Raw genomic sequence first — 72,089 nt, 5'->3', positions numbered from 1 at the left:
GGTCATTATAGCAAATCCTATAACGGCGAGTTCGATTCCCACCGCGGTACCGAGGTAATTTAAGGGCAGATATCGTAAAGTAATTCCATTCATAATTCCATACAGACATCCAGCGTATAGTCCAAAAGCAATTGCAAAAACGAGCTGTCCGGTAAATGTATGACTGTAAATAGGTAACAGGGTAGTAAATATTCCACATATTGTATAGGTACCAAACAATAGTGTGGGTTCGTCAATGACTTTTGAATTGCAAGCTAACCCAGTCAAAATCCTAGACACACACGAACCCAGCCCTATTACCGATAACAAGAATGCAGTCTGTATTTCAGTTGCTCCTTTATGTTTGGTGTAGTTAGCAAAATGTATATAAACGATATACGTGCCAAAGTTACCAATACCGATACCAATCAACAGGACAACAAAGTGTAATGTTTTAAACAATCTCAATAAAACCACAGAGAACGAATCTTCACTTGAATTCTCGCTTTGTCTTGCTTGATGAAAATTTGACGAATTTTGTCTATGTTGCATTTCTAAAGAAGAGGGAAAGAACATTACACCGAAAGCAACACTTTGTAACGACAATCCCGCTAAACAGATGAACAATCCCTCTAACGTGTAGATTGTCATTAGGTAAGCGAATACTGGAGTAAGAATAAAAGTTCCGACACCAACTCCTGAAACAGCGAAGCCTGAAGCTATATTGACATTTCTTTTAAAATTGTAACCAAGTGTTACATAGAGGGCAGTGTATTGTATGCCACTTCCAACACCTGAAAAAAAATAAAGAGTCAATTATTTTCCATAATTGTTCAACCGAAAAAATAACAAAGCTGAATATGTCAATGACATATATTTACATTCTGTGTTGCATTTGTCTATACATGTATGTCGTTAGTAAACCAAATTGTATTCATGAGACTGTATACTACAATTTACAGTGATTCGGTCAGTGTAGGAATACAGCTCCAAGTGTTGTAGGTTAAACAATGGCCGCCAGTTACTTTCGGCCTATAGAGCTTTGGAATGCTAGCATTTATTCATAGAAGCCACAACGAAAAACAAAGCAACATCACAAGTTATGAGAGTATCATTTTATAATTAGAAAAATATAGTCAACACGAAATTACTATAAGTGCAATTCTTGATCTATACGAAATGTGATCAAATTGTCAATGTCATCATACACACAGGGGTTCGTTCCGAATTTTCAGAAATGCAAGACACGACAACATTAAAAGTAAAAACAAATCTTGTATAAATATCGGGAGTATCGACATGGTTTCCGGTTGTGTATGTGTAGGCAAACTGGATTTTAGTATTGTGGTTATTTACTGATGTCAAAGACCTATCTTACAAAATCAAGCCCCTGTGAAGTTGAAAATCGTCTGCTAAGATGCGACTGGTTAGACTTGAATCTGTTTCGAACGAAATATCCTTGGAATCGTTTCCCCTACTGTGAAGACGACTTTCATTTTGAATTTAAGAGCTGATATTCTTCTTAAAATAACGTAAATCCAGTCGATAGAAACATAAGTGTTTCCGAGGAATCGAGTCTGTCCTGTGCAATACCCGTTCAACGCCGCATCACTTCTAAATATTAACTTTATATCATTACGCAGAAAAAACAGTTTCGATTTTAAACAATCAGAAATTATGCAATTGTGAACAATTTGATGAAACCTACAAACGAATATGAAATAAAAAAAATAAAGCCAAATTGTGCAAAAACAATCTTATGTGTTTGCTATTAATAACGTCATCAGGGACTATATTATTCCTTCTGACAATTTCGGCAATTCCGGTATTTGAACTTGATGACGTCAGTGATAGGGTAAGCGGCAAATTTAAACGCGTCATAACCTACAGTAAATAAAAAATCTTTATGAATGTAACCGGCGACATTCTATTGATCTGTCACCCAAATTGTATTCATATCGACTGTATACTACCATTTCATAACAGTTCAATGCTTAAATATAAGTTGTAATAGGGACCAACCAACCAATTGTTTTCCCATATACTATAGTGTTAACGTTTTGGAGTATTTCATTCAAATTCTTGAATTCAATATGACAATTATGGTTTATAACAAAAGTTTAGGGTCTGATATAACACCTAATCAAAAAAACAAGTTGGGTCCTTCAGCTCAAATTTTCTCCAGGGTAAACAATTTGAAAATGGGTGAATTTCGCAGTAAAAATTCTCAAAAATCTTAAATGTTTACCTGTTTATTATTATTACCTGAACTTTTGGGAAAAAAATCAATCGGACTTACGAAATTTATATCAACATTTCTTATTAATAGTTACCTATCAGGCTACATATCTATTTTCTCACTTAATAACATACTGGCCAATCAGTGGCTGCCAGACATTTTATCCTTGCCTCAACTTTCTATACACAGGGGCTGTTTCAAAAATATATTTTTTCAATTGGTTGGTTGTTCCCTATTATAAGGGTGTTGCTACCAAATATTTGCTATGAATTGGCAAACAAGGTCTAACTGCAATAACTGTCAAAATGAGCAAGAGCTGATTTTCGCTAGTCTCTAATATAACCGGGCATGTCAATGTAACTATATTGTTTTATAGATACCTCCAACGACACCAAAGGTAACTATTATCCAATCCAATGATGTCATGAACGCACTGACGAAAATCCCGATAGTCATCACTAGTCCTCCGGCGACGGCAACTAGACGACAACTGTAGCGTCGGATCAGCAGCCCATCTAACACGCCTAAACATAAAATGTTGATAATGCCATTAATTTTACATACAAGGTCTGCTCTACAATGTCATATGTCCATACAGGGAATATTTGAGTTTTCCCTGTATTTTCTAATGAATACGAGTTCTTACTCGTCATATGGTCAATCGAGGTACAAGGACAGGGCGACTCTGGTCTCAAAACAACGCAGCAAACATGGCTATTCAATGAACATCTTCTATTATTTTCAGTTATCAAATGAAAAAGTATTGTCCATGAATAACCAATTGACATTTTAGAAAAAACTGTGTAATTTTGATTTACGACTGGTCAGTGAGACGATCTAAAAGATCAATGGGGCTAAATAAAATAAGTATTTAATGAATTATACTTTGAGCTGTACTGTATTGTTTAACGGCCAATCGACAATTTGAGACATTTAGGGCCAAGCAACACTAAGCTAGAAGGACAGTCAAAGAAATAAACGCATCAAATTCGAACTAAAATGTTGAAAGGCAAACATATAATAAGTTTCACTGATATCGGCTAGCTGCAAAACACATTTCATTTTATTGTATAGTTCTATTGCTCGCAAATATACATATATCAGAGACGCAGAAATTGCATCAAGTAAACAGTTCGTGTATGTAACGTTAAAAAAGGTCTCACGAGTCTGTTTGAAATCAGATCATTCAATCATAAAATGCATGACAGTAACAGGTTGATCGCAGGCATGAAATTCAACGAAATTTGTACTAGAACCGACACAAAAACCGAACTTAGAACAGTTTGGGTAAAATTGTTTTCTATTTTATCTAATGTCAAGATAATGGCAACGGTTTAAATTTTGAAAATTGGGGCATTATTACATATGAAGGTAGACAGCGCGGTGAGGATATAGGCATCAGCACATGCTGCATCGACCGCCTTCTCTACCTTAAACTTGGTATATATGAGAGTGTAAGAGGGATATCGTGAGGTAACCTCCGGGAAGAGGAGTATTTCTATTGTTAGCTTGTGATTACATTCTGAAAGGCCCATTAACAGCAGGTAGTTATGGCAAAAAAAATGGTGAATAAAATTGGATCGGGGGATTACACAACTCGACGACATTATGCTAGTTTTAAATCTGGTTGCGGAATTGTTTTTGGTGCAATTACAGGTAGTTTTTTGTTTCAGGGAATTCAAGCATTTACTTGCGTCCGGTGTCAAAAGATGGACATGTTTGAATAATTTGTTAAAAAGTAAAGTATAGTTGGGATTAAAGAATTGCCCGAAAAAAATAATAGATATCTTGATTCCGATTATAGTTAAGGAGCAGATGAGATATTTTTTTATCTTCACAGATAAATTCTGTGTATTATCATTACATGACAATTATAATTACAAAATCATCGGCAATAGGCAGTTTTATATTATTGTATCTAAAATTCCGCTGTGTCTTTCACCATTGTTCATTGAGGATTAGAAAACATTCTGTGGTCAGCTGATTAACCACTAAGTTAAAGAATTCCTTTTAACAGCATTCACCAATGCCAACAAACTTCGTCAAATAAAACATTACCCATTAACACATATTCAAAGAATTTTCCTTTTGATTAATGTAATATTTCAATTACAACTTTCACCATTAGTCGGAACATATCAATATACAGGCAAGCCTTGACTTCCTTATAACAATTCATTAAAATTTTTGGTAAAGTATCAGGGTTTCAGATTTATAATCATATATATTTTAACAATATTTACGTTTGCTTAGAAAAAAACTACTTACACATTAAGAAATCAGCAATATTGGTACCAACGGAAATGTACATTATAATTTTGTTACAATGTAAATTCTATTTATGTCAAATCAATTGCGTAACAACCTTAATTACGTTAAGCACTCCTGTTGGCATGAAAGAAGTGTGTTAGTTGTCATACTGTGGGAGGAAACCGGAGTACCCAGAGAAAACCCACGTGATCGGGAAGGTGACCAATACCATTTCACGTCCGATCGCCTATTTTCAACAGCTATAAAGCAATAAACCATGATCTTGGATCAAATCCGGGCTGATTATTATTTGCCACTATAATCCTACGCGTTGACCACTCGGGTGTGGGGGAATCCACTAAAAGCGAAGAAAATGGATTTATATCTCTAAGCTAAGAGACTGGCCAACTTGTGTTTTACGTAACTTATGCATATTTCAATACATGGTGTTATGAGGTATAGATACATTTGTACATTGGTATTCATTAACTATAGATAATTTAAATCATATAACAATTAACAAAATAGTAACAGGAATGATTTTGAGGCAGACGCCGTTTGAACATAGTATCGTTAAAAACGGTATTTTTCCAAAATTATTGTTTTTACTTTTGAAAGAAATGTGTTTGAAGGGGAAGAATTCAACTTACATTCTATGAATAAAAAAATATGTTTCAACAACATCTTGCATAGAGATTATAATTCTGGCAAGGCCATTTAGAAGTTTTGCAGTCCTGGCTCTTTTAAAACCGAAATTTCTGTAAACAATCCTGGCGACTGTAAACTCCCATACGGTTTGAATTAGAAATCAAATCGCATATAGTTCGTGTGGTCGGTCATCTAATTTCATCAACTTTTATTCGGATCAATTTTTGTTTAGTCGTTACGGTCATTCAGATAAACAATTTGTTGTCTTCATACTGACTCATACAATTGACCATCGGTATTGGAAATATAATAACAAATGGTTTAAAATTAGTAAAATTAAGTTTAAATCAGTTGGTGGAAGTTATGCTACTTTTGCGTTGCGATATTTTCTAGATGTCTGTTGTTAAAGACTCTGTAAGACAAGTAAGGTCAGAATAGATAACTGTTCCCGGTACATCTTTATTTTTAATGTGTTCAAGCGAGCGGTAGATAGCGTGAGCTTTTGTAGAGAATATTGATGCATCATTTAAAAGTTGACATTCCACAGCTGTATAGGTAGCAGTGTACAGTAAAAATGCCCAATTTTGAAAAATATGACACATGTCTTAGATTTTTAGAGCTGTGAATTCCATGGTAACAGCTTAAAAAATGCTCAAAAATTGCAAAATATTATGATATTTGATTTGACCCAAAATGACACAATTCTCTACACAATTTTTTTTCTGAAACCTATTTAAAATTAAATATCTCTATCCCAAAGACAGAATTAACCTTGTTTTGACATATGTTGTAAATTAAGTTTTTCCGCTATCTCACCTTTACTGTGGGCATCCATTTTTCGCTGTAGGCAAAACTAAATTTCCTGTGTAAACACACTTGCGGAAAATCCGGAAATTTAAAATCCGGAACCAATTTATTAATTTTTGCTTTAACCAATGTGAAGCCTGTATGTACTTCTTCATACTGAATATACCAATTATAGTGTACATTTATTTTTTCATTTTTTATGCATATCATAATACAGGAGTTATTTGCTTAACAAAAAAAAATGCCCATGACCAGGCTGTCCTACTGTATTGTGCTACCTTATACATCACCTTATTTAATTCTAATTCTACTAAAACCCCCATGAATGTCTAGAATATGTTCCGACGAACAAAATGACATATCGGATTACTGTGTATCTTTAATAGTCACCGAGTATTGCTGATTTTCCTGAGAGGTGTATTGTGACAACTTTTTCTCCCAATCCAGTAATAAGGGGAGGTAATTTTGAAAATGAAAACTCCCATAGTTCTGTATATCTCTTGAATAAAGTTGTGTTTTAAGTTGAATATGGTACTTTGAGTCTCTGTGCATGTAATCAAGCAAAAAATACTATACAACTATCAAATTTAGCCTTGTTATATGACGTCATCAGTAACTATGACATAATCAGATGGTATCTATGACGTCATAAATACTCAATGGTGTCATAATAAATAACCAAAATCATATCCAAACCTCAGTTTAGCAACACATGCACTATTCTAACTGATAAACAATGACATGACATCCAAGATTTCAAAATGTCATGCCTATGACATCACAGTCATCTGTTTCCACCCTGGTTATTCAGATATGTACCAATGATCATATGAAACTGTCCGCTGATCTCATTTTATGCGGAAAATGCTATTTTTTCTGCTTAACCTAAGTAAATGACAATAATTGACAATATTGTAATTACATGCTTATCATTGTATAAATAACCTGAAAATAATGGTTTCACCAAACATTTAAAAAAAAACAACACTTACTGTAATAGGTTCCATGGATACGGGGTAATAAATCAGGTAAAATAAACCAGAATTCAGTCTATATGGACTGTGAGATACCCAATAAGTTATTTTGGGCTTGTTATAAAACATAAAATAATTTTTCAATTAACACCGATTCATTAACATTATGCTTAATCAACCTAACCTTAAAATGTGCACATAAGCGAGTTACCTCCCTTGATTCAACTAACATGACAAGCTAGATGTTTAACCAGTTTTAAATTGTTTTTGTGTATTTTTGAGCAACAATAAATGAAAATGAAGCTTAATCAAGCATGATTAAGCACATTTTCAAAAAAATGACATTTTTCAACCCTTATAAGGTAGCAGTGTATAATAAAAATGCCCAATTTTGAAAAATATGACACATGTCTTAGATATGTAAACATTGCCAGTTAACCCTACATACAAACTCTAATAAAGTATATATATTTGTAATCTGTGCAACATTTGCAATTTTAATACAGCTCTGAAGGATAAGTTAGCTGATATTTTCTGTGATTTTTAGAGCTGTGAATACCATGGTAACTGCTTAAAAAATGCTCAAAAATTGCAAAATATTATGATATTTGACCCAAAATGCCACAATTCTCTACACAATTGTTTTTCTGAAACCTATTTAAAATTAAATATCTCTATCCCAAAGACAGAATTAATCTTGTTTTGACATATGTTGTAAATTAAGTCCGGAAAATCCGGAAATTTAAAATCCGAAACCAATTTATTAATTTTTGTTTTAACAAATGTGAAGCCTGTATGTACTTCTTCATACTGAATATACCAATTATAGTGTACATTTTTTTTTTTTTTTTCATTTTTTATGCATATCATAATACAGGAGTTATTTTCTTATCAAAATAATTGCCCATGGCCAGGCTGTTGGCCAGGCTGTCCTACTGTAGTGTGCTACCATATGTTGCTACCGCAGCTGTGGTAACCTTATTTGCAATTTAAGGTCACTGTATTTAGACTGTAAAGGGAAGTTTAATATATGAAGGTGGTAATAACATGGCCGCCTTGGCAGTGCTTCACATTACTCAGTATTCCCGAATATCCGGGAACCCAGCATAATACAATATGACAGACAATGCTTTGTAGTAATACATTTGTATAATTATTTGACGATTTGAATAATTGTCGAAATTTCTGTTTCTAAGATTATATACGACAGAGAGGAAGAAAGTCAGGATAGATGACTGTTTTTGGTATAGTTTAGTTCCGGGAATCTGCATTATAAACATGATATACTTCTCTTTTCATTTGTCCTACGTAATACCCCAAAGACATACATGTATTTACTGCAATAAGAGCAAATACGTTTGTCTGTTCCGACCTAAAGTTGGTTATGCAATTATTGTTGAAATGAAAACAAGATTACTTACCTCCACAAGACAAAAATGTTGAAAACAGTGATCCTACCAAAGACGTCTTGGCAATGCTATCGTCAAATCTTTCTAACAGAGCAATCTGAACCATACCATACCCGTAACAAAGAAAACCGTTGATGATGAAAATGGAAAATGACGCCATCATGACAACCCATGCCCAGCCCGTGTCTGGTTTAGTGAGGACCATATTGTCTTCTAGTCTGCTGGGTTTCCTCAAGCGTTGTACCTGCCGATTCCTCTTCTGCAATTAAAACATACACACATTCCTTTCTAAATATAAAAGTCCAGCACATCTACAGCATATAGGTTTATATGTGTTACACAAAATGTAACCAGGTGAACAGAAGAGAATTTAAAAAGTTATAAAAATAATTTGCGGGTGACTGCATTTACTACTGAAAAATCTACATATGGTGTCTGTTCCATTTAAGACGCTTTAAAATGGTTTTTTTTAAAAGCTAATTTGAAAAGCCAGCAATGCGTATTAGGTTTACAAATGTGTTACGAGTGTCGTATCGTCATATTAACTGTATTCACAGGATAGAGCCTTAATTCAGTTATATGCTAATTCAGCTGTATATAAAGTAACAGACTACTTTGAAAGTTTAAGGCAACTTGGGTCGGGAAAAAATTGTCAACCAGCTACAATGTTATGTCCAACCTCCGTGACTAATAGTCAACCATACAGTTGTAAACTACCTAGTGGCCAAAGTTATATACATATATATATATATTATTAAATTATGTAACCTACTATTATGACGTCATCAAACTATGACGTCATAGGATGTACCGAATAAAATTCATAATCCCCTGAAGAGCGGCAGAATGTAGCCGCGAAAGTACTAGGGAGACAGCAGATCTGTGTTTGGCTTTTTATTTTATTATATATATATATATATTCATCACAGTACATCTACGACAGGAAATTCAAGTCTACCTTCGTTTCACCAGCACATAGTGCATATGATACATTGTGCTAATTATTTGATATATAACACAGTAACTCAACTTACGAAGGAAGACAACTTTATGACTCGTGCCCTGGCCAGGCCTCGAGCTCACGATCTACGGCACCCAGTCGCCTGGACAAAAATACCCCCAGCTTATACCGCTACACCACACCGGCGTTATAAAAAAACATTTCAATGGCTCAAAGATGGTCGGCCCGATACCCTGACATGATCATAGTCGAAGTCGTCTTTTAGATGATATGAATTCCTGGATCCTACATGAATGCGAAATGGACACATATTATAAATATTCATAACAATGCAAGTACGATAAGAAATTCAAATCTGTACCTTCGGATCACCGACATAGTGCATATAAGTCACTGTGCAAATATTTGATATATAACATCGTAACACAAATGTCAAGAAAGACAACTTTATGCCTCGTGCCCTGACAGGGGCTCGGTATATATTACAAAATGCGTTTAATTTTCCTTAACTATACGTATAAGGTATATAATGAAGTATTGCACGGCTAAAATGACTATTGTACGGTCACGCGTGCGAACTATTGAACACCTGTGACGCTTCGGAATTTGGTCACATGCTAACTATTGAACACCTATGACGTTTCGGAATTAGTCATTCAGATGTCAACACTGCCGGACGACAGCCATGGCGACTCTCAGGTCTACAAGAAAGTCGATATTTCAGTGATTCTAAGTGTGTTTTAGTGATTATGTAATAAAACAAGTAGATACTTGGTGTTTGTGCAATAGTCAAGAATATTTGACCCTCGGCACTAGTAATATTTTGCCGAAGTCGAGTGCAATAGAACAGCAAAATATTACAAGTACCGAGAGTCAAATATTCTGGACTATTGCACATATACCCATGACGTATTTGTATTCTTTTGCACGGCTAAAAAGAGTCCTACCTTTTCCAGCGTCTTTATAGTCACTCAGATGTCAACGCTGCCAGTCGACAGTCATGGCAAATTCTAGGCTTCACGAAAGTCAAGATGACAGTGAGTCTAAGTTTGCTTTAATGATTATGTAATAACACGAGTATGCCATGGGTGTCTGCAATAGTCCAGAATATTTGACCCTCGGTACTGGTAACCGCAGACCTCGTGCAATAGAGCATCGGTCGATTACTAGACTACTAGTACCTCGTGTCAAATATTCTTGACTATTGCACTGACACCAATGATATATTTGTATAATAGAACACAACATGTGTTGAAGTTTAGTAGATGCATAAATCAGAGGTAGCTATTAATGGTAACATAGAGTATAACTTGCTGATTTACTAGCTGTGATAAGTAGATTTACTTTGATGAAGTATCCATAACATCGCCTCTTTAACATTTGGTTTGGGTTATTTTGTTTAACGTCCTATTAACAGCCAGGGTCATTTAAGCACGTGCCTGGTTTTAGAGGTGGAGGAAATCCGGAGTACCCGGAGAAAAACCAACGGCTTACGGTTAGTACCAGGCAACTAATCCACGTGGGTTCCGAACTCGCGACCCAGAGGTGGAGGGCTAGTGATAAAGTGTCGGGACACCATAACCACTCTGCCACCGCAGCCCCTTCTCTTCAACACCAGGAAAGAATACCGATCCAATAATGAACCATAATTTTTTGTTTGTTTTATTTTAGGATTGAAAATCAAATTTTAATCCTTTAGTACTGTTCTATGAATACATCAATATCTATTCAGGGATATCAATATTTGTATATCTGATGATGGATGCCGTCAGAGTTACGGGGCCCCGGGTTCGGCCTCCCGAACAGTACTTTGTCCTCGCGTTGAAATCAACTAGATTTTGGACAAAGGTACCTTATTATTACTATTTTGGAAAGTCTAAAGTCTAATATTGTGCATGCAAGATTAAGGAATAATTGTATCACTTTAAATAATGACCCTTTTAACGATCTCATCTGATTTATTAACGACACTGTCAATGTGGACATCCTATTGAGGATACATATAAATTTTTTTCTTCGTCTTGCTAGTTATGTAGAGCAGAACATTGAATTGTACCGGAATCTAAACAATTTCAAAGACCTGGAACTACTACTATATGGAAACAGTGATTTATCAATAGAGGATAATGTTACGATATGCTAAAACACTCAGAAGTACATTGTTGATTCAAACAGATTTTAATTATCTTTCTCTCCTCTTTATCGTTGTGTTGTAGATTAATATATGTTCATATGTAAATTTACGTGTGTTTATAAAAATCTTTTCCTATGCCGATGGCAAGGGTAAAACGGATATTTCAGAAGGCAAGAAAGCGACCGGAGAAAGCACAGGTTGTGACGAACATTAGTTGTAGCAGATTGATTTTCAAAATAAATAGTGCAAACATGTAATCGGCATCGGAAAAGTTTTCGGAAAAGTTTATTGGATTGTTTATTCAATTTATAATCTATTATCATGATTATTTAACTTAATCCAAAAACACCCCCCCCCCCCCCCCCCCCCCCCCCTCTTTCTCTCTGAAAAATATAATGTAAATACCAAATATGTCATCTTATAATATAATTGTACAAATTCTCTTTGGGAAAACGATTCATATAAGTTGGACTACTTGTACCCTATCATATTGTAAATATGGAAATAAAATATGTTGAAATCAAATAAAAAAAGGGCTAACATGCAGTATTCTTCTTCATTTATATCCCATTACTTGTAAACTTTATTCATATTGCATTATTTAGAATTGGTATACATGTATCAATATACATCATGTTATTATTTATGCTGTCAACTTGTGGCTGTAGATCAATGCAATTCAACAAATATGTTTAATAGTTTATAAATGGTTCATTGCATTTGATGCACTGAGACTGGGCACGCTTTAATTAGTAGGAATGTACAGGGTGTTCCAAAACCTTGTCCCGACTTCCCGACATTATAAAAACAATGTAACATTAAGTATGGATATATGACATGTATTAGATTAAAGAGTATAATAATATAATTTTATTAGTGTGTTATATAAACTAAAGCTTTCAAGTAGCATTGCCAAATGAATGCAAAATTCAAAAATGTCATTTGAGGTCAATTTTACCACTAATGCAACATGTAACGTCATTTTATGCTACACTTCGGTCCCTCAGAAATGGTTTTTCTTTTGTCATCAAATGTTGCTCAAATTTGGAAACAGTAGCGTACATATGTATTTCCAGAGTTTGATGATGTTGTTGATGTCAGCAATGACATCATCAAAGGAAATGATAATATCATCAGTTTTTGAGCTGAGATAAAAACAAATTATGAATATATTTTCTCTCGAATGCAATTGACAGATTGTAATAATCTTGTCTGGGGAAAAAGGAAAAGGCTTCCAAAGTGGGGACATCTTTTTTGGAATACCCTGTACTATAATTGTATTGGTCATCCCAAGGCAAATGACAACCTTGTCCGAACAATTGTCTTTGTATCGAGGCGACTTTTCACCGGTATTAACTTCAGTCGACTGTAATTTGTTGTGTCCATATAAAATCATTTCATTTTCCCAAATCGATGATAGCATATATTTACAAACGTCTTAAAATCGGTAAAATGCAATTTAAAATGAGTTCGCGGAAGTGATAATGCTGATTTTGCGGTGCAATCTTTTTATTCATTACAAGGACATTACCTTATGTACAGGAACCCAGCAAAATATAACATTGCAACCCGAGGTAAGAGCTTGAAGTAAAAACTTAATACTTTTCTAACAGAAATATTGCCAGGATCTCATTTGTTAAAACTCTATTAGTCGGATAGGGGCCAAAACAGACAATTTGTTCTTGGTGCAGTTGGTATTTCGGGGCTGACTTTAGCGCTCTTGTCATTTGGAAAGTAATGCTGGATTAATGTAACACTAACATTTAATCTGTCTTTCCCGTTAGTTTAACCGTAATTCGGTTATTTTGTACCCATATTGTCTTTACTGGACCTTGCACTAGTTATCCTACTTACCTACGTAGTCACGTAACCGGCACGAGGGACAACATTGGTCGGGAAAATTGTCCAGTGCATCTCATTACGGAATTGTTTTTTTTTTTTTTTAAATAAACATGATGTACTTCTTTGGTATACTTAAAAATGAAAGAAAAATGTTCAATCTTTATTATAATAATTATTTATATGAAACTATTCTGCAGTGTACAAAGTGGACTTAATTTCGAAATCGATATCTAATGGGCATGTTTCCCCTCATTTCGTGACAAATTTTTTGAGACCGATTGAACAATAGTTTTTATTATTTTCATTATGTCCCCCAAATAAAGTGTGTGTGTGTGTGTGTGTGTGTGTGTGTGTGTGGGGGGGGGGGGGGGGGGCATATTGTTTTCAATCCGTTTCTTTTATTATCGTTTTTCTTGTTTCTTCCGTCACTTTTCTCGGAACCTACAGGGAGATTCTCCATGAAACTTCATCCTCATGAAGGGCGGGGTGTATGCACACATAGATTTTTTTCGCGATCGGATATCCAAGATGGCCAATAGGGTAAACATTGGTACATACGAGGTTTTAGGGATGCCGAATAATTCAATTTCAATTTCAACACATTTTATTGTCATTTAATTCGACAAATGGATCTGACATCAGGCATAGCCTATTTAAGTCATCTCCATATAAACATATATACAGGTAACAATTTTTTAATCTCGAATATAACAGAAGTAGTATACATAATTTTATATATATTAACAGGAACATATATATGAATATATATATTAATTTACGTAGTTGATACATACAATTGCCAAATCATAAATTAACAGTAGATTAGAGTATAATTTAAATAATGAAGTATATATCACTCCAGGTAGATTTTTTTTGGTGTGTATAAATTGAGTCAAATTATATGAATTTAGGTATTGTCTGTACACCATATTTGTTGATAGAATTTTCATACATTACTTCCTTGGGCTGCAGGTCCTATAAAGTCCCCGTGTTAAAACACATTGACCAGTCACCCTAAAAGATGTATGGGAATTCATCAACAACTATGTTATACACATTTTTGCTAATACATATTACAAAAAAAAACAAAAAAACAAAAAAACTGGAGTAGTCAAAAGTGTTATCAATCTACCCTTAATTATTTTGGGAAATTTGTTACTTTATATAACTTAATAATACTATGACAACTTCCATCCAGTCCAATCTTGCCCATTTGCATAATGTTATATTGCTTGCAGGGTACTGTATGTGCTACATATATATATAATTGAGATTTACCCAGAATCAATATAGAATTGTCATATATAACATATGCATAACTAAATTACTATGAATTTTACTAATTGATAAAAATATATGTGTTTGTGTGTGGGAGTGTGTGGCATGGGTGGGATATATATTGCATGTTAGATTATATGTTAAATCTTCCAGTTTCTTGTATATATTGTGTTACAAATTTTAGAATATTTATGTTGACATTAGTGTTACATAAACTACATCCTTTTAGAAGAGTACTAGCATTATAATGGTTGTGATCATCTAAATGGTTTATTTGTGCTAAGTTCTGAATTAGAAGTTGTCTAGCATCAATAAATATGGGACATTCAAACATAAAGTGGTGTATATTTTCATCTTCATAGTTACATGCACATGCTGCAGACTCAGCTAGATGATCTTTGTGAAGATCAGAGTTTAGGTTTGAGGCTTTATTTCTTAGTTGACAGAGTAGTATGTTATATTTTCTTAGTCCGTAATACTTGAAAGTATCAGTTATCTCTAATATGTTATTATTATTATTATTATTACCTGTAGATTTAATAAGTGTTTTGAATTTGTTCAATGAACTAGCATTTAATACTTCTCTATCTAGCTGGTTAAATTCATTCAGTGTTGATGGGAAAAAGCTATTTGAGTAATTTTCCGTCCTACAAAATGGAGGATTGAATAGTCGATTATTCCTGAGTGGATATCTAACATGTGTACATGTGTTATCATTAATGTGTTGTTCAACAATGTCTGCAAGGTATTTTGGTGTTTCTTTGTTCAGTATTTTGTACATTAATATAAGTTTATGGTTCTTTCTTCTACATTCAAGAGTTTCAATGCCAGTTTCAGTATATAATTTATCATGAGATGTCCCCCTTCTTAATCCTGTTATTATTCTCAGCGCTTCTACTTGGATTGATTCTAAGTAGTTTTTATTTTGGTTTGTACAGTTATCCCAGATTACATCACCGTATTCTAAAATTGGTCTTATATACGAGATATAGATAGTCAAAAGGCTTTTTCTATCAACTTTATGTTTTAGTAATCTTAATATGTTCATTCTTTTGTATGCTTTATTGTGGATATTTGTTATATGATGGTTCCATTTACCGTCGCTACTAAAAGTTAGTCCTAAGTGTTTGTGATCCAAGACACAGTTGATTGTATCATTAGCAAATAGGATATCAGGGTTGATTATCTCCCTTTTTCTGGAAAAAAGTACTGATTCTGTTTTTAACGGATTGAAGTTTATATCCCAATTTTTTGCCCATGTATCTATATTATCTAAATCATTAGTTAGTTTTCCAGCTATTTCAATATGGTTATCGTTAATTATTTCATACAGTGAAGTATCATCAGCGAAGAGTTTAATTTTACTTTGAACACAGTCGGTTATGTCGTTGATGTATATTAAGAATAAAAAGGGACCAAGTACAGAGCCTTGAGGGACACCTGCGTTTATATTTTTGAATGTTGAGTAAAATCCTTCTGTTGAGACTCTTTGCTTCCTGTCGGAGAGATAATTCTTAAACCACTGTAGTACTTTCCCCTTAATACCATAAGTTTCTAGTTTATAAAGTAGGCCTTCATGCCATACTCTATCAAAGGCTTTGCTGATATCACAGAAGATAAATCTAATTTCATTATTTTTATCCAAGTTACTTACAATAGTATCATATATTTCTAATAATTGGTTAATAGTGGAGTCTTTTGGTAAAAAACCTGACTGGTGCTTTGTAATTATATCACAGTCTTTCATATAGTTAAACAAATATTTAAAAATAACTTTTTCAATTATTTTACTAAAACATGGTGTGATAGATATAGGTCTATAGTTGGAAACATCACTATTTGATCCCTTCCCTTTGTAAATTGCATTTATGTTAGCTGCTTTCCAAGAATATGGTATAATACCTGATTCAAGAGTTTTATTGCAGAGTAATGTTAGAGGATGTATTAGAGATGGGGTTAATTGTTTGATTATTTTTGGTATAATGTTATCAGGACCAGGAGGTTTTTTATCATTAAGTGTTAATAGTTGATCTTTAATATCTTGTTCAGTGATAGTGATATTTTCTATTCTAAATGGAAAGTTATTATCAGGTGGATCAGGGGGTTCAAGGTTAGGAGTGGATGTAGATATTGAGCAAAAATAATTGTTTAAGCATTCAGCTTTATCAAATGGATGATGGATAACAGTGTTATTATCACATAGCGGAGGTAAACTATTAGATATATTATTACAGTTCATTACTGACTTAGCTATTTTCCACCACTTGTTAGCAGGAATAGATTTATCATGTAAAGATTTTTGCAAGTTATCATAGTAATTTCTTTTGGCATCCCTTATTAGATCTACAGTTTCATTCCTTGTATGTCTAAAATTAGCCCAATCTATTTCAGAGTTAGTATTTTTAGCTTTATGGTGTAATCTGATGCCGAATAAAAGAGTAACATTTGCGGCAAGCTTGGTTGCCACGGTAACGAAATAGAGGCCTAAGATTGGTCGAAATAAGGAATTGTCAGATTAAAGAGAAAATTGGTATAGATAGGTTATGAGGGATACCAAACACAATGGTATGACTGTAGGGGGTTACTGTTGGAGGACATATGTAATGGTCCCCATTGCAATCAGTACTTGTTACATTTGTTTTATAAGAATTTATGTTGAGTAACGAGATGCACTGAGGCGATTTATAAAGCAAGTATTAATGTTCATGTTTCGATATTAGAGAGTCATAGAAACGAACAAACGCTAGTACATTTGGGGTATAAATTGTAATTATTTAAATAACTTATTTGCAGATACTTCCAAGACCATATCGTGTTTCATGTAAAATGTTTTGGTTATTCTTACAAGTTGGTAGATTCAAACTAAGAAAAATACAAAGCAGCCTTTGTGTCATGTAGTGCAGATACAACGCGGGAACTGTAAGCAATGCGACGTCTTCCGAATATGAACAGGAGCAATAAATGTACAACGATGTATATGTTATATGAATACACTAATGAACAGCAGAATGATGTGCAACATTACCCACATGCGGGAGTAATGGGCACTATATTTTTTATTGTTTTAAATGTGCTAGTCTGTGTTTCATGTAGTTGTAAGAAAGTTGTCAGAACTCAAAGAGCGCCTGATGTAAGTGTCCTGTCGTTAGTTAACACGTGTTTGTGATCAATCGTGCTTTTTTCATATTTTCTTTATTATTATATAAATCGGTTCGTTATTCGTTTATTACAAGACACTTACAGTATAAAGATTTACTAATCATGTTACCACGTCAGGTTTCCCAAGTTTGCCGAGCATTCTACTTACAACCTAACATACACATTCATGTAGGTCCTATTGGATTAATATAATGCTATTTGTTTGCACTCATTTCGGCATTTGCAAAACACGGTTGCGGGCACTTTTAATACTCGTTATTAAGGGAAAGTCTTACAGTGTAGTCTGTGATATATCTTAAACCGTAGTTCAACAGTGATTTGAGCAGTCACTTTAATTCCAATACTCATGATACATATACGCATGTTTCTTTTTTCATATACACATTGTTTCGTTAGCTTCTTAATTATAATTTGTTATTCTTATTTTATTAACTACAGGTAAAATGACATTATGCAATACCTCCTTAAATGTTTTCCAGAAATGGATGACCTAATATCCTCACAATTACCCTATAAAAGTGGCAGAGTACTTTACTGAAGCAAAAATTGTCAACACTCATTTCAGTATCAAAATACAGTGTACATCTAATTCCCAGCTAAGCCGTGTCTGGTAATACGTAATTTTCGAGTTCTTTTCTACGTATTTCACGGAAGTAGTAACCCCGGAGTCTCATGTTTCCCCCTAAGAAGGAGGTCAAATTTACTCTCTTTGATAAAGGGAATTCCCGTTTTTTTTAGCAACATTTACTTTATTTCGTTTGAATTCAAATCAAACTTATTTTTCATTTTGTTTCGTTTCGTTTTGCTTTCGTTAGGCATTTAACAAGTACCCGATACACACACGGCTGGGTGAATAAATACTATCTCTTTCTCATGTCTCCTGAAGCGGAACACGAAGCATAATATATATTGTATGAATATATATACTGTAACCTCAATTAACAGGTACAATTTGGTTTGGTTTATTTTGTTTAACGTCCTTTTAACAGCTAAGGTCATTTAAGGACGGCCTCCCGTGCGTGCGACATGCGTGCGTGTGGCGAGTGCGTATGTGTGTTTTTGGAGGCTGCGGTATGTTCATGTTAAGTCTCCTTGTGATAGGACGGCAATTATGCCGATTAACAGATACAAAGATTTGCTTCACTGAACATGCATGTCATGTACAGATTGATTGTTGTTTATATGTCGTCTCAAAGATTGTTATACAAAATTACTACTACGTATTATGACATAGTAGCCTCAGAGGTCTACAATTGACACATTTTACAATCTAATATATACAATTTAATTCATTCCAATATGTTTATTACAAATGATTACAACAGTACAGACAAAATGTACAGAATATGATCCGGAATACACATAATAAACATCTAGACTTATCTATTTCTTGGTCCCCTTGTCGTTTTTCACAAAAGCAAAACACAACGTCATTTACGAGTACAGTTTATCAAGGAACTTATATTTTACTATACATGTGTTCATAGTATAAAATAGGAAAACACACATTCCTGTCGAGTTGACTGACATAATTCGGGTCTCCGGCGTAATATTCAACCATTCTAACTCTGTCTAAAAAGAATGTCAGTTGTATTCAATTATATCACTATGACTGCCAAAACGCAGTTTTCGGCACGTGTCGATCGCTGGAGGCTGACAATTCAAGCTCGCGCCGCTAGCTATGTACCTGTACAAGTCATACGCTGTGTTATAACTGTCTCACCTACCCGAGTAAAACAATTCACAAAAACAAATGCCTGCTCGATATTTCAAAAACCAAAACGAAATAAGAGTTCCCTTCTTACCTTTTTCTCTTTTGACTTTATAACTCACATGATGAATAAAAATGAAAATACTTACAATTCATTTACAAATATTTTCGGTTTTGTGTTTTTGAGACGACTCCTTAATTAGTCGAAGTCAGTGCAGGCATTTATTAATGTAGATATTTTTCTGTTGGCTGTTTTTCAATTTGAAGGATAGCAACATTTTGGTAATCGTAGATGAGGAACACAGTAAAGGATGCTAACTGATACTGTTTTCAATCCGCTTTTATTATTATATTATATGATATTTTTAGCCGTTTTTTAATGTGAAGGATAGCAACATTTTGGTAATCGCAGATGAAGAACAAAGTAAAGGATGATTATTGATAAGTGATTGATCGCATGTTTATCGTGTACATACCTCCAGCCTGCTATCATATGAAATGATAAGCACTTACCTGTCCTCCAAAAGGTCGTATTACTAAATTGTAAAGAAATACACAGACTAATGGCGACCTCCATTAGTCATATCACAGTTGATGTTTTGGGTTTTAAGGCTGAGTGCACACCCTAGGCCTAATATCTGATCAATAATACTAATAATAAGCACATGAGAATTAATCTCCCTTCAGACCCATGACATGATTATCAACTCTTAATACCAATATACCTTATTAAACTGAATTAACTTTGCCACAAATAATTTATGACCAATATTATCAAAGTCCTACCAAACGCACAAGTACATGCATACTATACAAAGAGAATAGGACAATTTGTAGCAGACGACACACATGTATACGTAGTGGTACACAGCTACATCAACCGGAAGTCATGAACGGTGTATTAATATGTTAATGTTGTCTCTTTTTTGTGTGTGTATTTATTCGAATTTGTTTCATTGTAAGTACAACAAACAAACAATTGTTAATTTACTTAAACTTCAATGATTAGTGTGAAAATTAAGACAATTAAGCAAGTATCAAAATTTCGAATATCATTTCACATGGACTATTCCTCAGATCGGAAGTTATTGACAAAGAGTAGTGACCCCTCCAACGGAAACACTGAAACCACGTGACCATGTCTGCACGACAGCTATGGTATATCCGACCAAAAACTCCCCTCTCTTGTTTTCCACTCTCTCCTTTTACTCAACTAAAAATATATAGACGAGCATGCTTTCTCTCTCGTTATCTCTCGGACGAATGAATACTAAATAAAAGGTAAATCCACTGTTATACCGTTATCACGTATCGTTACGGAGTATCACAGTACAGGGCGACGTTTGTGTTAAATGATATTGTGGCAGGTACCAAGATAAGTGTCTGCCGTGTTTTGGTAAACGGGTGACTCGGTCAAAGAGTGTCTCGGTAACGGTAGTCGCCGTCATGATCACGGTGTACATGTTTCGCGGTCAAGTTGACGTGATCACATGTGTGTTGCGGTACAGGGTGTTCATGTGTAGGTACATTGTTATACATTAGCATTCTAGGTATAGGTTGTATTCAGGCTATCACAGTGTTAAATCGATACGTATATGAGTCAGGTAGACTAGCCATTGTTTTGTATATATGGTCGGCAATCTTTATGTTTTGTTACAACAGGTTAGATATATACTGGGCACGCACCGTTACAATGCTCCAACAACAATTTTCATAAAATTCCACGCAGGCATTCGGAACTGAAAGTAATTAAATAAATATTGACGGACAATGGACGCTGTGCCATGGCATAACCTCACCGGCCCTTAGGGCTAGGTTTGCTAAAAATTAGCCCGAGTTTCGTCTGGCCCTGGCACCATGTCTGGTGTAGGGCAAGAGCGCACGTGGCATTTTGGTGCAAATACAATAAAATCGGGCTTGACATAACACTTACCTTACATGGATCAATGAGATATCTATTCCGTCAGTATATACCCTCACTTTACGCTAGTCAAAATATCATACTTGACTCGACGCCATATTGCTAACTATGTAGGTCGCGGGCGGCCTAATTACACTAATCAGTGCGCGATGGAGCGAAAAGAAAAAAATACATTTAATTCTATATATTTTACTGCTTATAATTCATAAATAATGATTTTTAGAATTAAATATCACATGTTTTGGGAAATAATATCTCTATAAGTAGAAAACACAATAAATGGTTTGTGGTCTTTTCGGTCCACTGCGTTCCGCTTCGGATGATTAATTGTACTGTCACTTACAAAATGGCGGGTCAACAGTGTGAAATTTTGACTCGCGTAAAGCGAGGGTTTAGTTTGGTTTATTTTGTTTAACATCCTATTAACAGTTAAGGCAATTTAAGGACGGCATCCCGTGTGTGCGACATGCATGTGTGTGGTGAGTGCGTATGTGTGTTTTGGGAGGCTGCGGTACTATACGGACGGATTAAACACCTACAATGTAGATGGGACTTAATGAGTATTATGGGGTAAATAATTACTTCATTTATCCATATAATTAAGGTAGGTGTTATGTCACACCCGATTTTTTGGTATTTGCACCAAATTCTTAACGACCCCAAACGCTGTCTGATAATTCCACGTTTTCATATAGAAGTGCGCTCTGGCCCTACACTAGACATGGTGTCAGGTCGTGAGGAAACTCGGACTAACTAAAAATGTATTTGTACTCTCAAACACAGTGTAAAGCCTAGATATAAATGTGGTTATGTTTACTCGTAAAATTGTACCTTCTGTCCCCATTGCATGATGGTAAGAGGGCGGATTGATATTTTGTTAGCCTCATATTGAAGGATTTGAATTTTGCTGGACAAGTGTAATTCTATTTATCCTGCAACTGTCACACAAACTGGCCGATAACTACTGACTGATGAACTAATCATTATATTATGTGTATGCATTGCAGATAGCAGTCATCCTTTGATTGAATGAAAGTGAAGCCATCTTGACAAAGGAAGTTGTTGATTCTCATTGATGACTGCTACCATCACATCTATGATTTGTTCGAGCACTGCCGACACCCTCTCCCCATCGTAGTCTTCTGAGAGATTTGTACCGGTGTCTCCAATCATGCCCCGCATACATTGTCCAGTACAGGGATGTGAATGGAGGCCCCAGTATCTTGCAGACGACGTCGCAGCTGGCCTGGCCATGGCCCCTAAGATTCATGACAGGACTTCTCATGCCGTACCAATTCATCCCCCTTCTCAACTTCAACAACAGCGACGTCTGAAGTTGGACTCGCCTACGATATCAGCTGGATGTGACCCAGACCAATGGTCAGCTTTTACTAGACATTCGGACATGTATAAGGTTAGGATGGCCATAGCCGACAATTTCCTGCCTACCGCATTGTTTTACTTCTTTGACAATGGTTTGTGTACACACTTACTCCGTAATATTCAGCGAGATGTTGCCAGATCTTCTAGCAGCCATCAACCGCTTGGCTGTCAAGGACGAGAGCACCCTGGTACGCCACATGAAGCTCAGCAGGATGACCAAGTCACCTTGAACTGGTACTAGGACATTTCTAGCTTCTCTCCGAAGTCGGGCTGCATTATGCCAGTACAAATCCGCCTACAAGGAACAAAATTGTACTCATGTGTTTGACTATAGTGATGAGATGATAATGGACAACCTGGTGAGGGGTATTGCTGACCCTGAAATCAGGTCAAACTTATTGGGTGATCCGAAGACAGACCGTACCTTGGATGAGGTTGTGTCATTTATTGCTCAAAAGGAACAAGGCAAGATGACGAAGATTGCAGTTCAGACTCTGCAGGTGCCATATTTATTCGAATTTGTTTCATTGTAAGTACAACAAACAAACAATTGTTAATTTACTTAAACTTCAATGATTAGTGTGAAAATTAAGACAATTAAGCAAGTATCAAAATTTCGAATATCATTTCACATTTCACCCAAGCTTAAATCTGTCACTATATCCATGGTGGCAGATACAGGGTGCCAGAGTTCAATACCCTTAGAGATAGTCAAGACCCTGGGTATACAGATGCAGGACCTCCTTCCTGTCAAACTTGTGATGCGTGATGCCATTGTGGTAAATATCGTCGTTCCGGATTATGCTGGATCAGCTCGTTTGCTCTGTTATGTCTCTGAATTCATGGCGTCATGGTCATCACGGCATACTTTTTTTTTTACATGTGCATGTACAGGATGTCGCTTGTGAGATCACGGACTAATTAGATAGCTTGGTTTAATGCCAGTAATGAGATCGTCCTTTCCTTTTCTTCAACTGCAACATTTAGATAGTTGTTGAAACTTTTGAAGTCGAAAGATTGCATGTATAAACGGTGCTCAATAACTTGTTCAAGACAGGACCGGGCATTATACGTATACCATGAACTAGCAGTATCGGTTGAAATTGTTCGAGGTTGTTAACATTTTTAGATGGGGTAATAGCTGGTTGTTGTGTTTGATAATTTGTTTTTAATTTGAACTTGCCATCTATTTGGGGGTGGTGGTGGTGGTGGGGTGGGTTTGGTTTGGTTTTTGTTTAACGTCCTATTAACAGCCATGGTCATTTAAGGACATGCCAGGTTTAGGAGGTGGAGGAAAGCCGGAGTACCCGGAGAAAAACCACCGGTCTACGGTCAGTACCTGGCAACTGCCCCACGTAGGTTTCGAACTCGCAACCCAGAGGTGGAGGGCTAGTGTTAAAGTGTCGGGACAACTTAACCACTCGGCCACCGCGGCCCCAGGTGGGGTGGGGTGGGGTGGGGTGGTGGGGTGTTGTTGTTGTCGTTCTGGCATAAGCCCTAAATACTTCAAAATTCTGGCGTTGACACAAAATAACTACTAGAAATACCCCTAAAATATTCTTTTTTCTTTCTCATTTCAATTCAATTTCTTTATTCTGTTAGCCCTTCAGCAAGCTTAATTATTACTTGAGTAGCGTTGGATGCTTACACACTCAATTACACTTAATCAGGTAATTCATCAATAACTTCCGTATTATATATGCGATGTAAAGTGGAATTACATAGATAATCAGTATTACGAAGCATACTTTACAATGCGTTAAACTCTTTGACATTGTTGACACTAAGCGGCAAAATGATATCAAGTTTATGAAAATCGAAATCAAGTAAGCAAATAATACGGTTTCAAAAATGTAGATAAAAAAGGGTTCAAAATCTAATAAAACTCATCCTCTATATTTCGATAATCACAGTGATAAATCTTTATGCAAGTCCCGAGTATTGTATGTACTCATAAAATTTTGATGGAACTCTGGGAAATATTAAATCTAACATTGTGGGACTCCTGGAAAAAAAACGTACAAATTGTTTGGCAGGTCTGAAGTATGATCTTCGGATTTGACGACGACATAGTATTTGTAAAATTTGTGGAAATAAATGTTCGTCCTGATTTCAGTAAACTGACAAAAAGTTAATCATATAAGTAAGCACTTTGTTCTACCTTTGTGACAAAAGTATGCTAATCCATTTCTCTTTTATCTTTTTATTATTATTTTTTTTAATTTTCAAGTATAAACTGTCTAGGCCTACTTACGTGAATGTGATTGCAGAATAGGCATTCTTGACTTCGTTTTGTTTTTTTGTGTACTGTCATATTCGGTGCACGGTACGGTGTTCTCCCGTTCAAAATAATAAATAATTTATGATTATAAATCATCGTTTTTTCGACGAAACTCTTGAAATAATCGTAAATTAGACGAAACTCTCCAACGAGCCGAAGCGTTTTCCGGACAAAATGCATGCGGAGATGCTCCCGAAAAGTGCACGTGACGACAGACGATTATATAAACGCATGACCTTCAATCCCGTATGTAAATGAGGAATCTGCACAGGCTGAGGAAGCAGTTTGAAAAATGGCGTTCTGAGCGAGGAATTCGGCGATGTTTTCACGGATTATTGTGTTTTGGATGTAACAATTCGTATTGAGTGACACGGTAGGTTAAAGATGAATGTTTCCTAATGACGCTCGCATCTTGTGTCCATCCTGTCAGTTTGAATAAATGTGTTTTTAGTCGATTGAAGTGAGATGGAGTGCCATTTGCCTCGTGACGGAGTTTCCGGCCTTCACTTTTACACAGAACACATACCACTGATAAAATTCTTTTTTATAATTCTCATTTTCTTTGCAAATGCCTGTAATACTTACTAGTTCTGAAATATAATAACCGTATATATATGTGTATATATCTACCCTGCAGGAACGGCGTAAGAATTGTACCTGCTGCCCCCATTGCTAATGGCAAGAATCAACTAAAATTGGGATCTTATCCGTTTTCATCTTTCTTCTTCTTAATGTTTCCCTTGACAATACCTCACCTTTGGTCTTCAGTTGAGCATTCGCCCCTCTGAGGAAGGCTACTCTTGATTCGCGTACAGCATTTTTTGAGTAGGGCGACTAGTTTTGCCGTTGTCAGTATAATGTGACCGGAAGGGGTGTCGTAGGTAGTTGGCGTCGGCTTCATTGAGGTACATGTACATGTAGCACTATAAATCGGCAAAAGCGCCGGAAAATCTCAAGGAGACTTACAGGAACATACCGCAGCCCCCCCCCCCCCCCCCCCCCCCCCGCACACACACACACAACAAAGACACACATACGCACTCACCACACGTGAGGCTGTCCTTATAGACTTTAGCTGTCGATATGACATTTAACAATGAATACCAAATCAAACTTTAAACATTATCAATTGATATTAAAACTATTTTATGGATTCCGAGAAATTAGTACATAGTCAAGCATGTCGGGTAGTTCCAGGTGATTTATGCCAGAAATCATAATTTACTTGCTATGTCAGTGATATAGAAGGTGTTTTCTGTTAAGTTTATGGATGCAGTCTTTAACAAATTATTTGTATACAGCAGAATGAATTTGGTTACATTACAAAAATTGTACAGGTAATATGCTTCATGCCTGAGCTGAACCAGTATCTACAGCTTACATGTAACATTGTCATATAAACACTGCAGCTGTGCATATGTCCATCAGGAACCTATGAAGTTATCAATACATTTCGATGTACGCATGATGTCACCGACATGTAAAATCATGTAAAAGATGTTAAGTCAGATTCGTTCGATAATGATATTGAAGTGGTTTTTATAATAATTTATTTAATGACATGTTTTGCATAACCGGTCTACTATAGGTTGAATGAAGCAATTTTAATATTTCTTTGATAAAGATGATAACTTGAATTGTATTATGACCATACATTTTTCCTACCTCGATTGGCATCCGGAAACGACTTTGTCACTTGCTGATTTGCTCGAGTTAATATAAGGCATGCGCATACTTGTATGGACGTTTACTTATACATGCATGTTGCTATTTTGTGACAACTATTTAGATAAACCTAGATATTGCAGTATTATACTTTTTTTCTACCAATGAAAATGTTTGGAATATAAACCATTCACTCCCTGCAGGTAGTGCGTAAGAATTGTACCTGCTCCCCCCATTGCATGATCGTAAGAGGCGACTAAATTTGGGATCTTATATTTTCTCTTTTTTTGTTAACAACTTTGTTCTTCCTATTGTCTCCCTTGACAGTGCCTCACTTTTGGCCTTTAGTTGAGCGTTCGCCCCGATGAGGAAGGCTTTGGGTTCTGTCCCCTGGCCGAGACATACCAGTGTCTTTAAAAACGGTAGTTGCTACTCCTGCTAAGCATTCAGCATTTTGGGAGTGAGACGACTAGTTGACCCGTTGTCAGTATAATGTGACCAGCGGGCTGTTCTGCTGGGTGTCTTCGGCAGTATGCTTCAGTGACGTAGCACTATTAAACGGCAAAAGTTCCGGCCTATCATAAGGAGACTTAACACAAACATACCACAGCCTCCCAAAACACACATACGCACTCACCACACGCATGCATGTCGCACGCACGGGAGGCCGACCTTAAATGACCTTAGCTGTTAATAGGACGTTAAACAAATAAAACCAAACCAAATGTAAACCATTCATATATACATTACAAGTGACATTCTCAACCTGAAACGTCCAACATTGACGATAAGCCGAAAAGAATAGAAACAGGCTTCAAGTGCATTATCCAAATTTTCAAACGATCGCTATTTGAAGCTCAAATCTGCCAGTAAATAGACATGTCTAAAATAAACAAGATGAGGACGAATCCCGGTCCGTGAGGGAGACAGCAAATCGCGCCATTCCCCCCAGGCGGAAAACGCGGACCTGAGAAACATTGACCAGAACACTCCGGGCTGAACCTTATATGACAAGGGCAAGGTAACTGATGAAAAGCTGGACCAGAATTGATGTCAGGACAAATAAACTACCCATAGTGAAAGTGAACAATACCGCAAGACAGTCCTTAACCCTTGGACATGAACTCGGAAGAGCAAGGGCGACACCAAGACTACCCCGATCGAAACCACCACTTAGATTACCGGGATCACTGACAAGGCTAATGACAGTCGCCATTGAGGTCCCTGCCAAACGGCAAAAAACATAGTGTGATGTGTAATATCTGCTTAGCCCAGGTCATGAGAGGTCCAACTTTGTTCAGTTAAATCTTCAGTCACAAGGCTCCGTGTAATCACAACACCAGAGCACCCAGTACCACGTAATACTGAAACAGACCTATGACTCACACGTCCCCTTACCCCAGACATCCCAAATTAGGAGTCGAAGGCTTGACTCACCCCTAGAGGTTTCGTCGTCCGTTGATCCTTGTTCCTTTTTCTTATGAGCAAAATGATCAGATGAATTACTTATAAAGCATGTCCTTCTTTTACCTTGGTCATCTTTGTCACTTGACGCGTTGTCACTGTTCATTGCGCCACCTTGATTGTTCGATTTAGAGCCATACACATCACTAGTCGGTTGCTGCCGATCTAGACATGGCTTTGCAAACTTGATTCCGGTCGTGTACCTCTGAAAATCTTCCGAAACCCATGTTCCGTCATCACGAAGCATTCCAAGAGCGCCTGCTTCAACAAATCGTAATCCATATTCATAGGGAGCACGACCTTTCAATAACACGCTTAGATGTGTCACCCACTGCGTCTCCATGTTATTGCGTCGTTGCTTTTGCATGTATGAATCGATGTTATTTTCCCCATCATCAAAATAAGGTGACTTTGGAGCCTTCACAAAACTTGCAGGTTTCACTTCCTCATCGGTCTGTATTAGACACAACTCTAATAGACACACCCTGCTTCGCCAAAAGTTCCATGTCACCTATGCTTTAAATAATAGGGACAATCCACAAACCTGTCCGCTGGTTCTGGTCATCCGAGTCTTCGTATCTAAATGCCTGAGCACACAAGAGCTCACCTCACAGACTCTTTACTGGTTTACGAACTGATAAATCGCACATGTGGCAATGCAACTGCATTCCACTGCTTCCACCAAAAGTTTGACCTAGCCTAGCGATTGCCACACAGGTATTCAAAATAACACCATCAAGAAGTACATACACAACGTGTATAAACAATTTCTATTATACAATTAATTACAACCACTGTTCAATCAATATACAGTACATGCGTTATTTACATTATTCTCTATTTTGTAAAACCTCGCTTACGCCCACTGAATCATCACCTTTCGTGATACACTCAGCAAGTATTTACACAGAATCACCGGTACTTTAAAATATGTATACTAAACTACACTAAACCCCAAAGTCTTTGTAGCATCACATGATATATGGTATACTTGTCCGTTCACAATGTGTTAGAAGTCTCCAATCGATGAAAGAACTACTGGCTGCCTCGTTGGGGCTGCTTTTTCACCACGCTGACGGCGAAAGTTAGATAAAACAAAGGGCTGATACGACCATTGTGCCCATACAGGTAATGTAAACAGTACTCGTACACGTGTACTAGCGCAGGACCACAGATATACATAGGTTATAATAATGGTTCCAGACAAATACTTTTCTCTTTTTTTTCTTAGCAACGTTCTTCTTCCTAATGTCTCCATTGACAGTGCCTCATTTTTAGCCTTTAGTTGAGCGTTGGCCCCTGTGAAGGCTTTGGGTTCTGTCCCCTAGCCGAGACATACCAGTGTCTTTAAAAATGGTAGTTGCTGCTCCTGATTAGCGCTCAGCATATTTGGAGTGGGACGACTGGTTCGCCCGTTGTCAGTATAATGTGACCGGGTGGGGTGTGCTGCTGGGTGTCTTCGGCAGTATGCTTCAGTGACGTAGCACTATAAATCGGCAAAAGTTCCGGCCTATCACAAGGAGACTTAACACGTGTAGAATTTAAGAAGATGTTTAAATATGTAATCCGAAATAGCACTTTTGATCTCGGAACCCTCCTTTGGCATTTGAAACATTTAATCACACTGCAGTCGATAGCAACAGTATGATACTGACCAAATACACGTATAACCGTCTTGAGTCTCTTGTGTATATATATTGTATAACCCGCGAATTAGCCGAATGAATATGCCTCCTTAATCTCACTGTAGGCCGTGAGCGACGACACAGTATGAGGCCCTCTGCAGGGTCGGGAAGGTTCTTTTTTATCTTTTGTTCAAGGGACATTTGAGATTCAAAAGGGCCCGTTATATTGCACTGCATGCTTATCTTGAAAGCGTCTAAAAATTGGATCCCTTTCGAAAAGCGACATTGAAGTCTTCTGCCGCCATTTGAACACTTGGGATCTTCAAACTTTCTTCATTTTTATTGCTCTGTCTTTCTGTTCTGTTTTCTTCAATAGGTGTCGTCCTTGACACTTGTTCTCTTCATTTGAATCATGTGATCCCAAATGTGTGTCAAGGTCATTTTTGTGAACGTTGTAACCATTCATTCCAGCGGCTACAAACCAAAAATCATGAACCTGGGCTTCTTACTTTTTGAGAAGATTCCATTTAAAGATTTTAAGACCCCGGTGAATCTGAAAGTACATAAACGTCATTGATATGAAAAAGCTTCGTACCTTTCGTCCTAACATGTTGTAATGGTGAACATATTGGATTTCATACATTGTACCAAAAAGTGGTAGTTACTACTGCTTAGCGCTCAGCATTTTTGGAGTGGGACGATTGGTTCGTCCGTTGTCAGTATAATGTGACCGGGTGTGGTGTGGTGTGCTGCTGGGTGTCTTCGGCAGTATGCTTCAGTGACGTAGCACTATAAATCGGCAAAAGTTCCGGCCTATCACAAGGAGACTTAACACGTGTAGAATTTAAGAAGATGTTTAAATATGTAATCCGAAATAGCACTTTTGATCTCGGAACCCTCCTTTGGCATTTGAAACATTTAATCACACTGCAGTCGATAGCAACAGTATGATACTGACCAAATACACGTATAACCGTCTTGAGTCTCTTGTGTATATATATTGTATAACCCGCGAATTAGCCGAATGAATATGCCTCCTTAATCTCACTGTAGGCCGTGAGCGACGACACAGTATGAGGCCCTCTGCAGGGTCGGGAAGGTTCTTTTTTATCTTTTGTTCAAGGGACATTTGAGATTCAAAAGGGCCCGTTATATTGCACTGCATGCTTATCTTGAAAGCGTCTAAAAATTGGATCCCTTTCGAAAAGCGACATTGAAGTCTTCTGCCGCCATTTGAACACTTGGGATCTTCAAACTTTCTTCATTTTTATTGCTCTGTCTTTCTGTTCTGTTTTCTTCAATAGGTGTCGTCCTTGACACTTGTTCTCTTCATTTGAATCATGTGATCCCAAATGTGTGTCAAGGTCATTTTTGTGAACGTTGTAACCATTCATTCCAGCGGCTACAAACCAAAAATCATGAACCTGGGCTTCTTACTTTTTGAGAAGATTCCATTTAAAGATTTTAAGACCCCGGTGAATCTGAAAGTACATAAACGTCATTGATATGAAAAAGCTTCGTACCTTTCGTCCTAACATGTTGTAATGGTGAACATATTGGATTTCATACATTGTACCAAAAAGTGGTAGTTACTACTGCTTAGCGCTCAGCATTTTTGGTGTGGGACGATTGGTTCGCCCGTTGTCAGTATAATGTGACCGGGTGTGGTGTGGTGTGCTGCTGGGTGTCTTCGGCAGTATGCTTCAGTGAGATAGCACTTTAAATCGGCAAAAGTTCCGGCCTATCACAATGAGACTTAACATGAACATACCGCAGCCTCCCAAAACACACATACGCACTCACCACACGCTTGCATGTCGCACGCACGGGAGACCGTCCTTAAATGACCTTAGCTGTTAACAGGACGTTTAACAAACAAAACCAAACCAAACCAAACATTGTACCTACTTCAATGCTATTGCAATAACACCTTTCTACTAAAGCCTTTTTTTGTGCAATATAAACAATGATCATATATGTTACCATTCAAGTGATCAAGACCCTGATATTCTGTAATGACTTGCTCTCCTGGTTACCTCTTAATTACCCTATAATAATATCAATAAGAAAAGTAACAATTTCATTGATAAGAAGCCCTAATAATTAATGCATGAGTGTATTTACCTGTAATGTACGTGGATTTTACAAACCACAAAAATTCAGATTGTGTTGATAGCCAAATGATATAGCAATATATATGTATTTTTGGAAGAAAGCATCATTCAGATCTAGCATATAGAACGTGTCTTTTAAATCTTAATTAAAAATAAAAATTTGAATTTTATGAAATATGGAATAGAAAACCTAGCTTATTGAATCTGGTCGGGTAACCAAAATGGCTGATAGGCGGTCACGTTGGCTTCTGACAGTTCTATATTTCCTATGCAGGTTCCCTAGATGACAGAGGAAGGAGGGCAATGAGGGAAAATAAGAGAAAAGATGTCTTATTCTGATCACATTTCAACGGCAACCACAAGTATCCATAAAGAGGATATCCTTCACATTTGTACCAGCTTCCAAATGACAGTCATCACTTTTCTTCTGTAAAGTTGACATGGCCCTTATGCTCTTCCGTATAAGTGATAAGATACATATGTTTGTTGAAAACATTATTTGCCTGGCAAATTAAATTTATCGAAAGACAACCCTGTATTACATATTACATCAAGCAGTATTGATTATAGCTTATACGCAGAAGAGGGCATATTATTGGAGGAAACTAGTATACCCTGAGAAACACTAGGCAGGTTAAAAACATAGATTTCCACATCGTCCTGACAGCAAACCTGGATCGCCTTGATGGAAGGCAAGTACGATAGCGACCACGCCACCCAACCACCGTTATTAAATATTGAAGAAGACTACAAGGCTGATGGTAAAATGATGTGACACTAGTATACATATGTACACTAGTTTGCCAGTAGCCTGACTAGGATCAGATGAATAGCATTAATCAGATATTTGGTCTATGGATGTGCACTCAGCCTTAAGACCCAAAACATCAACTGTGATATGACTTATGGAGGTCGCCGTTATTCTGTATATTTTCAAAAAAATTACTAATACGAACTTTTGGAAGACAGGTGAGTATTTATCATTTCATTTGATACAAGGCTGGATGTGTGTACACAAAAACCATGCGATTAATCATTACTTTGTTGACATAGCATTATCAACTCATCAATAATCATCTTTACATCTACGATTACCAAATTCTTCTTTCCTTCACGTTGACAAGAAATGATCAGTTTTTAGCAAAAGTGGTTACAATAAAACATCCCCGGATAAAATATCCGAAGTTGTCGTCAAAGCTATCAATCTATTAACACATGTTCCGCGAAGCAGATCTGTTCAGTCAGTATATGATAGGCGCAGTGTTCCGCGTCAGGAAACACTAGAAAATAATCTATATTCGTCGAACATTGTGTAGATATGTACTCGTCGTAAGCTTCGTATTTGTGGGTAAAAGTTTAATTTTGTTTTTTATTGGTTAATGTCTTATTGTAACACAAGGCGTGAACGCTTGTATGATAGTTGATAGCAGACATTGTTTATACAGTGTCAATACATGCATATACCACAGTTCTTGTTAAATCACACAGTGATCGTATAGTATCATATGTTCATACTCTAATGTATATCTCGACTTGTCCAATGGTATTGATTGTCCGGAAAGAATGTCATGTTTACGAAAGACCTGCCCAGTCAAACTCTCTACCCGTCTGTGTATCAACCCATCTCCTCCAACTATAAAACCACTGTCTTTGTATCCTCGAAATGTTCACTCTTTACGTCACAGTTTTAAAATGTTCGAAGACCGCCTGCCAAAACTTCACCACTCGCCGGCCGCGGCCCCTGTTGCTGAGTGGTTAAGGTGTCCCGACACTTTATCACTAGCCCTCCACCTCTGGGTTGCGAGTTCGAAACCTACATGGGGCAGTTACCATTTGTTTTCTGGGTATTCCCGGCTTTCATCAACCTCCAACCCTGGCTCGTCTTAAAATGACCATAGCTGTTTATAGGACGTTAAACAAAATTAACCAAATAAGCCAAACCAAAGCCTGTCAAACAATGCGAGATAGCACACTTATAACGTTAATCTAACCAAGCGATAACATTGACATATTCCGGAACGTGAACATACAGTACAAGTTTTTAACACAAAATTATTATTTCTAAAACCAACAACAGCAACTATTACTTATAAGTCAGTTAATTAATTACAAGTCAATGACTTTGTTACGTACCTTCTTGTTACTTTATCTATTATAGATACCTTATCTTCATTCATTATCAAATATATCATCACATAATAAATATCATTAGAGTATAAACAAACATAACAAAAGTGTTATTTTCGTATAATATAATTTTTATTTAATACTATAAAAGAGAAGAAAACCACGACTAATTATCATCACATGATAAAAAAAGCATAAGTAATCAACCGTATAAAATGAATAATGTTGTCACACCACATGATAGTAATAGTACATGTATATATAATCAAACAATTGAATGCATAAAATGTGTGGAACAATTGAAACTAATATTCACTAGTGTCACGCGTTCCTTTCAAATTCCTATTCACAGCACAGTAGTCTTTCATGCTCCCTCTAGTCAGAGAAAAAGGTTTTTTCGGATCCCCTTCTGCTTTATTGTAGTTTGAGATTGTGACGTCACATCATGGTTACGGATGTACTTCGGGAAGCTCCGTAGTGATTTTCGTCGATATTCTACCATAGAAGGTGTAAATATCGACACATATAATATGGAATTGTTTAGAAAAGCAATCAAATTCGAGTAATCGGATGCAAACTCATACCTGAAGTAACTGAATGACAAAAGACAAAACCGGAAGTACAAGAAGAAGCAAAAACTCGGCTTCCAAATGGTATCCAAATTGGAAGAGTCATTCAAGGCCACTTAGATGGTTGAACAGTGCACTTGCAAGATATGCTCGAGGGAAGAAAAAATGGCCATGAAGTGTGATTGATGTCGTAGCCATTTCTGCATCAGAAGCCTGGATTTTGATTCGAAGAAATATCAAATATCATCCAAATAACATAAGATGTGGTTGTGTCCACCACGTAGAGTGACCGTCGAAAAGAATGTTCTAACGGATAGAAAATTAGAAGAAAGATGCCATGGAATAATTCGACAATATAAAGCTAGAATTGCGTAACTATGAAAAAGAGATATCAGCATTTAATGCCGAGTTTATAACTGCACTTAAAGTAGGAGATTCCGAAAACAGCACCTGCCAGAGAATAAAAAGCTTCTGAAATTAATGAAAGAAAAGAGAGAGAAAACAACATTCTTAGTTTTGGACTTCCGTTACTAATTCTTCACTATGAAAGAAACGTATGGAAGACGATGCTAAACTACTTGAAAAGTTATAACAATACAAATCAGAAACGATTAAACAAGATGTGAAAGAGAAACAGAGAAGTCATTACAGGAGTATGCGAGGCAGAAAGAAGACGACAAAACGGAAGACTACATGTATATATATCGCGCCGTGTATCACCTTGAAGTAGAAAATGTGTGTCCCTTCCGAAAACGAGAAACACCGTATAAATGCGAAGACACATTGAAATGTTAATTCATAACCTTAAATTCTGATGTATAAAGGTCTTCAAATTAGCATCTGAACTGTGATACATATAAGCTAATAATATAACTTATAATGTTGAACAATCTCCTGACAATTTAATTTTAGATATCGATATGGAGGCTTTTTTGCCTGCATCCTTTATAGATCTCATTTGATAAAAGCCTACTCCTGTTTGTGTGCCCTTGTTGCTAGGCACGTGTGCAAGCATATCTGTAGAATAGACACTACTATCGGAATAGTATTATCAGCTAAATCTGGTCAGTAAACGAATTTACACTTCTGACGTTTGCAAATGGAATATTCGTACAACTCTTTATTTATTTCGTCAAATGTATGTTCTCTCTATACAACATTATAGCTCCTATTCCTCGAGGTTGGCCGCTTGTGGCTGGTTGATTATCGGTTCCTGAGGTTGGACGTGATATTGTAGCTGAGCAACTATCAGTCATCGAGGATGACCGTTACATGCATGGCGACTGATTAGCTCTTTGTCCGCGAGGGTGGCCGTAGCTGTGTACATTTAAAGTGACTAACTCTCAGTAACGGAGGCTGACCGTTAGCGTACATTTCAAGTGATAAACTCTTAGTCCCCAAGTGTGATCGTAAGCTTATACATGTAGCTGGTGGGTTCGATACCGGCTGTTGGCCGTAATCTAGTGGCTGACTAATAATTGGTCGTCGATATTGGCTGTAATCTTGTGACTGGTAAACTGTAAGTCCCCAAGACTGACCTTATCCTTGTGACTGGTGGACTGTAAGTCCCCAAGACTGACGGAACTTTGTGACTGGTGGACTGTAAGTCCCCTAGATTGGCCGTAACATTGTAGATTGTGGAATGTCAGTCTCCTAGATTGGCCGTAACCTTGTACATGTAGCTGGTTAACTATCAGTCACCGAGGTTGGCCTTGACCTTGTAGCTGATTAAGTATCTACTTAGCAAATAAAGTCCTTATGGCTGATGGACTTTCAAATTGTGTATGTCCGTAATACAAATACCGTAACATCTGATCCAAGTTTTTGGTTTTATGTAGGTAATGGTGTTATTTTCACTTATCGTTTTAATAACGAACTCCCAGTATAAAAACAACAGTATATATAGAGTCCCTGTCATGTTGCTAGCATTTATCATGTTAATATAGATAAGATGGCGATACACCATGCGTAACACATTTGTAAACCTAAATACAACGCATTGCTATATTTACAAATCAGTTTTTTTTTAAACATGTTTATGTGTCTTTAAAGCAACGCAAGTACATTGGTTTATTTTTATTAGAAGATATGTTGTCACTCTCAGCTTTCTATTGAAAACTACAGACCCGTGTACGTTCGCTGTTCCGTCTTAAACGCAAACGCTACGGAAGTGCTACGGAAATGGTACGGTAATGCTACGGTAATGCTACGGAAATGGTACGGTAATGCTACGGTAATGCTACGGAAGTGCTACGGAAATGCTGCGATAATGCTACGGAAATGCTACGGTTGACGCTCACAAATAATCGACCGTTTCTGAATGAATTATCTGGTTCTTATAAAAAGCGGATCCTAGACGAAGCGAACACGTAGAAACGACAGTGCAATGGTGTTTGATTGAGTGAATGTTGTATCGGGAAGTGGAAGAACGTTTTATCAAATTGTACTACTATAGAAAACCTCCGTATGCAAAAAAACTGTACAACTTTTAGAAACCGGAAATATTAAGGTCATATAAGGATCTTTCAAATTTAGGAAAATTTATTATTCTCGACAGCAAAAGACGATAGCATTTAATTTTAAAATAAAATCACTCTCATCACTAGCGCTGCGGTCGCGTATGTGTTGTCTCTGTGTGTCCGAACTTTATTGTTTTGTTTTTATGTATTTATCTATATTTTCACTGCATTTATTCACTGCATTTGTACTGATAAATCGTACGGTTTAAGAAATTAACTAATTGAATTGAAACAAACTTGTATCAAAGTGTTAATTTAGGTACAGGTAAACAGATCAAGATTTCTGAACACAGATTGACCAGGCTATGAATAGACCCCCTATAGGGCTAATTGTAAAAAGGAGAAACTGACCAGGTGTGGTGATGACTTATACACCTGAGCCCGATGACTCCTAATATATATAATGTATATCCATGGCTATCAGGTGAAGTTGATGGTGGTGGGGAGGGGGGATTAGTACCCATGGTAACAAGTTAGGGGGACAATTAAGTCAAGTACATGTACGTGTCTGGCAAGTCTATATATAACAATCACTGGTACATATTACTGGTGTGTATGCATTGACGATTTGTTTAAAAGTCTGATGTCGGATCAGAGGAAACTCTGGCAGGGGAGGGATAAAAACTAAAAACCTTTGCACCCAAGGAGAAGTGAGGAGTGCACGATAATTAGTTCACAACTGTTGTTTTTTTTTTAACTTATTGTCACAAAGGACATAACCAGGTAATACATTGTTTCAATATATAAAGACTTTAACAGTGTAGAGTGAAGAATCTACCTTTGAAATTAATTTTGATGTTGTATGCGATCATTTTAATCATTTACATGCTTCTATTACAACACATCTGTTTGTGTCAGAGGCCTAATAATGGCTGACTCAGGTGTACATGTACTTCATGTAAATATTTTTGTCGGACAAAATATTAATATTTTAAATTTTTATTGAATGTTAATTCACAAAAGTTTTGGCTTTTACATTGTTATTCGAAACTTGAAAGTTTCTTTTAGAGTACATGTCATCTATATGATTTATACATTGTATGTTCTGTCGACAGATCTTGAGACATGTACAAATAAATGTACATGTCCAGACTACATGTACAATGTACATTACATTGAAGCCAAACATCTGGGAAAGGCCTGTTGCCAATGGCCAACTGGGCGCAATATGCAACCCTACAGCCTTGAGGACATGCATCCTATCACACCTTACCTGTAAGATGCTGATCAGTCTAGCTCTTTTGTGTCTGGCACATGGTATACCTGGCCAGATGACCTGTCCCCAATTAACCCCCCGGGGTCCTATTATGGCTCATTCTCACTGAGCCAACATATAGAACTTTACCTGTATTACCAGGCCAACATGTCAAATTTTACACCTGAGTGAGTTTAAACTATAGCAGTAGCCTGTTCTTACTTTCATGAGAGAAAATATTAAAATGTCAAATTGAATATGACTTATAAAATGATGACTTAAATGATTCACCCTCTCTTTTACATTTTTTTTCAAAACTTTCCTTTTTGCCGATGATGGTTAATGTTGTAAAGCAGCACGTTATATTTAAGACTCCTATCCGATATTGACAGAGTCTACGACGGGTGTAAAACTTTAAAATGTACGTTTTATAAAAAAAAATATTGTTATATAACGTTTAGCAACAAAAGATATACAACTGAGTATCCCGACAGCTTGGGTGAAGAATCTCTAAAGAAAGAAACACATGCTAAAAGACTTGGGTGTATGGGTCACTCCGAATCTTAACTTTTTTATTTCATGTTAGATAAGTGGTTGGTAAGGTAATGCCAATCTACATATTTGGATTTTCAAAATGTTATTCGCTCTCTGTACATTAGTGCAGTCAGTTAGATTACTTCTCTGAAATATGGTCACCATAGCAAGAAACACTCGTACACCAGATTGAAGTTGTACAGATTTTATTTTTTTTATTTCATTATTTTTTTTTTATTTCTATGTTTTAAATCAATATTAAACGATAATAGTCTATATTACATGTAAATTTGTACACAATTCAACTTACCTAGTCTGGTATGAAGGCATTGATACATATATTTTTATTCAAATCTGTACATAGCCTGCTTGATCGAACTTTTACAGGATAATTTAACTTTTTAGTTCCACATCTTTTTTTTGACTAGGTCGAGTAGCTCAACCTTGCTCTATCCATGTAAATGCTGGATTATTGTAAGAAATTGTAATGTTCTTAAAATAGTCCTAATTAATTTGAACTACCTTCGTCATGTTCCCGACAGTTTTTGAACGTTTCACTTGAAAGATTGATGTCGGACGAAGATTTGTTTTCAGAATTAGGTCTCTTGTTTACTGTTCATAACAAGACTTACTTGATTGTCTGGATTATTTCTATTTAGGACATCAGTTCTATTTCACATGTGTATGCACTTTATATACCGTATTTGCTCTTACTATGTAATTAATTTACTCTTGTTATACTTTATCAGAGACATATATATATATATCACACATGTAATATATACGTCTCTGATTTTATCAATTTGTTATCGATTCTGTGATTAGACCTTTGGATTTTAAAATTGAAATAAATAATGAATAACTCCATAGATCACGATGACATTCTCATTAAAGTTGGACGTTTTATGAATTAGTCTATAGCCTTACCTGTAGGCTATAATTATCTCTTATTGTTCTACCTTTCACACCTATATAACTTGGTCCACAAAATACCTTACCTTTAGTTTACCTGTATACAACATGCTGTGTTGTTTGTATCATTGCTGACAATTAAGTCTAACTACCCTAGTTTACCTGTGTGGTACTGTCTGGAGCATTTGTACCCTATACATGTAGCCTGACCAGTGCATATTATATGTAACTGTTTTAAAGGTTAGACTATAGCACAGTAAAGGTAATATTGTTTATTTAACACGATCTTCATCTTGGTTTCCATCGTAATGCGTCGACTACTACTAGGATCCGCCATTTTTTATTACACTAAGATCGATGGACCATGTGACTTGACTTGTTTTTTGTGAGAGTATTATTTTTTCTATACAAAGATACAGACAGATTTATAGCCGTATCTATGTAATTCTCACCTCCTTATAAAATTATTTGCTGTCGCTACATTTCTTTTTTTGACGTTCGGTAAGTATATTTAACTAAATTTCGTTTCGATTAAAAATAAATTCCGCAAAATTTTCTACCGAACGGTTATGAGACGGTCTGTGTGTGAAAATAGGTAAACGCAAATGCTACGGTAATGCTACGGTAATGCTACGGTGAGCGGACGCAAACGGTACGGAAATGGTACGGAAATGGTACGGTAATGATACGGAAATGCTACGGAAATGGTACGGTAATGATACGGTAATGCTACGGTAATGCTACGCTTAAATCGGAACTGCGAACGTACACGGGTCTGTATATAAATGACCTGTTGTTACATGTAACACTGCGGATTGCATAACACGTTTACGAACCTATCTGCGGTATATATGCTGGTTTTACAAATATAACAAAATGTGTCTGTGTCTTAAATGCGGCAGAGATCCTTTTTTGTGATCTTCATTATTCTGTTAAAGTGTATTTTCCAGTGTATATACAAACTATTTTAAAAGACCTTTTCAAGTTGTTAACCATGCGTTATATTTTATTTTACATACAGTAATACTTTCTTGCCGTGGCATGTTCGCCGCTTAAGGTAAACAAGTAGCCAAGAAGATAACATGGTCCTCACTAAACCAGACACGGGCTGGGCATGGGTTGTCATGGTGGCGTCATTTTCTATTTCCATCATCAACGGATTCTTTTGTTACGGATATGGTATGGTTCAGATTGCATTGTTGGAAAGATTTGACGGTAGCATCGCCAAGACGTCCTTGGTAGGATCACTGTTCTCAACATTTTCTGTGTTGTGGAGGTAAGATAAACAAAGATCAATTGTCTTTTGTTTTTAAAAGTCAACAATACATCCGCATAAATGTTAAATAAGAATTACATGAACAAATTGGTATCACACATTCTCATTTGTTCTTTTTGCATTAAATACGTGTATGGTATTGGAATATCACTTAGGAAAAATGAAAAACAATGGAAGTACGAATACCAGGTTTTACTATACAAAGCACTGAAATTCTATTATCTATGAGTCTTACCTTCATATAGCCTCAGGAACATAAATTTCGACAATTATTCAATTCGTCAAATAATAAAATTAGTATATAGCATAGCATTACCTTTAACTGTCAAATTGTATTATGCTTGGTTCCTGGATATAAGGGAATACATGGCAGTGAGAAGGCAGACCGCTTTGCCACTTCTAATTTTAAACTTCCATCCATCTGCAGTCAAAATACTGTGATTTTATAAGGTGACCGGAGCTATGGTTGCAAAAGACACGGCTCTGATATGATGACTTTCAAATTGTACTTCAATGCTCTCTGCAGAAATACATTAAAACGTACGATGAACAATAATACATTCTGGCCCCTATCTGTATTATCAAATCTCACCAACAGAAATCTGGAAAATATCTCTAGAAGAAAAATACTAAGTTTACCTACTGATCTGACCTGAGGTGGTCATGTCATATTGTCTGGGTTCCTTGAAAAAGTGAATACCTGGTGATGGAAAAAGCAGTTCGTGTCGCAAAAGTGGCATTATCAATTCCACAATCTGATTTTAAACTTCATTTTACTGAGTCAATATGAAGACAACAAATTATTCATATTGATGGCCGTGGCAAGTAAACAAAATCAAAACTGAATACATATCGGTAAAATTAGATGATATGACTACACGAGGACTTTTGTGCATTCTTAAACCAAACCAAACAAAGCCGCCTGGAAGCTTTCGGTCGACATGTTCGTTTACAGCAAATTTGCGTTTAAAAGAGTTGGATCTTCAAAACGTGTAAACGGTCATGGTAATTAATACTAATACGTCGCTGCTAATTTATCCATAAAAACATTTCTTTCAAAATTATAAACACTATTATTGAACAAAGCTATCTAGTTTGAGGTTTATGTTAAAGCGTCGTCCGATTCGCAAACATGCCAGAAAATATTGTTTACAATGTATTCATGTTGCTTTTGTCAATTTTTTTTATATTTTGGAATTATCTATCATCTACAAATATCTAGTTTTCATTACACCGTGTCTTGAAATACATGCAAAAGATATGTACAATACAAGTAGGCCAGTTTCATAACTAATGGATATAATTATACGCTATTAGGTCTCACTCAATTTATTATTTCACTATATGTTATTAGGAGGGCTGATTAATATGTTGTGAGCTTCGTATTGAAGGAGGTACTCAGTGATGTTCTTTTTATGTCCTACTTTTCTCTGACTATATAGGGCCGTGTACCAAAGGAAAGGTATCATTTTGTTTTTTATATCGACGAGGTATCAGTCTAAAGTAAACAATACAAGCGGCTTTTGCTAAATGTACTAAATCGGGGGGAAAGATCAGTGATCAAATATTTGCGTAAAAAAGGTTTAACACCTAGAGATATCCATAATGATATGGTAGCAATACAAGGGAAAGATGCCCTTTCACATGCAACAGTGAAAAGGTGGGTGGCGAAATTTTAGCGCGAGCGACAGAGCATTGATGATGACCGCCGTCCTGGAAGGCCTGTCAATAATGCAATCCCAGAAATGGTCAATACAATCAAGTTCCTGGTATTGTTATGACTGACAGGCGAGTCACAGAAAGATATATAGGCAGTAGAGTTTGCCATTCACAGGAAAGAGTACATTCCATTCTGACCGAGGATCTTGCAATGAGAAAACTGTCGGCCCGACCAGTACCATGACTTCTGACAGTTGATCAGTAGCACACCAGGCGCACATTATCGCGTGCTAATCTTAACCTTTTTGATGAAGATCCTGCCAACTTTTCTCTCTATGCATGAAAAATGGATCCATCATTTTACCCCAGAGGCTTAACAACAATCGAAACAATCGAAGCACCCTGGCTCACCCGCCAAAGAAGGCAAAGACTGTTCTACAGTTGGGAAGGTTATGGCCTCAATTTTCTTAGATGTAGATGGTATTCTGCTGATAGATTATCTCCAAAACGGACAATCAATTGCACATACTATGCTTCACTTCTGAGGCAGTTACGGAAAAATATTAAACGTAAGCGCCGCGGAAAGCTCACTTCAGGTGTATTTCATCAGGACAATGATCCTGTTCACAAGTCTATCATTGCCATGGCTACCAGTAACGATTGTGGGTTTAAATTGATTGAGCATCCGCCTCATTCACCTGATCTCGCTCCATCGGACTTTCATCTTTTTCCAAAACTGAAAACAGACAGCCACTTTCAGTCCGATGATGACGTCATACATGCAATTGATGACTTTCAGAACAGCCAAGAAAATGAGTTCAGTAAATGTGGCAATTAGGCCCATATACTGAAGGGGATTATGTCAAAAAAAGAATACAATATGTCCGGCAAAATTCAAATCCTTCAATATGAGGCTCACAACATTCCAATAAGCCTTTGTACCAAAGATTCCATCCCCTCAATCGCTCATTTGATGTTTAAATGTGAAATATGTATCAAATTAAAGTTTGAAGCTTTTCCTACCAGAAAAGCGATGTTACTTGATAGGTTTGATAGTATATAGGAACACACCAGTACTTGAAAGACAGTAACCCTGATATTTACAATGGACCTAGGAATCTCCACCTGGGGAATCCCCACCTTTTTACATCTGTAATCCTACGTCTTCATTTTATACAAGGATTATAAATTTTTGATTTTCAAAATTTCAACACCGTACTCTTTATTCTCCTATATAGAAAGTACCAATGTGTTACTCAGGAAATACATTTGTAGCTACAAACCTAAATAAAACCGATTAAATTTGGTTTCGAAGAAATAGAAAACAAACATTACTAAAGCATGATCTACGAAAAATCGGTACTCCAATGTATCAAAAAGCATATTTTAAGAACACTCTAGTACAAAATGCATTTTTTTTCATTAAAAAGATAATGACAATTCACCTTATTGTTCATAATTGGTAAACAAGCTGGTCACAAACGGTAAACAAACTGGCCACAAACGTAAACAAGCTGGTTACAAACGGTAAACAAACTGGTCACAAACGGTTAATAAACTGGCAACAAACGGTAAGCAAATTGGTCACAAATGGTAAGCAAACTGGTCACATACAGGAAATAAGCTGGTCACAAACGGTAAACAAACTGGTCACAAACGGTAAATAAGCTGGTCACAAACGGTAAACAAACTGGTCACAAACGTTAAACAAGCTGGTCACAAACGGTTAATAAACTGGCAACAAACGGTAAGCAAATTGGTCACAAACGGTAAGCAAACTGGTCACAAACGGTAAACAAACCGGTCACAAACGTAATCAAAGTGGTCACTAACGGTTAACAAACTGGTTACAAACGGTAAGTTAACTGGTCAAAAGCGGTAAACAAACTGGTTACAAACGGTAAGCAATTAGCTGGTCACAAACGGTAAACAAACTGGTCACAAACGGTTGACAAACTACACGGTGTTTAAACTTAAGAAGGCCCATGTAGTAAAAGTAGAGAAAATTGTCGACGGGAAGTTACCCTCTCGCGTTTCCGCATTGATCTTACATATATCACTCACTGTTATATTTAACGGAAGAAAGATACTCCTATTGTCATGCCTGCGCTGACCCTTACTGACAAGCATTTTATGATCGAGTCTCCGATTTCAAAACGTCTCGTTAGACCTTGTTTTACATTACGTCTATGAAATGCTTACTGTAACCGTACTTTTTAAAAAAAGAGATTTTCAAAATTTTAGAACGAAACTGAATTAGCACATCAACATATTTTGCCTTTTTTCCTCGCGGAGCAGTGGTAAATGATAACGTTTGTAAACAGAATAGTATGTCAAATATTCAGTAGTTGCCACAGACAGTTACGAGGGATAATTGATATGCTGTGAGCCTGGTATTGAAGGAGTTACTCAAGGATGTACTTTTTAAATCCTACTAATCTCTGACTATATAGCTTAGTTTATATCGACGAGGTAACACTCTAAAGTAAACAAGACAAGCGGCTTTTGGAAAATGAACATAATTGGTTAGGGTTAGGGTGAAGGAGTCTGTCATTACCATGGTTGCTATTCACGATTGTGGCTTTCAATTGATCGAGCGTCCGCCTTATTCACTGATCTCATACCATCAGACTTTCATCTATTTCTTGAACTGAAAACAGCTATTTTAGGCACCCTAATCCTAACCCTGACATGCAGTGGTTGACTTTCTGAACAGCCATGAAAAGGAGTTATAGCCCTTGTATTTTCAGTCGAATATTAAAAATAATGATGCTTGAAAAATCAGGTTTCCTTATTTGTTCTGGAACTAAACACGTCCTTTTACTGATCACTAATTGACCATATGAAGAGTTGGAACTCGCATTCGTTACAAAAAACAGGCAAATGCAGATATTTACCTGTATGGTTTATGACATGGCAGAACATGCCTATTATGTGACAAAATGATACTTAATAGCAATGTCTAACCGCAAAGTATCAGCCTTTCATGTTCATTGTATATCCTAAATATTTATGTAATCTGTTTAGGCGTGTTAGATGGGCTGCTGATCCGACGCTACAGTTGTCGTCTAGTGGCCGTCGCCGGAGGACTAGTGATGACTATCGGGATTTTCGTCAGTGCGTTCATGACATCACTGGATTGGATAATATTTACTTTTGGTGCCGTTGGAGGTATCTATAAAACCGGGTATTACATTGTCTTACAGACCGAATAAAGACTAGCATAAGTCAGCTCTTGCTTATTTCGACATTTATTGTAGTTAGACATTGTTTACAAATTTAGTTGAAACAGAGCAGTAAAGTGGAAAGACGTCGTTATAGAGATGCAATAGATATAGAGGGTTAAACTATAACTTTAATAACAGATCGGAAAAGGCATTGTATGGCTATCAATAGTGTATGGTATAATTATCAGGCATCAGGTACTTATAAACATGGCCAATGTCGGAGCAGGGGAAGAATATGCCTTCTGTATATCACTGCATGTCATCAGAAGTGACTAATTGTGCATCCCCTGCTGGCGGGGGTGGTTTCTCCTTTGTCTTCTGTTCAGTAGACAGTGAAGAGACCAAAATATAACACTTGCTATCTTTCCTCTCTGCTCGTCTTTCTTAGATTGTCTTATTTCTGGTGTCTCCTTGACATCCATCCTCATATGAGCCTGGCTGTTGGTATCTCTTTGATATCCATCCTCATATGACCCTGGCTGTTGGTATCTCTTTGACATCCATCCTCATATGACCCTGGCTGTTGCGAGGACACTTAACAAACTTATAAACCCATAGAAAAATATATATTGTAGCAACTATGGAAATACATATTTGCATGTAGCTGTGTAGACATTTTCTCGGTGTAATAGATATCTAAATAATTGACTGATTTTTTTTTTCAGGTGTTGGATGTGGCATACAATACACTGCTATCTTTGTTACAATTGGTTACAATTTTGAAAGAAATGTCAATATAGCGTCAGGCTTCGCTCTTTCAGGAGTTGGTGTCGGAACATTTACCCTTACTCCAGTATTCGCTTACCTAATGACAGTGTACCCGTTGGAGGGACTTTTTATCTGCTTGGCGGGATTGTCGTTACAAACTGTTATTTTCAGTGTTATGTTCTTCCCCTCTAGTCTAGAAATGAAACATAGACAAAATTCGTCAAATGGGCATAACGCAAGACAAAACAAAAATACAAGTGAATATTCTTTTTGTGTGGTTTTATTGAAATTGTTTAAAACAATACACTTTGCTGTCCTGTTGATTGGTATCGGTGCTGGGAACTTTGGAATATTTATTGTTTATATACACTTTGCTAATTACGCGAAACACATAGGAACGAACGAAATTGAGATTGCGTTCCTTTTGTCAGTAATAGGGCTGGGTTCGTGTGTGTCTAGGAGTTTGGCTGGGTTAGCTTGTAATTCAAAAGTCATTGACGAACCCACACTATTGTTTGGTACCTATACCCTATGTGGAATATTTACTACCCTGTTACCTATTTACAGTCATACATTTACCGGACAGCTCGTTTTTGCAATTGCTTTTGGACTATACGCTGGATGTCTGTATGGAATTATGAATGGAATTACTTTACGATATCTGCCCTTAAGTTACCTCGGCACCGCAGTGGGAATCGAACTCACTGTTGCAGGATTTGCTATAATGACCGGACCTCCTGCTATAGGTAAATCATTACCATTTCAAAATTTTGAAATTTTATATAACGCTGTGTTATTTCCCTCTCGAAACCGTTTTGTAAACGAGCTGAATGTTTGCTAAATTTATCAATAAATCATTACTTGATGTTCCCATCTAAGCAAGATACGCACTAACGTTCGTTTATGTGCTGATTTAAGATCAACAAACATTACAAAATTTTGTCATTTCGGTGGAATTTTACATGACCGCTTACTGACCGTATTACACATATAGTACTCAATTGTATGTCACGAAAGACATATCTGTATACATATATCTCTGTGGCTTATGATTCTAAGTACTATTCAATAAAGGTTCCAAGACGCTAGTTACACTAACGAATACCTTTTATTACACAAATCAGTACTAAAAAGAACGGAGACAGCAACCTGACATCTGATCATAGTAAGAAGGATACATCCATCCATCCATCCATCCATCCATCCATCCACTGTGACAAATAAATGTAAACATTACCATAACAGGAACGCAACGCACAGAGAACTACACATGCATATTGTTGTATTCGTCATGGTGTTTTAAGAAAACAACGTATATAGTATAGTGATTTTACTTTACATAAAGGAAGACATTTCCAATGATTCACTTTATTTAGAGTAAGGTATTGTATCTCGGTTCAAATGTAAATAACCTGTAATTATGCATATACACTACCCTCCAAAAGTTCTGTTACACTTGCACATCTTAAATAGAATGGCTAGTCAACAAAATTTGAGAAAAAGTTTTGTAATATCCGTAAGATAGTCCATTTATAAGTGACGATTGCTAATTATTTGAAAAATACCTCACTTCATTGAAGTTGCAGGGAGATGTAGTGGAGGGTCCTATTTTCCATAATGTTCAAAAATGACTAAAACATGGGTTTTATACTGACACAAATAAAAGCAATTGTTTTACTGATTAACAGTAAAAAAATTAAAGAAATGCATTTTTGAAATTTATATCAAACAAAGAGGGACATTTCCAGAATGTTGCATTTTGAGGATTCCCATAGTAACAAAGAATATGTCACTGTTGAAAAATGAACATGAACATTTGAAATCACGAACAAAAAGATCCTAAGAAGTTATGATTCTAACAAATTGTAATGAAGACTTCGAAATTTACTTCGCTGTATTTTAGGTAAAAATTGTAAACAGGACTTTTTGATGTCAGTGTAAATCGGGTTTCTTGGCATTATACTGATGTTTACACTATGTCAACAAGGAGCATAGTTTTATGATAATATTGTATATGGATACATATAGATTCTATTATACGTAAAGGAACTTTAAAGAGTTTTACTCATATAAACGATGGTCGTTTTTCTGTGTGAGATTTTACTTCAAGACGGAAACCGTATATAATATGTCTATGTTTGTATCAGTATTTGTAATCATATTCGACATATTCAAGTTATGAAATACATTCATGCACCTTCTGTTGTAGGCTTGATTATAGACGTAACTGAAAACTATGACCTTGGGTTAATTATAGCAGGTGAGTTTATTGTACATTAACCAGAAACGCTGTAAGTGTGTTAGTGAAGACTGGTATTGTAAAGAAACCTTTAAACACTTGTCATTTCTGTCTAGATATGGAGGAGCACCTAATAATGTTCATGGGCACCTGCAGTTGTAACTTATGAAACTGATTGATTCCTGAATTAACAATCAATAACGCAGTATTATTGTTTTTGAAAACAGGATTATGCAGTTTGATAGGAGCCATATTGATATTAGTTGCGGAATCGTGTTATACTACGAACAAGAACAATGACTTGAGTGATTGTAACAAGGACTTTATCATTTCTCTGACTGAAGATGTATCGTCGAAATTGGAGACAAAAGAGGAAGATGGACAGCGTTTAAAAAAGGATGAAATACACTCAAATAAGGAGTCAGCCATGATGCTTGTTGAATAGGGGGAACCTGGAGTTGATTGTGCAGTGTGGAATCTGCCTGGTTTTAATACCAGAAACAAAATAATGAACTTTTTTTTTATATTTGAAACAGATAACTTACGCGCAATTTTAGATGATCAGGTCCCGATATCATTTCTGAACTTGAAAAAGATGCTTTTCTATGGAAATGTTTAAGTTAATATCTCCAATAAGATTCATCAGTTTGGAAATACATGTATGTGATGTTGAAATGAAGGTTACTTCCTACACAGTCTATGTACGTGTTACATTTGTTTGATAAGATACATAATAGCCTTACCACTTCCTATCTACATGACATAATGCTTAACCAGTACAAACTGATAGCAATTATAATTTGAGAAATCAAAATATTGATATCATTCTAGGAATAAGACTAACATTATTTGAAAGATCATTTATAAGTTATACAATAAAACCTTGGAATAATCTTGGTGTTCAAACCCAATCATGTAATGCTATTTCTTCCTTTAGATGCAAAATTTCTCTGAAAGGAAAATGTTCTTCTAGTGATCGATGTATCAAAAACTACAATGTCGGCACGTCCTTAGATACGATGACCAGTACAAACTTTAACCATAGGGGAATATCGCAGAAATGATTTCTAAATGCTGAAACTACAGGCATTTTTTAATTGGAAGCTTTTGAACTTGCACTGTCAGCTTTAAGTGCCGATCTTAAATGTTAAATGGTCCATTATTTGAAGTTTCCAGAAATGAATTGAGACATAAACTTTGGAATGATTTAAATCAAATTATCTGCAGATCAGCTTCTGTTCGGTTCTGACGCACTTTCTGATAATGAAAACTGCTCACTTTTATTATTAGTCCAAGACTTTATTTGGCATTCTTTAGATTTTAACTAACGTAGAGTATATTCATTAATCATTTATACACTTTGGTACTATACTGACAAAGTAGATCGCATCCGCAATAGCATTGATCCCAAAGCTCGGAATTACAAGAAACATGGGCGTTGGTGTGTTACATACCCGAAAAGGGTATTATTGCACGACGCGGTGCTATTTGTGTTGAGTTTCAGGAGGCGGAAGCAATTTATCAGTATGCATTAAAATATACGGCTATAAAAAGATATGTATAACACTCTAATGTATAAGAACATACATTTATATAGATATGCGGGTACTGTCACGAAATAATATGATATACATTTTTGAAAAAAAATGTCTGGAAGGTATTTTGATATTTGTCATCATCATTGTCTATTCTTAGTAATTTGCGGTTATATGTATATTTCATCATTTATGTTGAACGGGAGAAGACGAATTGCAAATTTTTAAACTTGTGCCTGATCATGTTTGTATCGAAACACTGCATGGCTTTTGTCACGAAGTTGAGAGTTCGGCCCTGTGAGGTAGGCGTCGGGTTCTGTCCCCTGGCTTGGTCATCTAGTATTAATCAGTGTTGCTACTACTGCTTAATGGCCATTATTTTTGGAGAGGAACAACTGGTTCTAATCACGTGAATACCATTGATACGATGGGAGTGGGACGACTAGGTCGTCCATTTTGAATTGTGACCTGAGGAGGTGCCCTGTTGGATGTCCTCGGATGTATGCTTTAGTGAGGTACACGATATATAAAGACGATGTAAGTTTCGCAGTATCACAAGAAGATTAACATGGATGTACCGCAGCCCCCCCCCCCCCCCCCCCCAAAAAAAACAACAACACATACACTACACGACACCATCTTTCTCACAGGGTTATGAAATTGGCGCTTCATTGAACATTAAATAGTACCAAACCTAACACAGAGGAGCCCGTATTTAAAGGACCATAGCCGTTAACAAGACGTTAAACAACACTAAACAAAACCCAAACACAATAAGTGGACACAAATACTGAAGTGTTCATTGCTTGTTAATTTAGACTATAACAATACTAGATATATACATATTATGTCTGCTTGTATATCCCGTTAGAACAAGATAAAGAATGTAGTATATGTATATAGAACATACAATGAAAACTAAACCAACATTGTACACAACATGAACAGAATATATAAATTAGGGAAGGCAACCGAACTGAAGGTCAAGACATTAGATACTTACTGTAAGCAATTCACAAATCAGAATGTCTCCTTATTAAACAGGTCACCAATCAGAATGTCTCCTTATTGCCCTGCAGATAGGGCGTAAGAATTGTACCTGCTGCCCCCATTGCATGATCGTAAGAGGCGACTATATTAGGGATCTTATCTTTTCTCTTCTTTCTGAACAACTTTCTTCTTCCTAATGTCTCCCTTGACAATGCCTCACTTTTGGCCTTTAGTTGAGCGTTCGCCCCTGTGAGGAAGGCTTTGGGTTCTGTCACCAGGCTGAGACCTACCAGAGTCTTTAAAAATGGTAGTTTCTACTCCTGCTAAACGTTCAGCATATTGAGAGTGGGACGACTGGTTCGCCCGTTGTCAGTATAATGTGACCTGGTAAGGTGTGCTGCTGGGTGTCTTCGGCAGTATGATTCAGTGACGTAGCCCTATAAATCGGCAAAAGTTACGGCCTATCACAAGGAACATATCGCAGCCTCCCAAAATACACATACGCACTCACCACACGCATGCATGTCGCACGCACGCACGGGAGGCCGTCCGTAAATGACCTTAGCTGTTAATAGGACGTTAAACAAAATAAAATAAGCCAAACCTTATTGAACAGGTCACTAATCAGATTATCGTCTTACTAAATAGGTCACCAATCAGATCATTGTCTTACTAAACAGGTCACCAATCAGATGTCTCCTTACTAAACAGGTAATTCCATGCGTATAATTAGAATATCTCCTTACTAAACAGGTATCAATCAGGTTATTTTCTTATTAAACACCTTACCTTTCCGAACCGACAGACGTGCTTCCACACAATTAATTAAATTCCACACAATTAGTTAAAATGGTACTTATCTTATAGTTATCTTAGTTTGGCCTGTCGCCGCCCGACTCTCTATACATTCTGCCCTCCAGTGTCCTGGATTCTCACATGCAAAACAAGTCCCTGGTCTCCTCAAGCTCGTTCCATGCGCGTGCGTGTCTGGTTCTCTAGTTGGAGGCGTAGGGGCGCTGTAAGGGACAAATCTCCCCTGTTTCGCCTGCCGTTGTTGTTTCATTTGTCTCTGTGCCCTTGACTCTGCCCTGTTAATCCTTTTCTCGTCCTCCGAGTCGTCTGCCAGTGCGTTAGTCTCGTATTCGTCGACTACTTTCCAACCTGTTTCAGACGAATCGGCCATTTTAATCAATTTTTGCCTGTGATTAATAATGTCAATACCTTCCTGGATCTTGCTCATGTGTCTGGTTTATCTCCTCTTTAAATATCTCCAACTTGGAGGACATTATTTCCTCCAGTTGTGTTAAAAGCGCACTCTGTGAGCTTGCCGTCTCCATTTTGCCGTACTACATGTGCGACGTTCTGAGCTAGAATGACTACCCAAACTATACCCGATCTACACCTAACCAATGGCCCTATCTGATTGGCTATTGCCAATGCACGAGACGGACACCTTGTCAACGTATACTCCGTGTATACAGGACAAATATTTCCCGCTATTCTCCGAAACACGGGAAAGAGATATACTAAACAAGTCATTCCATACGTATAATTAGAATATCTCCATACTAAACAGGTATCAATCAGGTTATTTTCTTATTAAACAGGTCGCCAATCAGAATGTCTCCTTACTAAACAGGTCACCAATAAAAATGTCTTTTTACTAAACAGATCATTCCATATGTATAATGAGAATATATCCTTACTAGACAGATCACCAATCAGATTATCTTCTTACTAAACAAGTACCAATCATAATGTCTCCTTGCTGAACAGGTCACTACTCAGAATGTCTCCTTACTAAACAGGTCACCAATCAGAATATCTCCTTACTGAACAGGTCACCAATAAGAATATCTCCTTACTAAACAGGTCACCAATCAGAATGTCTCCTTACTAAACAGGTCACCAATCAGAATATCTCCTTACTAAACAGGTCACCAATCAGAATGTCTCCTTACTATACAGGTCACCAATCAGAATGTATCCTTACTATACAGGTCACCAATCAGAATGTCTCCTTACTAAACAGGTCACCAATCATGAAGTCTCCTTACTTAACAGGTCAACAATCAGAATGTCTCCTTACTTAACAGTTCGCCATTTGGAACGTAACCTGCTGTCCCAATTGCGTCATCATAAGAGGCGACTTAATTTAGGATCACCTCTTTTCTCTTTCTCAACAACTTTCTTCTTCCTTGTGCCTCCTTTGACACTGCCTCACTTTTGGTCTTCAGTTGAGCGTTCCTCCCTGTGAGGAAGGATTTGGGTTCAGTCCCCCTAAATGACCTAAGTTGTTATTAAGAGTTTAACAATATAAAAAGGAACCGTGCTAGACAGGTCAAAAGTCAGAATGAATCATTGCTAAACAGGTCACTGGTCAATTTTTTTCTTTGTTAAACAGGTCACCGATCCAAATGTCTCCTCACTAAACAGGTTAACGAATAGAATATCTCCTTACTGAACAGATCACTCATCAGAATATCTCCTTACTAAACAGATCACTCATCAAAATGGCTCCTTACTCAACAGATCACTCATAAGAATGTCTCCTCACTCAACAGATCACTCATAAGAATGTCTCCTTACTCAACAGATCACTCATAAGAATGTCTCCTCACTCAACAGATCACTCATCTAAATGTCTCCTTACTCAACAGATCACTCATAAGAATATCTCCTTACTCAACAGATCACTCATAAGAATATCTCCTCACTCAACAGATCACTCATCAAAATGTCTCCTTACTCAACAGATCACTCATCAAAATGTCTCCTCACTCAACAGATCACTCATCAAAATGTCTCTTTACTGAACAGATCACTCATAAGAATATCTCCTTACTCAACAGATCACTCATAAGAATGTCTCTTTACTGAACAGATCACTCATAAGAATATCTCCTTACTCAACAGATCACTCATAAGAATATCTCCTCACTCAACAGATCACTCATCAAAATGTCTCCTTACTCAACAGATCACTCATCAAAATGTCTCCTCACTCAACAGATCACTCATCAAAATGTCTCTTTACTGAACAGATCACTCATAAGAATATCTCCTTACTAAACAGATCACTCATAAGAATGTCTCCTTACTCAACAGATCACTCATAAGAATGTCTCCTCACTCAACAGATCACTCATAAGAATGTCTCCTTACTCAACAGATCACTCATCAAAATGTCTCCTCACTCAACAGATCACTCATCAAAATGTCTCTTTACTGAACAGATCACTCATCAAAATGTCTCCTTACTCAACAGATCACTCATAAGAATATCTCCTTACTCAACAGATCACTCATCAAAATGTCTCCTCACTCAACAGATCACTCATCTAAATGGCTCCTCACTCAACAGATCACTCATCAAAATGTCTCCTTACTCAACAGATCACTCATCAAAATGTCTCTTTACTGAACAGATCACTCATCAAAATGTCTCCTTACTCAACAGATCACTCATAAGAATATCTCCTTACTCAACAGATCACTCATCTAAATGTCTCCTTACTCAACAGATCACTCATAAGAATATCTCCTTACTCAACAGATCACTCATAAGAATATCTCCTTACTCAACAGATCACTCATCAAAATGTCTCCTCACTCAACAGATCACTCATCTAAATGGCTCCTCACTCAACAGATCACTCATCAAAATGTCTCCTTACTCAACAGATCACTCATCAAAATGTCTCCTCACTCAACAGATCACTCATCAAAATGGCTCCTCATTCAACAGATCACTCATCAGAATATCTCCTTACTAAACAGATCACTCATCAAAATGGCTCCTTACTCAACAGATCACTCATCAAAATGTCTCCTCACTCAACAGATCACTCATCAAAATGTCTCCTCACTCAACAGATCACTCATAAGAATGTCTCCTTACTCAACAGATCACTCATAAGAATATCTCCTTACTCAACAGATCACTCATACGAATATCTCCTCACTCAACAGATAACTCATCAAAATGGCTCTTCACTCAACAGATCACTCATCAAACTGTCTCCCTACTAAACAGATCACTCATCAAACTATATCCTTACTAAACAATCACCAATTAGAATGTCTTCTTACTAAACATGCAACCAATCAGAATGTCTTCTTACTAAACAATCACCAATCAGAATGTCTCCTTACTAAACAATCACCAATCAGAATGTCTCCTTACTAAACAATCACCAATCAGAATGTCTCCTAACTAAGCAGGACACCAATCAGAATATCTTCTTACCTATAAGATCACCAATCATAATGTCTCCTTACTAATCAGGTCACAGACGACACGGGTACTGCGTACAGTTTTATAAAAAGCGAAAGTAGAGGTTGTAACATTAATCGAGACTTTAAACATGCAATATTAACATCATCAGTTTTATTAGTCTACTCCCATACACATTGTCTGTTTATCAATAAATGCATAGTTGAATTAGTACACGTGTATGTTACAGGCCCTATTGATCTTTATTGTTTATGGTTGTAAATTACATTCCTACACTCTGTGTGTAAAGATGTATTCTATTGGAGCTGTGTAGGACTAGTCTGGTTAATGAGTAAGCACTTGGTACAGGAGAATGTTAATTTTCAGACCGTTTATCTAATTCATTAGTTATGAATTTCATAATTCGCTTATTTGATGTTGTGTCGTTAAATACCCATTTCTTATGACATTAATTGCCCCTAACGACCTTTCCCGTCTTGATCTGCCCTTAAGAAGGCAAAGATAATACCATGTAAGATAAAAACCAGCTAATCAGTATGACCAAGTAATACGGTGTATATAGAGCTCTGACTATAAATATAGGAAACAACTGGTGTAATGTGTCGATACCGATACACTTCGAGTAACTCCCAGACATACAAGAGTTGTTCCCCCTGGTCATGAATTTTCTAACGTACCATTATTTTATTGTGAACCTGTGTCATCCAGAAACCTGTCCATTATGAATGAAACCGTCGATCCGGAAAATAGAATCAGTAAAACAATCTGTTTCTTGTAAATTTACCGTTGGAATTATGTAATACTTTCGTTTCACGTAAATTATACTTTTATCAAAGCATAAAATTTACATAGTATAAAGATTAACTTTAAACAGTTGCAAAGTACAATATTTACTCATCTTTGTGGAATAAAGAATGATACATATATGCACACTACAAATGTGAGAGATAAAATCTCTCATTTATTATGAGCCAGACGTAATATGTACATTTATAGATACAGCATGTAACTGAATAAATAAATAAATAAATAAATAAATAAATCAATCAATCAATCAATCAATCAATCAATCAATCAATAAATAAATAAATAAATAAATAAATAAATAGTATTTCAAAACTGCAGGAGGTGGCACAGTTTGAAATGGTTAATTCGCCGTTTTTATTGTTTTTTTCAGACAATATAGCCCTACATTAATTACTTTTAATTTATTTTTTAATCTTACAAAAACTTTTAATGCGACCCGATCATTGTCGTTCTGAGACTATCACGTGTAAACCTCGTTTGTTATAAGTGGAATTAGTCATGTAGCCAACCCGATTAATCCTACACACTTATGTTAAAGTACTCTATTCTTAACTCGTTTGTGTATTAAGGTTTCGTTTAGATGATCATACAGTTTAAAAAATCACAGTGTATATTATTAATGTCTGGTAATGTAATATGGCGGTATGTGGACTTGTAAACGGGACTTAATACACTTCACTTTTGTCATCACGTGTCCCTGAGGAATATGGTATAAATGTTTGGACTTCCTACAACAACAGTTTTCCGATGATTTGGTCTGGATTATCATTATCATTTACTATATAACACCAATTTGTTGGGTCAGGCATGATAGGCAAGATGGCGGACAACAGACATGGATATGGAGTGCGACTACCATGACTATTTTAGGCGGCCTGTCATATGACGTCACATTGCAACTAACATGGACAAATATAAAACTATGTATAAAAGTTAAATTATAAAATGTCGGAAATAACAAAGATACAGGAATGATGTTTTCTTCGCCGAAAAAAATATTAGTCTCCAAGCGGAACAATCAGTATGGGATACCACCAAACGGGATTCCCCCACAGGGGATACCACCAAACGGGATTCCCCCACAGGGGATACCACCAAACGGGCTTCCTCCACAGGGGATACCACCAAACGGGCTTCCCCCACAGGGGATACCACCAAACGGGCTTCCCCCACAAGAGACACAACCAAAAAATATTACTCAACAGGGGATACCACCAAACGGACTTTCCTCAAACAGTTTACCAACACACGGGATACCCCCAAACAGGATGCATCAACATGGGATGCCCCTACACAGTTCATTAGAAAGGGACGGATTTCCGGTCACGAGAAGAAGGAACGGATCTGGACATAGGTTAAGAGAAAAGGATAAAATCAAACGCCATGTATTTAATACTAATGATTCTATTCCTACGCTCCGAGAGGTTGATGAAAACAGACCGGAAACCCCCATTGTTGGGACACGTCGTGAGCGTTACAAACTGGCAATGGATGGCAAAACCGGAAATGGACGTCCAATCGTACCACGTGATACACAGGAAGTATATTCCTCAAATGGAATGTATAAAAGAATGCTAGCCACGACTCCTTCCAACCTTGTCCGGTCTGGGAAGAGCGGAAGTAGGTGTCCCACGCCCGTGCCCTTTGACCAGCCTCTGACAAGACTGTGCTGGGACAACGGAGGTAAGCTTTTGGTGATTATTCAGCCCCTTGATGGTGCCATTATGTCTTTATGCGTCTCGGTTTGTGAGTCGGCACTGCCCGAGGCCTTTATGTTTATGAGTCCTCAGCCATCCATGTAAATATATGTTTTACTGAGCATTCATCACCCTTTACGCGTCCTGTATCCGTCCAAACTCTTTAGCTTCCGCCAATATCATTGTTACCATAACGACAATCCGACTAAACTAGTCCACTGAAAACCACCGTCACTTCTAGCTCTCATATCCTCTAAACATCAGATCACCTCTCTCTTCTACGTACTGTATCTATATCAGGTTAAATCTCCCTCTCCCCTCTATGAACTGTACCTACATCAGGTCACCTCTCTCCTCTATTAACTGCATCTACATGTACATCAGGTGCCATCAACCCTCTATATACTGTATCTACATGAGGTCACCTCTCCCCTCTATGTACTGTATCTACATGAGGTCACCTCTCCCCTCTATATACTGTATCTACATCAGGTCACCTCTCCCCTCTATATACTGTACCTACATCAGGTCACCTCTCCCCTCTATATACTGTATCTACATCAGGTCACCTCTCCCCTCTATATACTGTACCTACATCAGGTCACCTCTCTCCTCTATATACTGTATCTACATCAGGTCACCTCTCCCCTCTATATACTGTATCTACATCAGGTCACATTTCACCTCTATATACTGTACCTACACCAGGTCACCTCTCCCCTCTATATACTATATCTACATCAGGTCACCTCTCCCCTCTATATACTGTATCTACATCAGGTCACCTCTCCCCTCTATATACTGTATCTACATGAGGTCACCTCTCCCCTCTATATACTGTATCTACATCAGGTCACCTCTCCCCTCTATATACTGTACCTACATCAGGTCACCTCTCCCCTCTAAGTACTGTATCTACATCAGGTCACATCTCCACTCTATATACTGTATTTACATCAGGTCACCTCTCCCCTCTATACTATATCTACATCAGGTCACCTCTCCCCTCTATATACTGTACCTACATCAGGTCACCTCTCCCCTCAATATACTGTATCTACATCAGGTCACCTCTCCCCTCTATATACTGTACCTACACCAGGTCACCTCTCTCCTCTATATACTGTATCTACATCAGGTCACCTCTCCCCTCTAAGTACTGTATCTACATCAGGTCACATCTCCACTCTATATACTGTATTTACATCAAGTCACCTCTCCCCTCTATATACTGTATTTACATCAGGTCACCTCTCCCCTCTATGTACTGTACCTACACCAGGTCACCTCTCCCCTCTATATACTGTATCTACATCAGGTCACCTCTCCCCTCTATATACTATATCTACAGCAGGTCACCTCTCCCCTCTATATACTATATCTACATCAGGTCACCTCTCCCCTCTATATACAGTACCTACACCAGGTCACCTCTCCCCTCTATATACTGTGACTACATCAGGTCACATATCCTCTCTATATACTGTATCTACATCAGGTCACATATCCCCTCTATATACTGTATTTACATCAGGTCACCTCTCTCCTCTATATACTGTATCTACATCAGGTCACCTCTCCGCTCTATATACTGTATCTACATCAGGTCACCTCTCCCCTCTATATACTGTATCTACATCAGGTTACCTCTCCCCTCTATGAACTGTAGCTACATCAGGTCATCTCTGGCCTCTATTTACTGTATCTACATAAGGTCACCTCTCCCCTTTATGTACTGTGACTACACCAGGTCACCTCTCCCCTTTATGTACTGTGATTACACCAGGTCACCTCTCCCCTCTATATACTGTATATACATCAGGTCACATCTCCCCTCTATATACTGTATCTACATCAGGTCGCCTCTCTCCTCTATGTACTGTATCTACATCAGGTCACCTCCCCCTCTATATACTGTATCTATATCAGGTCACCTCTCCCCTCTATGCACTGTAGTTACACCAGGTCACCTCTCCCCTCTATATACTGTATCTATATCAGGTCACCTCTCCCCTCTATGCACTGTAGCTACACCAGGTCACCTCTCCCCTCTATATACTATATCTACATCAAGTGACCTCCTCCTTCTATATACTGTATCTACATCAGGTCACCTCTCCCCTCTATATACTGTATCTACATCAGGTCACCTCTCCCCTCTATGTACTGTAGCTACATCAGGTCCCCTCTCCCCTCTATGTACTGTGACTGTGCCTACATCAGGCCACCACTCCCTCTATGTACTGTAGCTACATCAGGTCACCTCTCCCCTCTATATAATGTATCTACATCAGGTCACCTCTCCCCTCTATGTACTATACCTACATCAGGTCACATCTCCCCTCTATATACTGTATATACATCAGGTCACCTCTCCCCTCTATATACTGTAGCTACATCAGGTCACATCTCCCCTCTATATACTGTAGCTACATCAGGTCACCTCTCCCCTCTATATACTGTACCTACATCAGGTCACCTCTCCCCTCTATATACTGTATCTACATCAGGTCACCTCTCCCCTCTATATACTGTATCTACATCAGGTCACCTCTCCCCTCTATGTACTATATCTACATCAGTTCACCTCTCCCCTCTATGTACTGTACCTACATCAGGTCATCTCTCCCCTCTCTGTACTATACCTACATCAGGTCACCTCTCCCCTCTATGTACTGTATCTACATCAGGACACGTCTCCCCTCGATATACTGTATCTACATTAGGTCACCTCTCCCCTCTATATACCATATCTACATTAGGTCACATCCCCCCTCTATGTATTATGACTACACCAGGTCACCTCTCCCCTCTATGTACTGTACTTACACCAGGTCACCTCTCCCCTCTCTGTACTGTATCTACATCAGGCCACCTCTCCCCTCCATATACTGTATCTACATCAGGTCACCTCTCCCGTCTATATACTGTATCTACATCAGGACACCTCTCCCCTCTATATACTATATCTACATCAGGTCACCTCTCCCCTCTATATACTGTATCTACATCAGGTCACCTCTCCCCTCTATATACTGTATATACATCAGGTCACATCTCTCCTCTATGTACTGTGACTACATGAGGTCCCCTCTCCCCTCTATATACTGTATCTACATTAGATCGCCTCTCCCCTCTATATACTGTATCTACATCAGGTCACCTCTCCCCTCTATATACTGTATCTACATCAGGTCACCTTTCCCCTCTATGTACTGTATCTACATCAGGTCACCTCTCCCCTCTATATACTGTATCTACATCAGGTCACCTCTCCCCTCTATGTACTGTAGCTACATCAGGTCCCCTCTCCCCTCTATGTACTGTGACTGTGCCTACATCAGGCCACCACTCCCTCTATGTACTGTAGCTACATCAGGTCACCTCTCCCCTCTATGTACTGTATCTACATCAGGTCAACTCCCCCCTCTATAAACTGTATCTACATCAGGTCACATCTCCCCTCTATGTACTGTATCTACATTAGGTCATCTCTCCCCTCTATGTACTGTATCTACATTAGGTCACCTCTCCCCTCTATGTACTGTCTCTACATCAGGTCACCTCTCCCCTCTATATACTATATCTACATCAGTTCACCTCCCCCCTCTATCTGCTGTAGCTACATCAGGTCACCTCTCCCCTCTATGTACTGTATCTATATCAGGTCACCTCTCACCTCTATATACTGTATCTACATCAGGTCACCTCCCCCTCTATCTACTGAATCTACATCAAGTCACATCTCTCATCTATATACTGTATCTATATCAGGTCACCTCTCCCCTCTATGTACTATATCTACATCAGGTCACCTCCCCCCTCTATATACTGTATCTACATCAGGTCACCTCTCCCCTGTATGTACTGTACCTACATCAGGTCACCTCTCCCCTCTATGTACTATATTTACATCAGGTCACATCTCCCCTCTATATACTATATCTACATCAGGTCACCTCTCCCCTCTATGTACTATATCTACATCAGGTCACCTCTCCCCTCTATATACTATATCTACATCAGGTCACATCTCCCCTCTATATACTATATCTACATCAGGTCACCTCTCCCCTCTATGTACTATATCTACATCAGGTCACCTCTCCCCTCTATATACTATATCTACATCAGGTCACATCTCCCCTCTATGTACTATATTTACATCAGGTCACATCTCCCCTCTATATACTATATCTACATCAGGTCACCTCTCCCCTCTATATACTATATCTACATCAGTTCACCTCCCCCCTCTATCTGCTGTAGCTACATCAGGTCACCTCTCCCCTCTATGTACTGTATCTATATCAGGTCACCTCTCACCTCTATATACTGTATCTACATCAGGTCACCTCTCCCCTCTATGTACTATATCTACATCAGGTCACATCTCCCCTCTATATACTATATCTACATCAGGTCACCTCTCCCCTCTATGTACTATATCTACATCAGGTCACCTCTCCCCTCTATATACTGTACCTACATCAGGTCACCTCTCCACTCTATATACTGTATCTACATCAGGTCACATCTCCCCTCTATATACTGTACCTACATCAGGTCACCTCTCCCCTCTATGTACTATATTTACATCAGGTCACATCTCCCCTCTATATACTATATCTACATCAGGTCACCTCTCCCCTCTATGTACTATATCTACATCAGGTCACCTCTCCCCTCTATGTACTATATCTACATCAGGTCACAGCTCCCCTCTATATACTATATCTACATCAGTTCACCTCCCCCCTCTATATACTATATCTACATCAGGTCACATCTCCCCTCTATATACTGTATCTACATCAGGTCACCTCTCCCCTCTTTGTACTGTATCTACATCAGGTCACCTCTCCCCTCTTATGTACTGTATCTACATCAGGTCACCTCTCACCTCTATGTACTGTATCTACATCAGGTCACCTCTCACCTCTATGTACTGTATCTACATCAGTTCACCTCTCCCCTCTATATACTATATCTACATCAGGTCACCTCTCCCCTGTATGTACTATATTTACATCAGGTCACATCTCCCCTCTATATACTATATCTACATCAGTTCACCTCCCCCCTCTATATACTATATCTACATCAGGTCACATCTCCCCTCTATATACTGTATCTACACCAGGTCACCTCTCCCCTCTTTGTACTGTATCTACACCAGGTCACCTCTCCCCTCTTATGTACTGTATCTACACCAGGTCACCTCTCCCCTCTTGTGTACTGTATCTACATCAGGTCACCTCTCACCTCTATATACTATATCTACATCAGGTCACCTCTCACCTCTATGTACTGTATCTACATCAGGTCACCTCTCCCCTCTATGTACTGTCTCTACATCAGGTCACCTCTCACCTCTATGTACTGTATCTACATCAGTTCACCTCCCCCCTCTATATACTATATCTACATCAGGTCACCTCTCCCCTGTATGTACTATATTTACATCAGGTCACATCTCCCCTCTATATACTATATCTACATCAGTTCACCTCCCCCCTCTATATACTATATCTACATCAGGTCACATCTCCCCTCTATATACTGTATCTACACCAGGTCACCTCTCCCCTCTTTGTACTGTATCTACACCAGGTCACCTCTCCCCTCTTATGTACTGTATCTACACCAGGTCACCTCTCCCCTCTTGTGTACTGTATCTACATCAGGTCACCTCTCACCTCTATATACTATATCTACATCAGGTCACCTCTCACCTCTATGTACTGTATCTACATCAGGTCACCTCTCTCCTCTATATACTGTATCTACACCAGGTCACCTCTCCCCTCTATGTACTGTATCTACATCAGGTCACCTCTCCCCTCTATATACTGTATCTACATCAGGTCACCTCTCCCCTCTATATACTGTATCTACATCAGGTCACCTCTCTACTCTATATACTGTACCTACATCAGGTCGCCTCTCCCCTCTATATACTGTACCTACATCAGGTAACCTCTCCCTTCTATGTACTGTACCTACACCAGGTCACCTCTCCCCTCTATATACTGTATCTACATCAGGTCACCTCTCCCCTCTATGCACTGTAGTTACACCAGGTCACCTCTCCCCTTTATATACTGTATCTATATCCGGTCACCTCTCCCCTCTATGCACTGTAGCTACACCAGGTCACCTCTCCCCTCTATATACTGTATCTACATCAGGTCACCTCTCCCCTCTTTGCACTGTAGTTACACCAGGTCACCTCTCCCCTCTATGTACTATACCTACATCAGGTCACCTCTCTCCTTTATGTACTGTAGCTACATCAGGTCACCTCTCCCCTCTATGTACTCTGACTTAATCATGTGTTATCTCCCTTCTATATACGGTATCTACATCAGGTCACATCTCCCCTCTATGTACTGTACCTACATCAGGTTACCTCTCTCCTCTATATAGTGTACCTACACCAGGTCACCTCTCCCCCCTATATACTGTAGCTACATCAGGTCCCATCTCCCCTCTATGTACTATATCTAAATCAGGTCACATCTCCCCTCTATATACTGGGACTACATCAGGTCACATCTACCCTCTATGTACTGTGTCTACATCAGGTCACCTCTCCCCTCTATATACTATATCTACATCAGGTCACATCTCCCCTCTATGTACTGTGACTACATCAGGTCACATCTACCCTCTATGTACTGTACCTACATCAGGTCACCTCTCCCCTCTATATACTGTATCTACATCAGGTCGCCTCTCTCCTCTATATACTGTATCTACATCAGGTCGCCTCTCCCCTCTATATACTGTAGCTACATCAGGTCACCTCTCCCCTCTATATACTGTATCTACATCAGGTCACCTCTCCCCTCTATTGATCTAAACATATTTTATTTGTATCAATATATACAAGAGGATTGGGCACAAGTTTTCAAACCTATATGAAGCCCTTTCCCAATTATCATGTTTTTTTACCCCCTCTATGTACTGTATATAGAGGTTACACAACGAGTTGTTGTTGATTATGGTATTTCTTTCCCTCGAGTTATTTATGTTTCAAAAATTTCAAAAGTACGAGCTTGAGCGAGTGTTTTTTGTAACTTTTGAAAAATATAAAACTCGAGTAAAAGAAATACCATATACAACTCCCAGGAGTTTGTGTGACCTGTTTCTACCACAATAGAAAAGAAATAGAAAACGTAGTAACATCACGTCACCTCTTCCCTGTCCGTGATGTAGCTACAATGTATATACATGTATCTACCAGGTAATTACTGCGAATGTTGGCCCGAGTAAGGAAATTAAGCTGATACAGTTTCTAGCCGTCCTGTCTTTATATTCAAATGACCCAAAAAATGAAACGACAGTTTGTGTCGTGGAATTAGAACATGGAACGTTAAATTAAAGAAAATATATAGAAAAACTATCTTACATACTTTCAGTTTATTTTGGTTGAGAGGTCTGGCGAAACTTATTACTGTACATGTATTATTACAATGCTATGATACATGTTTGTGCTCGTTTTCAGTATATCTCATCAACTTGTTTGAGTTATTGAAGCAATATATTTGGAATGTTTACATGATTCGTATTTTTACAGCACCAATAAATCAACACACACATATCTGTATAAACAAAACATGATTTACGTTATTCTATAGCGAGATAAGTTTCGATCTCGTACCAACAGCTTATGTTCAGAATATTTTAAGAACTATTAGATAAAAGTACTAATATAATTAAATATTATAAAAACAATTATGTTATGATATGTTAATGTATGACGATATATCGAACGATTAAGAATGATGAAAAATAAAAATCAACAGAAAAGTGCCTAGCTCCAAACAAAAATGTACTAAAACTTGTTATTAATATGTAAAGATAATTATGTAGATCGAAGTGTTACATTCGCATAAAAAGACGAATGTCGTGATGTTTATTAAGTTTAGTGTGTGGTGTTAGAATGAGGACATGTCTATACGTTCGTATGTTTCTAGTAAATTCCTGATATACATTTGATATTTGAAGGTGTGTGTTTTTGATATTCAAATTATGTGAGTGTGGGAAGGTGTTTGGTGAATGTTAATAATGCGAGTGTAAGTGTATTTCAATGTGTATGTGCTAATGACTTGTTATATACATGTACGTGTGTATGCGAGTATGTTGATGCTAGAATGGGCAGTGATAATAATAAAGGTGTTTGTGATGCCTGTATTATGGATATAAATGAGCAATTAAATAGGAGCAAAACTAACAATTACATGTAAGAGCAAATTTCTGAGCACTAAAAAAAATAAGTATCGATCTCTTGGTAAGATACACGTATGTACTGTATAGCGGTTATAATTCGCGGGATTTTATTTCCACTAAAATCCGGGAGCCTGAAGTTGGTTCCGAGTTCCGAGTTCCGTTTAAGTAAAATGGAAATAGGAACCAGTTCCGAGCTCCGTTTAAGAAACACGGAGCTAATATGTAGAAGCTTTACCGGTATTGGTCCCAGTTCCGAGTTCCTTTTAAGAAAAAACGGAACTACTATGTACATGTATAAGCTTTACGGATTTTGGTCCCAGTTCCGAGTTTCGCTTAAGATAAACGGAACTACTACGTATGTAGAAGCTTACGGGACTTGGTCTCCGTTCCGAGTTCCGTTTAAGGAAAACGGAACTCAGAACTCAGAACTCGGAACTCGGAACCAAATTCAGCCTCCCCTTAAATCCAGCAAAGTGTGTTACACAACCCTGACGCAAAGGAGAAGTGTCATAGCACATACTTATTAGCTGCAGTTATGACTTCAGCGAAGAAGGTCATACACTGTATCTTTTTTTTTATTATAAATTAATATTCTTACAATCTCTGATTCGGTACAGTAGTGTTACGCGATTCCCGATGAAAAGTCATATAAACCGGTCATGAAAAAAAGCTGGTTAACTTGGTGTTTCTGAAAATAAATCTATTATGACTAACTTTGTAATTTCCAACATTGTAAAATATCTTGTACTTTCTGAAGCATGACAAACAATAACTCCTATTATAAGAATATCAAATTATCATTAGAATTAGGTAGTGAATGCATTATAAGGCATTAGTTTACTTTTAATTGTGTAGTGTTAAAAAATATAATGAAACATTTACAAATAGCTTGAAAAACAGTCCCTGTCATTTCATGCACAAGTGTTACTTTCATTCTGCGCGTGATCATTAAAAATCAAAACGGTCATTTTATGATGAAACTATTATAGCCTTTTGATTTCTCAATGTTCATAAATCGTGTATCGACCTTATCGAAAGGCTATGATTGTATAATATTAGATTTTTCTCAATTCTCATTGGCTAAAACACCTAGAGATTAATATTTTGTGATATTAACCTGATGTTTCTATTTAAAGAAACACCAAGTCGTCCTAATCATTGTGACGTCACAATAAATACATATGTACCCAAAGGTAAAGTATACGCCGGCCAACAAGGCGAAAGGCAACGGTGTTACCACTCTGCCACTCGACCACCCAAGGGACTCATATTCGTGATAATACAAATATAATCAATCAACCAAGCAAGCAAGCAAGCAAACAAGCAAACAAGCAAGAAAGCACTTTTTTTTATATTATCACTCATCAATAAAGTATCATATACAGCGAGTTTAGAAAAGATGCCCAGCCAATATCGGCTTGTGAGACCCTTCTAACTATTTTTATACCTCATGTGTGAAATAAAAGTGAAGAACTAGACAAGTATTGTTTTTAAAATACTAATAAAATCACTTAACCTCAGTATAAGGTTCTGGAGTATTATCTCGGACCCGACTTCCCTTTCTAGATGTTCGTTGTGGGGTACGTACATTTGTTTAATATCGTCTTTTTCAATACAAACTATACTGAAACACATTAAAATCTAATGTATATGATTATAGTGTCTAACCCGATTAAGTTTGCGTTATATATAATTACACTTAGTTGTTGGTTTATAAATTAAATCTCCAGATTATCCAGAAAACTCAGTCGATTGGAGCATAGTCATCTTAAGACAAGTTTTTATTTGCTTTCTTTATTTTATTTTTTAGAACTCAATAGGGTTTGCAATCTGTTTCGTATAATTGAAATGTAGCGAATTACACATGTGTTTAAAATACCAATTATATCTGTTGTTTGATCATTGTAAATTGATAGATTTTTAAATGGATATCAATTTTTGTGTTGACGTAACAGTTCAGGCCTAAAACATGACATATATTTTAACACTCTCTATGCCGGGCGAAGTAGAGGTCAGCTATGGGAGACCTGGGTCTGGAACCAGGCCTTTGACAAGGGTACGGAAATCTAAAATTAGACTAATACTTTATAAGGTTGTACTATACCACTAATTAATAAAGAATTATCAATTTCAGTTTTCCATTTAATCATCTTTTGTTTTATTTGCAACTTCAAAGACTCGGCTAAATCGGATTTTATTGATTCGGTGAGTTTAGGTGATACAGAAATTATATTATCCATGTAGATGTACATGGATAATCAAAACTAGATAAAAATATAAAATGAGAATCATGTCGAGAGACTTGTATGGTCTCCAGTATCCAAAGGTATGTACATGTACATGTACAAATGAATGTTTATAGTGTTTGGGTAAATCTTCTAAATATGGTAATTGAAAATATTCAAAATTTCATTTCAGTATATATTGCTTCCTACTTGTGAGCGTCATAATACATATCCAAAACGAAAAAAAAAACAATACAAAAAAAAAATTATCCTTAAATTTTAAAAATATTGATATTTTCAATGCTAAAAAATTAATTACAAATGGATAATTTTATAATGAAAACCTCCAGCGTTTTATTTTTAGATATTTCTCCCTTATGACTCCCCTTGTAAAACGCCTGTGCCCTATAAATTACCGGATTAAACTGCTATTCAAATCAAAATTACTTTCCGAATCCATTTCATAAAATGAAATCAAACTTTGCACCTGTCATTAGCATGGGTTTCGCTTACATCATAATGAATCGGGAATGTATTCAGTGTTCATATCAGTGCTCAGCAATGTTTTGAGGTGGAAATCATCGGTTTCTTTATGTCGGACAAAAATGGTGGATTAGGCGACGATGCGAGATGCCCTACAAAAAGATAGCTTTTGGCACAAGTTATATGGAAGGGGCTACATCACCAGTAAAACCGAGACGAAGTGTCTCTAGACAGAACGTCTCGAGGCAAAGTGTATCGAGGAAAACTGTTCTTCGACCAAATATTTCTCGTCAGGAATCCACACGACCATCCGTGTCTCGGCAGAATGTCTCGAGGAAAAGTAAACGTATGAACTATCCTATAAACTATTTCGTCAATATTATCTCTACAGCATACCAATGTGCTCTTAATGTACGGACTTTCCGTCATAATATACGTGTATATTACTTCAGTTTCTCCTTACGTAACTCCAAATTGTTTTGTTTTTCATTTTACAGCAAATATTTTCTCTATCATTTCTCCTTCTAGATCTATTTCTGTCTTTCACCAGTTTCTGTTTTGCAGTGTCGGAGTGTGTGTGTGTGTGTGTGTGTGTGTCCTTTTGTCAGTGTGTCCATAAATGTACAATGTGAAATCAAAGACCATACACATATACATATTTTTCCTCTATTATACGGTATCCTCTATTATACAAATATATCATGGGTGTCAGTGCAATGGTCCCGAATATTTGACACAAGGTACCGGTAATCAACCGCTGTTCTATTGCACGAGGCCGAAAACAATAGAATAGCAATAGAACATCGGTCGATTACCGGTACCGAGGGTTATTCCCATATAGATTTGTCTCTCACACCCTTAAGGTAGGGGGGATTATATTAGTCAACCGATGTAGATCTATCTAGACTGATGTCCATGTATATCAAAGTTTAGTTGGTTGAAGCGCCTTTCTAGGACTCGCGTGTCATTGGGATTGGGCCTAAATCTCTCCAGTGTTCACTTCCATCTCTGTAACATTACCCTTGGTGGTATTGTGTAGTTTCCTGTCTTCAGATTTTTTAGTGTTTTTGAATATCTGGACGTCGAATTTCCTCTTCAGCTACCACACCTGCTTGTACGTGTGACATTGATCTATTGAAATAAACATTATATTTGTTCGTATATTACAGGTAACAAGGATCTGGATACCGAGGACGAAGACAGCTATCCGTACAACACATCGAGGATACCATTCACGCCTAGGAACCAAGTAACTAACCCTCTCTTCCGGAATCTGAAGCATATCAACGACGTCACTGTGGCGGATATTGAAGATATTCATGAGTTTGAGAAAAGCACAGAACATTTGAACTTGACTCAAAAAGTCCTTAATTCGTACTTTCGGAAAAAGTTGGATTGTACACAGAGAATTGTAAAATGGTTGGTAGACTGTGAGGAAAAATCTAATTTGTCGTCACTTCCGGCCCACCTACCAGCCATATCGTATAGGAACACTAGTGCGCATGCTCGCCATGAGTAAGTCAGACGTTCGAATGATATTATAACTGATGAGTGTAAATGCCATACAGCTTTGTTGAGCGCTAGTTCACGTCATTGATCACCCAGTTGTGTCGGCTCATACTGCGCACGCGTTAACATGTTTTTATTTATAAAGTTTACAGACTCAGCATGTGCATGGTTCTTGGTAATACATTGTATGTTATGTACTTAAGTCGCGTGCTTTGAAATAATTGTGGTTGATAGAGGGTTTGTGTCTGTCTTCCTTGTTACACTTCCACAAAACGTCTATATACTTTTGATTTAATGTACGACTATTGTTTTCTTGTGTACAATGATGACATTATAACCCCATATGGACATCTGGTGAAATAGTCCCATTGTCTTCATATCAGACGTGTATTGCAATCATAGATACTTGAACGAGTAAACGGTTGACCGTCCACTTTCTAGACACGGGTGTGATTTCCATCGTCGGTGTGATAATTCAGTTGGGAAATATCAATAAATGTCAGTCATACTTTCAAAAGTTACGGGAAAACATTTAAACACGTGCTACAAATAATATATGTCTGTGTCCGTCACACATTGATACTTACTCTGATAAAACCATTACGCTAAAATGAAATTATCATATTTTATGATTGACAGATAAGTGTAACGTACCTGTATGGACATGCTGACTCATCCAGCTTGTTTCTCGGCATACGCCATTCTTGATCATTGTAATACAAAGTGTACCACATTTTGTACTTGACTTGTAAACATTACATGCTACATGCACACTGTACTTGTATGATTCTGTGACGAAAGAACTTGTTCTACATTCACGGGGGATAAGCATCCAATACGGCGCAGGTCGAAAACGGTGAATTATCAATGTTTTTCAACTTGATATGGCATTCTGAGTTAGCGTTTCGATAGTTGGTTCAATATACATGTAATCATGAGCGGATGATTTAGCAATACTTGGTGTAATTAAGTTGATATTAAAATCGTTAGTTTTGGCATGATGACGGTAACTGTGAGTCTATGATGCGAGTATCTGATGAAGTACATTTGTAATTTGAAAAAAAGATGCGGGTAACTCCTAAACTGAAACAGTAACTGCATGTGATGAGCGTACGAAATTTACAAATTTAAAAATCACGTTCCATATAGTAGCTATAGATGTAGATATACATGTAGATAGATGAGCACGCTCGGGGTCGTTTAAAATGAATGAATTCGGTATATAAACTTGTACACACCATGATTATAACTACCATTTATGACTGAGACCACACATCCCCGTCCCGTGGAGATCATTTCAATTAACAATGGTATAATAAGTACAGATACATTCGTGTTATACACTTACGCATATCAACATACTATATACAGCGACCCCACCCCCACCCCATTCTATGTTAATTTCAATTATTTGTAATTGTAAGAGTTTGGGTTTAATTTATGTGACATATATCGAGATTTGTATGTATTTATAATTACACTCCCTCTCGGATCCGCAATTATCTCGGCACTAAAATGACATTTTACGTTATATAATACTTAAAGATTAATTTATAGTAATT

The 72,089-nt window shown here is 37.2% G+C and overlaps 3 protein-coding genes across 5 annotated transcripts in view; 2 read left to right on the top strand and 1 right to left on the bottom strand.

Annotated features, from left to right (window-relative positions):
- Positions 1 to 21,419, bottom strand: part of LOC117339578 (monocarboxylate transporter 13-like) — a 24,720-nt gene extending 3,301 nt beyond the window's left edge. Inside the window, exons 1-4 of one of the 3 annotated variants that reach the window (XM_033901261.1) lie at positions 21,325 to 21,419; positions 8,319 to 8,565; positions 2,599 to 2,742; positions 1 to 773 (exon numbers count right to left, since the gene is read on the bottom strand). The exon at positions 1 to 773 is cut by the window's left edge and continues 16 nt beyond it. In XM_033901261.1, coding sequence (XP_033757152.1) covers positions 1 to 773; positions 2,599 to 2,742; positions 8,319 to 8,511 — 1,110 coding nt within the window. In that variant the 5' untranslated portion in view covers positions 8,512 to 8,565; positions 21,325 to 21,419. Of the gene's footprint in view, positions 774 to 2,598; positions 2,743 to 8,318; positions 8,658 to 21,324 lie in introns of those variants that run through there. The other 2 variants (XM_033901262.1, XM_033901264.1) reach the window with 2 other exon arrangements.
- Positions 21,420 to 32,548: 11,129 nt separating this feature from the next.
- LOC117340044 (monocarboxylate transporter 9-like) lies at positions 32,549 to 49,509 on the top strand. The gene is made up of 6 exons (XM_033901802.1): positions 32,549 to 32,813; positions 40,722 to 40,976; positions 45,663 to 45,806; positions 46,528 to 47,316; positions 48,780 to 48,830; positions 49,037 to 49,509. Exons 3-6 carry the CDS (start codon positions 45,731 to 45,733, stop codon positions 49,252 to 49,254), a joined length of 1,134 nt encoding a protein of 377 aa, XP_033757693.1. The 5' UTR covers positions 32,549 to 32,813; positions 40,722 to 40,976; positions 45,663 to 45,730; the 3' UTR covers positions 49,255 to 49,509.
- A 7,501-nt stretch (positions 49,510 to 57,010) lies between these two features.
- Positions 57,011 to 71,889, top strand: LOC117340047. The gene is made up of 2 exons (XM_033901804.1): positions 57,011 to 58,061; positions 70,188 to 71,889. Exons 1-2 carry the CDS (start codon positions 57,350 to 57,352, stop codon positions 70,535 to 70,537), a joined length of 1,062 nt encoding a protein of 353 aa, XP_033757695.1. The 5' UTR covers positions 57,011 to 57,349; the 3' UTR covers positions 70,538 to 71,889.
- Positions 71,890 to 72,089: the final 200 nt, after the last annotated feature.

The sequence above is a fragment of the Pecten maximus genome, chromosome 12 (assembly GCF_902652985.1).
Source record: "Pecten maximus chromosome 12, xPecMax1.1, whole genome shotgun sequence".
Lineage (NCBI taxonomy): Eukaryota > Metazoa > Mollusca > Bivalvia > Pectinida > Pectinidae > Pecten > Pecten maximus.
This window is presented reverse-complemented; position numbering and strand designations above follow the sequence as displayed.

Bases quoted from the DNA above. Each gene is read 5' to 3' on its own strand.
- LOC117340047 (XM_033901804.1), top strand. From the start codon at position 57,350: ATGATGTTTTCTTCGCCGAAAAAAATATTAGTCTCCAAGCGGAACAAT. The intron at 58,062-70,187 runs GTAAGCTTTTGG...CGTATATTACAG, and splicing joins ACTGTGCTGGGACAACGGAG to GTAACAAGGATCTGGATACC.
- LOC117340044 (XM_033901802.1), top strand. From the start codon at position 45,731: ATGACTATCGGGATTTTCGTCAGTGCGTTCATGACATCACTGGATTGG. The intron at 47,317-48,779 runs GTAAATCATTAC...CTTCTGTTGTAG, and splicing joins GACCGGACCTCCTGCTATAG to GCTTGATTATAGACGTAACT. The intron at 48,831-49,036 runs GTGAGTTTATTG...TTTTGAAAACAG, and splicing joins CCTTGGGTTAATTATAGCAG to GATTATGCAGTTTGATAGGA.